The sequence below is a fragment of the Vigna angularis genome, chromosome 3 (assembly GCF_016808095.1).
Source record: "Vigna angularis cultivar LongXiaoDou No.4 chromosome 3, ASM1680809v1, whole genome shotgun sequence".
Classification (NCBI taxonomy): domain Eukaryota; kingdom Viridiplantae; phylum Streptophyta; class Magnoliopsida; order Fabales; family Fabaceae; genus Vigna; species Vigna angularis.
The window spans coordinates 26,928,731-26,989,678 of record NC_068972.1 but is presented as its reverse complement, the minus strand read 5'-3'; the positions used below and the strand labels follow the sequence as shown (position 1 = coordinate 26,989,678).

General features: G+C 36.3%; 2 protein-coding genes and 1 non-coding gene across 5 annotated transcripts; 1 reads left to right on the top strand and 2 right to left on the bottom strand.

Moving 5' to 3' along the window:
• Positions 1 to 3,115: 3,115 nt before the first annotated feature.
• On the bottom strand, positions 3,116 to 5,786 carry LOC108320228 (glutathione S-transferase L3). The gene is made up of 10 exons (XM_017551598.2): positions 5,728 to 5,786; positions 5,563 to 5,634; positions 5,411 to 5,471; positions 5,018 to 5,104; positions 4,805 to 4,903; positions 4,604 to 4,706; positions 4,431 to 4,507; positions 3,899 to 4,006; positions 3,634 to 3,714; positions 3,116 to 3,541 (listed from the first exon to the last, which is right to left on the bottom strand). The coding sequence occupies exons 1-10, from the start codon at positions 5,736 to 5,738 to the stop codon at positions 3,530 to 3,532; spliced, it is 711 nt and encodes a 236-aa protein (XP_017407087.1). The 5' UTR covers positions 5,739 to 5,786; the 3' UTR covers positions 3,116 to 3,529.
• Positions 5,787 to 12,654: 6,868 nt separating this feature from the next.
• Positions 12,655 to 12,761, bottom strand: LOC128196055 (small nucleolar RNA R71). Its single transcript, XR_008248155.1, has one exon. It is a non-coding gene; the product is annotated as a small nucleolar RNA R71 (small nucleolar RNA).
• An 8,800-nt stretch (positions 12,762 to 21,561) lies between these two features.
• Positions 21,562 to 39,679, top strand: LOC108320233 (glutathione S-transferase L3). Of its 3 annotated transcripts, none has more exons than XR_008247594.1 (10): positions 21,562 to 21,719; positions 21,812 to 21,886; positions 21,970 to 22,030; positions 22,108 to 22,194; positions 22,303 to 22,401; positions 22,509 to 22,611; positions 22,696 to 22,772; positions 38,977 to 39,084; positions 39,181 to 39,296; positions 39,386 to 39,679. XR_008247594.1 is itself a non-coding variant. In XM_052874296.1 (10 exons), the coding sequence occupies exons 1-10, from the start codon at positions 21,709 to 21,711 to the stop codon at positions 39,480 to 39,482; spliced, it is 771 nt and encodes a 256-aa protein (XP_052730256.1). In that variant the 5' UTR covers positions 21,562 to 21,708; the 3' UTR covers positions 39,483 to 39,679. The 3 variants fall into 3 exon arrangements, 2 of the variants coding, with proteins under 2 accessions (XP_052730256.1, XP_017407093.1); XM_052874296.1 differs by having other exon boundaries at positions 39,216 to 39,296; positions 39,414 to 39,679; XM_017551604.2 differs by having other exon boundaries at positions 39,216 to 39,296.
• The last annotated feature ends 21,269 nt before the right edge of the window (positions 39,680 to 60,948 follow it).

The following is a 60,948-nucleotide window of genomic DNA, read 5'->3' as shown; positions in this document are numbered from 1 at the left end:
TGCTTACAAGTCTTTAGATGATTACTCTCCTAGAGAGGATATGTGATCGATACAATTCAATCTAATAGACTCACTAAGTGTTTTCTCTCTTCTTTCTTTTACAATAGTAAGTTTGTATATCAATGAAGCTTGAGAGTGTTTCTAATATTGAGCTTTTTCTCTTCTCAAATATTCTCTTTTGAGTTCGTGTGCTTTTATGAGTTTTTCTCTCTACGAGGATTTCTTATGCTCTGTAAGTTATTCTCTTGATTCTTTCTTCGACTCATCTTCTATTTAAAGGCTTCTCAAAACGATATTCGTTAGATAGAACTTTGGCCTTGATTCTTGAGTTTTCTTGGTCTTTTCGTAAGAAGTAGTCGTTGGTTAAAGTCAACTTGTCATTTTCAGTGCTTTGAGAAAAATAGGTAATAATATTTATGTGGCACGACTTTTGAGGGAGAAAACATTCCATTAGTGTCTTCTTTGTTCTTAACGTCTACTTCTGATTTGTATAGGATGGAGCAGGTGGATGCATCTAATAGGAAATTTGCACAAAGTAAAGTAGATATGCATGTAGCAGATATGTTTTATCTCTTATCACTTTTTGTTGTTTTTAAACATTGAATATTTAATGGCATTTAATGCTTGTTTAAAACAACAAAGTGCTTTTTATGTTTTTGATCGTTCAAGTAGGATTTTATCATTTGAGTTTCACACTAAGATAACAAGCAATTCATTGAAGGATTCATCGTTGGATTAAATGGATCATTTAGCAAATGGTATCGTCTAGCTTATGTAAACGGTTTAAGATTTTGCTCTATTTAGCAAGTGTGTTTGCCAAGATGTCTTCTATCACAAGTTTTTGGATTTCTAATTGAGACTTTCAAAGTGCTTTCCAAAAGTATTTTATGGGCATTTTTACCTTCTTAACTATATTAAGAGTTGATTCATTATCGTCTGGTACGGTATAACATTTGCGTTTACCAAAACTATCATTACCACCTTAACTTGGCAATCGTTTAGTGGTATGTCCAATTTATGCCTAGGTGTTTTTCTAAGACTTGGCCTAAGTTACTTGGTTTTCAGAGTATTTTCATTCATTACCTCTATTCCAGCTATTCTAATATGTTAGTGATAACATTGTCATATGTTCATTTCATTTAATGTTGTTTGTTAGACCTCAAAACATATAAGAGTGTTTAGACAATTCAATCTTATAAATGATCTTGTCTTAACAATGGTGTTCAGTAGTATAGATTGTCCTAACCTCCACTTCCAAAGTCACATTCTCAACCCCAAATCTATAGCTTGAATCATTCTCTATTTCTGCCTAACTATTTATGGTTGATACACTAAAGTCATCTTTCATACACTTTTCACTACCTCTTGTAAGTTTTACCAAAATCTAAAGATAGCCTTGGGTCTCAATGTAAAACATGCTAGTTATCACTTCACACTACCTTATTCCATCCTTGAAGTACCCTCAAACTAACTTGATCACACATGACTCCTGGTATAATGACAAGAAGTGAACACTCTTGGTCACCCTATTCACAAGCACCCTCATAACATCATGCTCAGTTTATTGACTTTGGTCAGTGGGTACAAAGTCCATAACAATGTTATCCCACTTTCAAATTAAAACTTTCAATTGTTGAAAGGACAAAGCCCATTTAGACATTCCATCTTCATTTTCTAATCCATTAACCTGTAGCCATCCCTTAACAACATCTTGGTTTAACTTGAAATCATTTGTTTGATCAATACTTAACATCTTTATGGTACTTCTCAACCTCGAATTGTCCAATTTTCCTTTTCCCAATCATTTTGAAACACTCATTAGCTATAGTCAAGCAACTACATGAGTGAGAATCGTCGCTTAGTGTCGTGTCACGAATATGTCACTATTTTTGATGTTTTAATGTTGGTGCTTACCCTACCTATACTACCACTCAATGTCATGACAATAGTTTTCTAGATTTACAAAATTTAACTTGCATAATCACTCAATTTGGTACTTCCTAGTTTTTCTTATCCCAAATAATTATGAAAGCCTACCATGAGATGACCAATCTAACCAATTTCTAGAGAGATTATGTGTTTTGAAATAATAAAACTCATTTATAAAACCTCCTATTTATATACACCTTTTTAAAAATTAAATTAATCGAGTCTTACTATTTTTCAATTCTTATATCAATTTTAAAATACAATTTTCTAGGTCCACACAATTATAATATAATTCACTAAGTTATAATAATATTATTATATCACGTTATAATGTAGTTGATTATGTTTTGTTTAAATAAACTTGTATTGTAGTAACGATATATTTATAACTTTCTCTTTGTTACGTGGTTTTTGTTTTATTTCTTTACATATTTGTTTGAGGGTGAGTTGAAATATGCTTTTTATATAAATTAGTTCTTTTATTATTTTTTTTATAAATTATTGGATATTATTTGGGAGATATTCACTTTTGTTTACTCATCCGAAAGCAAACACAATGTTAGTGATACCAACAATGTGCAAGAAAAAAAAAATGGAAGATTAAATGTTTCGATTCCAAATCTCTCCAAAAACATGAGGTTAGGGTTAATCATCACTTTCTAGAGGTATTATTTATTTTGGAGATTGAACCTCCGTTACCATTTTATCTTTAAAAGATGTCTCAAAGGATGAGTGAATAATGAGTATTTAAATTGTACTTGATTTCAACTCTTTGGTGATCTGAGAATATTGGATGTACCAGAACAAACCCCGTAGTTGAGGACAATGAAAACTTTCATTCTCACATACCAGATCAATGTTTCGATCCCAAGTTCGTTTAGATAGCATTAGGATCAATCTTTACATTCTTAAAGTATTGTTCGCTTTAGAGATTCGAGTTTCATTATGATTTTATCCTTAAAAAACACGTTGGGAGATGAAAAGAGATTTAAATTGTGTTTGATATCGGTGTATTTGAGTTTTGAGCTTTTAAACTACTAAAATCTATTTTTAAGATTGTCACATACCACAAATATTAGATAATTGTTTGACACACAGTTACTGATGAAGTTGGAGAGGAAGGACTCATTCACATATTTAAAAAAAAAAAACTGAGGACTAAATTCGCGAGTCTAAAACACCTGAGTGAAAAAATGCACTGCCATCCCTCAATTGCACTGCCATAATACGTTGTAAGTGAGAGAGATTGTAAGTTCAACCTCTCCACTAACATAATACGTTGAGAAAATTGCACTGCCATCCCTCAATTGTAATACAATTATACCTTACAGTCTTAAATTTTTAACCTGTTCAAACTATGTGTCTGTATAAGGGAACTTTCGTCAAAACAAAGATGCAACATTTTTACATTAAACTCTGAAACTAAAGAACATCTAAATAAGTCTCTAACAGCACAATAAGGTGGTAATATAAACATTATTACGACATCAAACATACAAGCTGAGAAGTGAACATAACTATGTGCAACTTTAGCAGATAAACATAACTGATATTTGACTGAAGATAATCTACGTCGTCTTAGAAAAATCCAATCCAACGCTCACTGTTGATACTGCAGAGTAGAAATGCAGAAGTAGCAGCAAAGAGATCAGTAAGAAACCAATCACGATTCTTCAAAATAAACAGTTAAGAGATTCGTAATACCAGATAACGTTTCTTGAATCTATCAACGATTTCCTGGGGTTCTAATTTTGTCTCTGTATAAGCATCAATCTTGTTAACCTCCTGTGAGAGAAACATACGATATTGCTTTAGTAACCAGTGTATCCAAAGGGTTATTACTTGGTAGTTATGCAGGTTCAAATGGAGCAATCTGTCAGCTGTTGTGCAGCAAATTGAGAAATTTGAAACAAGAGCAATTTCCACAAAAAATAGAACTCTTTTTTACATAAAACTGAGTTTAGTGTACCTCAATCCACGTTGCAAGTTTTGGCCTTCCTTCGGTGATGTCATGTTTGAACACGTCAACAGAGACAGGTTGGAATCTTTCAACAAATGGAATGTATGCAATATCCACCTGATCATCACAAATATTTTTATATGATACAAAAGCTATGGTCATTGATGTAATCACGTATGATACTAGTATTCTACATTGGGATCAAACCATGACTACTTTCTTTCATCTTATTGAAATGTTTGGCTTTTGGATAGAGATATTAAAGATCACGAAATACAGAATTGGTGTTAACTAAGATATATTAAAATACGTTAATATCTTTAATGTATTACAATAGAATTTATAGTACTATAATAATTCTAAAAGCTAATGAGGAAATATGGAAATCAATGCTCGAGGATAATAAGATATGCTAAGGTATTTTGATTTATTCCAACACATTAGATGCATCACGACAAGCATTAGTAATCACAGCCTGAAAAGCAGCAAGTTTTTAAGAGGAAATCGAAAATCAAAGATTATTGAAATGATTTTAACTCACCAAACTGAATTGACCAAGAAAGAACGGCCCATCGTCAAATTTACCAAGAGCATTCTCCAAGTAATCAAAGGCAGAACCTGATTTAAATCGCCATGGTAAGGACCCACTTGTATTTGTGTAGAAAATGAAAAGGGAAAATTTCCTATAGTTATGAACTTAAATATATCGCTTACTAGCTTGCTGTACAACACCCCCTTTCAATGAAGAGGACGCGTCATTGTTGAATGTATCAACATGGGATAATAGTTGTTCACCAAACTCTTTCTTAGCAGGATCCTAGAAAAATTTGCACTCAACATCATTAATTCATTCTAACAAAGAGATGAGAGAGGCCATGAAGGGCCAAAAGAGAATGTGCAGTTTCTAGTTCTTACACCAGGAAACAAAGGTGTCCCTTCAAAGTTGGCATCTACATATTTGATCAAATCAAGACTTTCTCCCAAAACCTTGCCATTGTGCTCCAATGATGGCACCTACAAATGAATTCTATTTTAGGGAAACAAATTCAACTTGCTAAATCAAACCAAATCAAATCAAAATAGCAAATTAGAACCCTTTAATTACCCTCATTTGTCTAAGTTACTCACCTTATTTTCAGGGTAGACTTTCTCCTTATACCAAGCTGGCCTATCTTGAAGATCAATAGGAACCAATTTGATCTTGTCTTGTAGTCTCTGTAGTTTCCATTACCAATACGAGAAATAAAAGTGACAGAATAAGAACATTAAATAAGAGTAAATAAATAGTCTATGTGTAGACAGTGCAGAAGGTTGTTAGAATGTTATTTAGTTACAGACTGGATAACTTTCATAAAAACTACTTCAAAAAGGTTATTTCAACAATAATAATGTCTTATTCAGATGCTTTACTCAAAAATTAAACTCAAAATCATAATAAACCACAAGAAGCACGCACTTAGAACATGGCAAATGGAAGTAGTAAAAATGGACATCATAAAAAGGACATAACAAAGAAACAACCTTGTAGTTCCTAGTTATCCATACACGCTGTGCATAGGGGCAAGAATAACTGATGTACAACCTAAATAAACAATAAAAACAAATAAGGAAATGGGCATTTTAAAATTGAAGAACCATGAAAACGATGAACTTTGGATTGAGATGGAAACAACCTGGTGGTGCCATCAAAAAGAGGTGGGTCGGAGGTGGATGTTAATGGAGGAGGACGAACAGCTTGCACGCTACTGTTGGATACAAAGAGAGGGCATTAGAGAAGAACATAATATTGGAATAAAAATGTAACAGAGGATAATTTAGAAAATGAAGAATTTTAATACAGAGTTGCCATTGACGTTGTTCTTCACAGGATATTAACGATTGAATGGACAGAATCAGAATATAAAAGATAAAAAGAAACTTACATATATTATTTGACCATTTATTCAATTTTCATAGTCGTGTATTTTCAAATATAAAAGATAAAAAGAAACTTACATATATTATTTATATAAATAAAACTAAAAAATAAAGAAACAAAAGTTTTAAGATAAAATACTCTTAGGCATTGTAAATCTTACCATATAATGATAATAAAACTTTGGAATAAATGTTTAAAACAAAAACTAAAATTTAATTTTAAAGTGATGTTAAGAATCAGTATGGACTTGACAGTTCAGTTATGTTGATATCCTAAAGTAAATCCTTTGTTATCATATAAATTTTATTAAAAAGAAAACATAAATAAAAGAATACAAAGATGAGAATCGACTTAATCAATGATAAAAATTACATTTCACAAAATATATAAATGAAAAAGAAATCTACATAAATACATATAGGTAAAACACTAAATCATGTATAATTTATGAATCAAGACTAAATTAGCTAACTTATTAATACAATGATTTCTTTTATGAAAAACATGATAAACTTTGAATTGCATATATTTAAAAAAAAAATGTAAGTGTCAATGTTATTTCTCTTTAAGACTTTAAGAAACCACTCGTTGATCCAAAAAATCATGACACACTAAATAAAAATTATTCTGCAACCAAAGCCTTTGAAAAGTCTTTCCTCCAAGCATGCTCTAATGCATAAATGGCCCTTGTAAATTTGACATAAATAGAAATTTTTATTCTAAAAAAGTTGAAAAATTACTCACATATTCACCCAATTTCCTCTAAGAATACTAACACATGAAACTAAATTAGAACAAGCCCTAGATGTACTATCAATATTCACCTTAAATCAATTGACAGATCTTGTTATATTACGTCCATAAATAAAACCACCCAACATTCCCTAGCTTGAATATTAAAATACTTTAGTACCAAAAAATCGTAGACAAATTATTCATATGATTCTTAAATTTATTTCAAATTGGACGCACTAACTCTTAAGTTAAAAAATAGCATAAGAAATCACAATTGAATCCTGAAATCTATTATGATTTTTCATCCTCCAAATCATCCAAACAACTATAATAATATTATAACCACTTTAATCATTTTAAGAAAAGGATTATGAGAACACTTCATAAATTGAACAACCAAATCTAAAAAAAAAACTACAAATTCTAAATAACTTTTTTTAACCATGTTGGTAACCGTATTACAATAGAATAATACAAAAACAAATGAAAGATATATTCAATATTATTATCATACAAATAACATAGAGGTTTCATATATAACTAAAACATCATAATAGAAAAACAAAGTTTTATCACTCCTAACCTTGTCACTTAACAAATTCATACCTACTTATAAAGACCAATTAAACAAACAAGACGAAAAAAGTGGAAAAAATTATATCTTACACATGTAAACGACATAAATAAGAGGATTAATAAATTCAAACACATCATAAACATTACACTGAACAATATATTTTAATCACAATCACGTCAAATACACGAATAAATGCATATTGTACCATATGATTAATGCTTTAAATACCTACATGGCTCTATCATAGGGCCGCTTGAGCACCAACTTCCGATACCGACAAACCACCGGGATTTTTCATATTTTTCTCTGGGAAATTTTTCCTTCAGTTGATATTTTTTGCTTTATTTTTTTTTCATTAGATTCAGTCGAATTTTATTTTCCCACTAGACCTGAATACTGTTTATTGAGATAAATCGGTTCCTACGGGCCGATTTGATTCATGATTTTTTGACATCTTAATTATTCTTGTGAGATTAAATGGATAGTTTTAAAAGGGTAGTTAATGTTTTAATAATTTTGTTACTTGTGGAGTACAAATGTAAAGAGTTTATTGTGTCATGTTATATTCTTAATGGTTATTACTGTCTCGTGTAATAATAAGCAGACTTTAATGTGGTAATTAGTAGACTTTAATGTGATAATTAGCAGAACTTGAAGATGAAAAGTTAAAGTTGTGGATATAAAGTTCAATTGTATTCTTTTTATTATGATTGAGTGAAGAGGAGTGAATCAAAATTATTCACCAAAAAGACTTATTATAACAAATTGACAAAAGCATTCAATTATGATAATTAAAGTTTCTAGATGAAAACTTTTCTTGGATCTCAAATATAATTATAATTGGGAGGGATAGAAAATGGTTACGTAAAACCAAACATAACGAATCTAACGACAACCAAGAATAATGCGTTGAAAGCGGCACATATGGCCTTGTTTGTTTATTGTGAACTCTAAAATGTCTTCTAATTTACCATATTTTGTTTTATTTAAGAAAAAAAGCGACACATATTGTTCCCATATGCAGATGAACCTAGTGAGCCGTTTCTGGTTCTGAAAGCTGTGAAGTTCTCCATTCTTTTAGTTTTACGTACATGGAAATTGAACTCTGCATATAGTTGTAGTTTTTTATTTGTGAACTCTATAAAACCTCTTTTAATTTACCGTATTTTGTTTTATTTTAGAAAAACTGACAAATATTGGGTCCATATGTTTGATGCCCCTGCACTGCAGACGAACATAGGAGGTACTTTTTTGTTCTGAAAGTTGTGAAAAATAAAATCACTTTATTCTTGTAATAGTCTCTCGGTGTGTGTATGTATTATTGCTACATTTTTTTCGTTATTAAAACTATAGCCTTCACGATTCTTCAGGTACATTCCTATCACTTTTACAAGACTGTCTTAGAGTTCTTCCTTTTCTTAAAATACAACAGAAGAAATTAAAATAAAGTGAGCTTCTTTTCTTTTAACTATTAGTGACTTATAAAAATTTGAGGACAATTTAATATAGTATATATAGATTTATGTACAATATAATGTTATTTTATAATTTTTTCAACAATATTTGTATTGTATTAGTAGGTTTATGTACAATTAATATTTTAAATATTATTGGACAATTTAATGTATGAAATTTTCATAAATTATTTGTTTTGCTCAAATTATTGATTTTCAGATAAATTAAATGGATAAGATGGTAAAATAAGGAAAAAATTAAGAAAAAAACTTTAACATCATGACAGATAAATGGATAGGTAAGAAAAAGTATGTCATAGAAAGCGAGGATATTATGACAGATAAACAAAGTACGTCATAATAACTTGAATATATTATGACAAGTAACCAGAAGTAGTCATAGTAGGTTTGATTTTCTATGACAAGTAACCTAAAGTACGTAAAAAGACCTATGACAAAAATTTTCGCTACATTATAAAAAGTGTGAAACTTCTATGTCTGTCATAACTATGATGCAATAACACCTATCATAGAAGGTCCATTTTACCTGTCATAGAATGGCATTTATGTATTAGTGAGACAATGATGTAGATGTTGTACCGCCATGTTTATGAGTTCAACTTTGTTAAGATACCAAATGCTAAAACTTCAAAAGAAGTATAAAATTTTCTAGAAAAAGAAAAAAAGGAGATAACCAAGTGAAGGAAGTTTGACTTCAAATACTTAGGGGTAAGTTGGAGAACATGAGAATGAAGGAGATAGAAGGAGTTTCTGAGTACATTACTCAGGTTGAAATTATGGTGAACCAACTCAGTAGAAACTAAGAAACGTCGATCGATGGATAAGTAGTGGAGAAACTAGTTGATGATGGATGAATGTGAGGACATAGAAATGGATTAGAGGTGAATAAGTATTATGGGTGATAGAAATTGAATATGGAGGTACCCCTTTATCTTTAGAATTGTGGTTGAAGGAAGAAAAAGATTGAAATGAGGGAGTTAGAGATGAAGGAATTCGTGATTTACTCCACTTGTTGAAAAGGATAAAATGCTTTTAAGAGAGACGAATATAAAAGACAAAGAAAAAGGTAGTTCATAAGTACCTAGTATTAATTGATTTCAATATTGAATTGACACTTATCTTGTTATAATTATATGTAAAATTCATCTTAATCACCCTAATTTTACTTATTTTTCAAAAATACAAGAAATTAGAGAGTCAAAACTTAAATATGAAGAAAAACAGAGAAACTCAAGAACTTTTCAAGCTATCTGACATAGCACAGTTGCAACGCTGAATGAGGGCTTGAGCTGCAAAGAGAAAACCTAACATGGAAGGTTTCCTCAAGCCCTGGCTTGAAGCTCAAGCCATGGAAAGTCCTTCATCATGAAGTAATCATAAGAAGGCTTCAGCCCAGGAACACATAAGTTAAGCCTTGGAGGAAACCCAGCTACGGAAGAAACCTTATGACTAGAGCCATGAACCATCGCTTGAACCATGTTGTTAGAGTTTATAATACCATAATTTCATGTGTTTAAGAGACTTGGAAGAGAGCTTTTGGAGCACTTTTTGAGAGAGACTTTAGAGAGTCTTTTCACTCACTTCCTTTATATTTAATATAACATTTTTAAGGAATTAGGAGATGAAGTTTCTTCCTTTCTATTACTTTTTTCTATCATTTATGAATAGCAAAATCTCCCATGTTGGTTGGAGTGAGATGTAACAGCTTTGAACTCTCTTATTTCCGGTACTATATTTCATTTATTGATGTTTGCTTTTGATTTGAAGTTTGTTATTTGATTTATACTTAATGTTGGATGAATTGATCACTCATCTTACTTTACTAGCTTAAGATTTAGTGGGAACTAGTTTTAAGTTGTGGTCTATGTTAAGACCTCGGCAAGTGTACTAAATTGTATCAAGTAATAATAAATGGTAAGACCAAGTATTGTTTCCCAAGAGACTCACGACACTAAACAATTGTGTAATTACTTAACTAATTAAGACGGAAAAGATATTTTGTTGGTTTTCAAATGCAAATGCAACAAAAGTATATATGAATGTAAATTGATCAATTGATGCTAAACACTAGAATGAATGGATGAAGTTGATAATATGAGATGATAATGTTGTTGGGGTTTAGATTTCACCTAATCACTCTCATGCATATAAGAATTCTTCTTCTTTATTAAATGTCAATGTCACTTTCTAAATTACTTAGAACCCGATGTCTCGGTGAAAGAAGTTTATCCTTAATTACTAGACCACAATGTCCTGCATCCCTAATAATTAATTATGCATTACGAACGAAAGCTTAAGACAACCAAGCGTTCTATCCCTATGTATAGACAATAGTTCCCTTGGGAGAAATTCTCCATATCATGAATTGTAAGATATTTGTTGATACTCAGGCAAATCAAATATCATGTCGTGAATGAGTTAAACATAACAAGCATTGAGCAAACAAGAATAACCCTAACAATTAATGAAAGAAGCATATATAAATCAGAATCAATTCAAATACGTGAGAGTTTAGAGGTTACAGCTTTCCCAACAACAAATAAGGTTTAGTTCTCCATTATAATGGAGAAACTAGATGAACAATGGAAATGAAAGAAATAGAAAAACCATAAAAACTTAAGAGGAGAGCTCCCGCATCCCCAAATATGCCTCCAAGGGGCGAAAAGTGTGTTTCTGTGCTCAAGCCATGAAGAGATACCAATCCTTGGTCGTGCAAGTCCTTAAATAGATCAAAATTGGATCATGGGCCAACGTCGCTAGTGCTCATCGCCCTAAGTGGGGGCAAGCAGGCGAAACTGCCAGAGAACTGGCGCTCAGCGCCCCTGGAAGGGCACCCAGGCGGTGTGTGATACATGAAACTGATGTGTAGGGCCCCTGGCTGACGCTCAGCCTTGATTGGCTGGCACTCAAGGCCCTTGAGGCGGCCCTCAGCTTTAGTTTGACTTTTCTACACTGCGTCTTTTTCTCTTTTTTTGCATCCCAACTCCTTGATACTTTTACTCTTCTTCCAAATCATACCAATAACCTACAAAATTAAGGGAATTTAGGGATAAAATCATTTATTTTTGTGTTACTATTTTTAAGTTATTGTTACATTGATTTTTGCATTCTTTTCTGCATAAGTTTTGGTACTTTAATGTTGCGCACCATTGTTTAAATTATTGTGTATGCAAAGGAGAGGACACAAATTGGTTTTATTATTCGTTTTAGAGGTTGAATGCGCAATTAGAAAGCGTAACAGCAAGACAAAAAATAAAGACAAATTATGACTTCACCGTTGTAGTCGTAGACTGAAGCCGTAGAAACAAAACTTTATATGGAAGCAAATTGTCTTAATCAAAAGGTTCCAAAGAACAATCGGAGGATATTACTGGGAGATTACACTTGTATTTAAGTGTTGATAAGGTAACCAATTCATTTATTTTCGTGTTACTGTTTTTAAGTTACTATTACATTTATTTTTACACTCTTTTCTGCATAAATTTTTGTGCTTTAATGTTGTTCACCAATTTTCAAATTATTGTGTATGCAAAGGAGAGGACAAAAACTAGTTTTATTGTTCGACCCAGAGGTTGAACTAGTAATTAAAAAGCATAACAACAAGAACAAAAAACAGAGACAAATTCTGACTTCACTGTTGTAACTATAGACTGAAGCCGTAGAAACAAAACTTGATCTAGAAGCAAACTGTCTTGATCAAAAGGTTCCAAAGAACAATAAGAGGAGATTATTGAGAAATTACACTTAACAACATGAGCCACACCATTTTTCAAACATTGCTAGACCCACAAAAGGAGTGGAGATGAAGCATGTATTACTCTATCTAATAACAACAAATCAATTTGCTGGTTTTGACCAAGAAGATCCTTTTAATCACTTGACCATGTTCTGTAACCTATGTAGAACACTTGGAACAAATTCTAAAATGGCTATTTTCATTTTCACTTGTAGAAAAAAAGCTAAGATTTGGTTACAATCTCACCCATATCAAAGCTTAACAAGTTAGGATGATGTGGAAAGAAAGTTTCTAGCCAGATTCTTCCTACCATCTAAGTATATTAGTTACAAAACTACCACTGCAACCTTCTCCCAAGGAGTAGATGACCACTTCTGCGAAGCATGGGAGAGGTGCAAAGCCTTACTTAAAAGTTGTCCTAATCATGGATTTGATGAAGTAACATAACTCAACATGTATATAATGGACTTAGACCACAAACAAGAATGCTACTGGATGCTTCAATAGGAGGAACTATGATGATGAAGAGGGTTGAAGAGGTTACCACAATCATTGAATCACTAGTAACTAGTGATTGTCAAACACAATATGGCAGAAATCAACCTTCCAAAAAGGGATTACTAGAGCTAGGAATGCAAGATGTCATATTAGCACCGAATAAACTCATTTCTCACCAAATGGAAGAAATGGAAAAGCTGCAGCTTGAGTCGAGATCTCACGACTCCACATATCATATATTAAAATGTGATTTATGTGTAGATGAACACCAAAATGGCCACAACTCTGTAGTTGAAACTGCAAAGGAAGAGGAAATACACTTCATGAACAAGAATTGAATACCAGATAACTACTCTAACAATTAGAGATCAAATAGTGGAGTCTCATTCAACTTAGGGATTTGACGCTCAGCCCCATTTGGTTTAGCCACGGGTAGCCAATGTTTAACCCCATCACACCTAACACAAGGTCATTAACGCCCATTAATCTTCGAGATAATCTTGGAATAAGTCTTAGAGAAAATCTTGGGAATAATCTTGGAGATAATATAGTTTTATAAACATAATCTCTAACCCTTAAAGCTCTAAAAAAGAATCTTTCAACAAATGTCTATAACAACATAATCTATACTAGCAATTGAAATTGATAATATGGATCTCAATAGCAACTAAATTTCATCTAGAACATTTATAAATAAAGAGCTCAACTTTGGTCTTCATCATTTACTTCAACCATCCCACTCACCATTCATCAATCACTTCTTTCATTATCATTCACCACTTCCCTTCATGTTTTGGGTGGTCTTCCACATGAAAGATTATCTTTCTTTGATTATCTCGTAATTTCATATTGAAATATGAGGTTATATGAGTTTATTTTTAAATTAAAATAGAGTTTATTTTCATTTATTTATTTTTAGTTTTGATATTATTTTGAATTGTTTTCAGTCTTATGTCTTTAATTGAAATTCGTTTTAGATTTCTAATAACTTCTTTTTAAGAGAAAGGTAAAAGATTTACATTATTTTCATGCACATATATAATCTGCATTGCATCGTATTCATACTTGGACTATAATAATGAATAAAGTGGTTAGAGCCCTTCTTAGATTATAGAAAGAAGCTAAATGAATTAACATATTGATGTTGTTTGCTTAACCATAAGAGGTAGAACAATAAATAAGATTTTTCATTATTGTGATTATGCGTGTAAAGTAAAAAATTAGTAAGTTAATTAATAGATTATATTAAAATTAGTAAGTTAATTAAAAGATGAAATCATACTCTTCAAGATATGATAAGGAATATGGTTTATCATTTCACCTTACCAAAGTCACTTTGGGGAGATGCTCTAAAGACTATAACTTATATTTTAAACAGAGTGCCAACCAAGGCAGCTGTCACAATACCTTATGAGCTACGGATTGGGTGAAAGCCTAGTCTAAAACATTTACGTGTGTGGAGATATTCAGCTGAAACAAGGCCTTATAAGACAAAGAAATTGGACTCTCGAACAATGATTAACTATTGGTTATTCTAAAAGATCCAAAGGCTATAAGTATTATGATCTCAAATTAAAGAATATTTTTGAGATGAGTATTGCCATATTCTTTGAGGATATTGAGGTTGAGAGGAAGAATAAGGTTAGAGACTTTATTTTTGAGAAAGAATTGGTGACAATTTCAGATCACAACATTGGCTAACCAAGTTGTGTAACAAGCTTCCTTCATAAAGTCGGCTTGTAGTAACTTCCCAACATTAGTCTTAGCGGTTAGCCTCCTCTCTTCTCCTAATTTTCTCTTCTTTTGAGATACCAGCCTAGATTCATTGAAAATAAACAACCTATGAGGGGCTATCCTCAGATTGATCCCTGGAAGGTCAGCTGCAGTCCATGTGAACAAACTAGCATTGTTGGTTAGGACCTACCTATAACATTTTCTCCTTCCTCGTCTACTTTTATCTCAATCTTTAGGCAGTGTTCCTCATGCAAGGGGAACATACTAATTTCCCCCAACAAGTTTCATCCACGCATCATTACCTACCCTTGGTTGAGGTATTCTCTTTCTATGGCTAGACCAATTATTTGCTTTCTCAACATTGTTAGCACTGAGTTGCACAATAGAAAGTTGCAAACTTGCTATGTAGCATTATCGTACTGTTTTCTAGTATCTGTGGACTGTGATGATGTGTCTTGATGATGATGAGAACTTCATGGCTAGGTGGGGAGTAGACACCATCGCATCAAGTAGGTTGAGGGATGGCCACCCTAGTAGAATCTTGTAAGACATGTTGGTGCTTATGACCAAGTATTGAATAGGTATGCTCTTTGTTAAATTCCCTTCCCCAAACGTTGTATGCAAGTCAATGTATCCCTTAGTGCTCACCCTTACTCTAGAAAAACCATATATCGGCTCTTCATACAAGGTCATTACCTCTTCTGGTAACTCCAACTTCTTATAAGTTTTCGAATAAAGGATATCCATTCAACTACCCTGGTTTATTAAGACTTTCTTGATGGCAAAGTTTTCAATCTCCACCTTGATGACCAAGGGTCGTTTATCCACTACTTGGAAGTTTCTACGAAGGTAATAAGCGGCATCCTCTTCATCTTGAAAGTCTGGGATATTGCACTAATTGACTACATCACCCTCATATGTTTCTTTTTGGCTGAAGATGAAGATCCACCTCTCGCGAACCCTCCGGATATGGTACTAATCGTACCCCTTAATAAGGTCTATCATTAGAGTGTATCCCATCGCATTGAGTTGACTTTTCTTTCTTCTTCATTTTCTCTATCTCTCTTAACTTCTCTTTTATCATTATATCTTTGGTACCTAGAACGTGAGCTTACCCCACGTCATGTTTCATAAATCACTTAAGATGGCCGACTTGAATTAATTCCTTAACTTTGTCATAAAGTGTGGCACACTCATCGATCGTTTGGTCGTAGTTGCGATGATACTTGCAATACTTCTTCATATTGGCATTCTGTGGTGTTTGGGATTTCCTAAGAGGTGATATAAGATTCGCTTATAATGCTTCCTCCAATACACGAGACTCGGGAGCGTTTAAGAGTGTGTATAGTGAGAACCAAGTAGGCATGAACTCTCTGTGGTGCAATTCGCTCTTTGGGGTTGAGTCTCGATCAACCTATGAAGTACTTGAAAAAACTAGAAGGGCGGGGAGAGGAGGGGGGGGAGGGTTGAGTAGTGTTTATGGAAAACGTAAATTGCAACCCTTCTGATATAGCACGTTATCGAGCGTGTGAAATATTCTTTTGAAGGATTAGACGTTCGACTTCAAATATATATGCATTGATAAGATCGTCATGTTATTCATAATGTTTCTACTATAGTGTATGTAAGAACTTCCTTTAAAAATAAAGGATAGCTTGGAAGTTTTAATATTTTGAAATATAAAACTCAATTGCAGGTTTTCTAAGAGGATCGTTTAGTAAAGAGAATAGAGAATAATACAAGAGATTTTATACTGGTTCGCTCCAACTGAGTTACATCTAGTCTTATTCATAGAGGCTTCCAATATAATCTTCACACGATTACAAATGAGTATTAGCACCACTCTTGGTACTTAACCACCTCGCCAAGATTTCCTCTAAGTATTAGCACTACCCCTGATACTCAGCTGTCTGTCGAGATTTTCTTTGAGTATTCGAACCACTCCTGGTACTAGCCTATCGCGCCTACATTCCTCAACTCAAAAGAGTTCAGTTGTAAGTATTTTAATTCTCTTTAAAATTGCGATCAACGATTGCTTACAAGCAGCTTAGACTAAATCTATAAGAGAATTTGATTACAATACAATGCAGTCTAAACACTCACAGGTGTTTCTCTCTACTCTCTTACAGTAGTAATAAATTTAACGCTTAAGCTCGAGAGTATCTCTTTCTCCTTTTCTCTTCTCGTCTTTTTTCTTCAGCACAAATGTATTCTTTTCTTTGAGCTTTTTTCTCTTTTTTTCTCTTTAGGATGGATCTCTCATTGTAAGCTCTTCTTTGCTTTGGCTATCATATATTCTATCCTCTTGATTTTCTTCATTAGAGATCTTTTATATATAGGCTTCATGAAAATTTGTCTGTTAGACTGCGTTTGTAGTTTGTAACCTTGATACTTGTGTTTTCTCTTTCTTCTTTTTACAGCAGTCATTGTGTAAGTCAACTTTGTTAGAGCAGGCATGCTTTTTCAGTCCTTTGTTTGAAGTAGGTTGTACGATCTTTTTAGACTTTACTTCAAGAGAAGAACATTCAACGATTATCTCGTTTGTCTCTAACGTCCACTTTTGATATTTAATTTGTACCATTGTGGATGTGTGTAGAATAGTTTATCTGCAAAATTAGAGTAAAGTGTGCATGCAAAAGATATGACTTTTCTTATCACTTTTGTTATTTTTGAACGTTGAGCATGTAATGTCATTTAATGCCTGCTCAGAACAACAAAGTATTTTTTGATTTCCTACATTAGGTAGCATTTTACAAATAAGTTCTTTAATCGAAGATACCAAACATATATTAATACTTCATCACAGGATGAGGTGTTTGTGTAGCTCATGGTATCGTTTTGATCCAAGTAAACGCTTCTATGGCTTTTGTCTCTTTTTAGACATATAGCGTTTGACTTGCTTAAGCTTTCTTATGTGTTGTAACAATTGTGTCTTTTAATGTTTTAGTCAAAGACAATGTCTCAAGCTGTTTTTTTGTTTTCGAGAGAAGCCAAATACCTAATCTAGGTATTTTAAGCATTGAGCGTTTAACTTAATTCCCTCTTGGATGCCTTTAGACAAGACATCGTCTAGTCATGCGTCTGGGTTTTCTAGCCTAAGTGTTTTCCTATTTCCTAGGACCTAAGTGTTTTCCTATGTTTTCTATGTTTGGGTTTCAGGTTCTAGTTTTTATCTGTTTGCGGTTTAGGCTCTAAGTCTTGTGTTTTTACCCTAGGTTGTGTAAGAACCCAAAATAGACTGTTAAGAGTAGATGGATGTATTAAAATAATGAGACTGAACACTTACTGTTAAAATAAGCTAACAGTATAAATAGAAGTTTTAAAATACTCAGCTCATTATATCAGTACGTTCTATCTCTAAAAACACTATCTTCTACCTTTTCTCCTCCTTCTCTTTAAAATTACTCACTGTTGGTTCATCTGATCGGTGATCAGAACCTCCTTAGGCGATTCTGAGATCAGGGTGTCCTTTTCCACCGATCAATTTCGTGTTTAGAGCCGGTAAGTTTGTCTCTCTTTAATTCTTGAAATTTCTGGTACATGCAAGCACCGTTCGGTTTTGCATGTGTTCATCGATTCTTCATTTGGGTTCTGATTCTGTTAATGGTTTGGTGGTTGGTTTCCCTTTCACCAATCCAAAGTCTGTAGGCTGTCCTAGGATCACCTGCGGATTAGCAAAACGGTGGAGAGGTTTAAATCTGTCAAGTTGCTTTGAGGTAAGGGAAACTAGTTAATTTAATTGTTTGGTTGATGATATATGAAAATGTTGTTGATGATTCTGCACGTGTGTGAAATTGAATGATTTAATGTTCGGTGATGCTTGTGTGGACTGTTAGATGCTATGATTATGAGGTTTGGGTTTCTACAGAATTTAAAGTTAAATGGTTGAGTAAATTGTGAAGAAGTGTGATGGTGAAATTGGGGAATTTGTGTTCGATTTGAGTTTGGTCTGTATAGAGAATCTGGGCAAGTTATTTAGGACTTGTTGAGATCCTTAAGTCACTAAAAACTATACTAAAACAGAGAAATCTGGTTTTCGGTCATTGAGTTCATGATTCTGCAGAATTGAATCTCAAATCTAAGATGAAACTCTCTAATTGATGTTAGAAAGGTTTAGGTACTCTTAGTTAAGTGTAAAGATATGTATAATTCATGTTTGGAGGATTAGAAGTTGGGAAAAATATTCAATTTTGTTAAAATTAGGTGTTATTCATAATTCTGCAGTTATTCTGCAGAATTATGCAGAACACTGAGAGAGCGTTGTTGACTACTCGGTCATAACTGAGTCTAGTCTCTGTAGAGTCTTATCAGTTCATGACTGTTCGTTCTTAAGTGTGGGTGGTCTTCCTCTTGTGTTCGGTCTTAACTGAGTTCTACTTATGTGGAATTTAGTTAATGATCGAACGATCTTTCTAGCGTTCGGTCTCGCTCTAGTGTTCGGTCATAAACTAGCGAACGGTCTTTCTAGCATTCGGTCTCGCTCTAGTGTTCGGTCTTGCTAACGTTCGGTCTCGCCCTAGCATTCGGTCTTACACTAGTATTCGGTTTAGCTATAGTTCAATCTTGTACTGGTGTTCAGTTTTAACCACGTTCGGCCCCGCTCTGTCATGCGCTGATTGGCCGCTCGACTATATTCAGGTACTCAATCATTAATTGGGTTCGATCTCTTTAGTCTTACTCGTTCATGTCCGTTCGGTCTTAGGTGGGTAGTCGGTCTCTTAGTAGTGCTCGGTCTTGTACTAACACTCGGTCTTGGTAGTGCTCGGTCTTGTAGTAACGCTCGGTCTTGGTAGTGTTCGGTCTTGTACTAACACTCGGTCTTGGTAGTGTTCGGTCTTGTACTAGCGCTCAGTCTTGGTAGTGCTCGGTCTTGTACTAGCACTCGGTCTTGATAGTGCTCGGTCTTGTACTAGCGCTCGGTCTTGGTAGGGCTCGGTCTTGGTAGTGCTCGGTCTGGTATTGGTGTTCGATCTTAACTGCGTTAGGCTTCTTCTGGGTCTTCTGTTAATAACCGATCGGTCATGTCCGTGTGCTGTGAGTGTTTTCCCGTTTGGTTTGGTTCATAGGTTATATTGATCTTTTCCGCTCAGTCGTATTCATGGGTGGCGGTTGTTCTACCGTTCGGCCTTAAACTACTGTAAGCTATTTGGTCTTTAAAAGATTATTTTATGTTTTACTCTGAGTGTTTATTTCAGTTGTTTAAATGTAGTGTGTATTAGGAAGTATGTTGGTATTGAAGTACGATATGATTTTTATAGGGGGGATTGAAAGAGAGTTCCAAGGAGGAATGTGTCAATGTTTGGTTATCAAGGTGGTGGTAGTGAAATCCACGACGTTCATCCTGACATTCTAAAGATTACCAGGTCTCAAGTAGAGATGGGTAAGTCATGTCGTGAGAATAGCAGGAGGTCCTAGCCGAGGAGGGTGGGGTGTCCTACGGTGAGTTATAACGGGTTAACCTCGTGCGACAGCTGATGGGTTTCCAGTTACTACACCCACAAGTGCACGAACGACCAAAAGCTACGTATTCATACTAGTCCGAACAGTTAAGTTAAAGTGGTCGGTCAATATGTGCTTATATGTTTTATACATGTGTATGATTATCTGACTTGTATGTTTGAATTATATGCTCAAATGACTATTAAATTACACTAGCTTACCCTTGTTTTTTTGTGGTATGTCTTTGTATGTTGTCTTCTCTTTTGCAATGATCACCTTGATGGTGTGAGCTTAGGGATGCAGTCTTTTCAGTTGGAGCAGCTGAAGGGGGGGAAGTGAAGCTTATAGTATAGGCAATTATGTTTATTCTTCAGGTGAAAATTTTTATTCACCAAATCTGTAGTTCTTATTTTGTCTTTATCCATGTAATGTTTCATTTTAGTAGTTTTATATTACTAAATTGGGATGTTACAGGTTGTATTCTGGTTATTAACCCGTTTTAATGGTATTTGATTAAACTTCAAAACATGAGATTGTTTGATCATATAGACGACTTTGTCTTTAACAACCTATTTCTTTCAGTCTGCATGGTTTTTGCTCTTGTCTTATTTTTGTATTCTTTTACTTCTTCTAGCTGCATAAACCTAGCATTTCTCCTTCCCATTTATGTTTACTCTTTCAACTTCAACTCTCCTTCTCAATGTAGAGTTTTCTTCCTTCAAAGTGTTCATTTCCTTTGTGCTCCTCTTCTTGAACTTAGTAAACTCTTGTTACATTTGCCTTTGTGCCTTCAACATATAGTGGTTGTGTTAGTCGAGGAGGGTCCCGATCCTACTTCTCTTGTTTCAGCCATCCTTCTCCTTATAAACACCGTGAATGCTTCTTCTTTACAAAATATATGTCAGCCCCACATTGGGCACCAATTTCTCTTATAGGTTTCAATATATCTTATTAAGACTCTTAACTTCAAACACTTGTAGTTCCACACATTAGGTAGTTATCCTCTTTAAAGGATACTCGTCCACTCCAATCCAAATAAGGGTTATGTTTGTAGAAGACACTCTGACGTTCAAGTCAACTAAATATATTAAATAGTGATAAATCTAATAATTAATGAATTTAATTCATGTATAATGTTAATTGATCATTATCTAAATGGACCTGGATCACGTGGTATAATCACATGTTAATTTTATAGTAATCTTTTCTTCCTTATTTAATTGCAGATTATCAAGACTAATTAATCTTGCTTATATAATAGGTCATAAACAAGTTATTTGTCACAATGGTAAGATATATATGGACATCTAAAATACAAATTATTAATCTAAACAATGAGAAGTAATAAATAATTATACTTTTAAAAAATCAAATCGTAAACCTATGTAATTAAACGTAATAAATGATGCGTATTAACTTAGAAATTTAAATCCATTTTGACTTTTTTAACTAAATATTTTTTTATAAGTTTTTGGTGTCAAATATTTATAAAAGAAAAAAATAACTTACAATGATTGTTCTTGATAAGATTCGGTTAGACTAGGGGATGAATCCTGGTACGACTTCAAGAAAAAAAAACCTAAAAATCAGTTGGTGGGACCCATACATGGGAAAGACAACAGCATAAAAGGACCAAACTCGCTTGAACTTAGACAACATTCTGGTTCTGTCCACTGAATCCTTGATTTTCTGTGAAGAGCAACGTCAATGGCCACATTGTAAGAAAGCTCTCCATTCTCTATATTCTGTTACCTTCTTGTTCCAAAACTACCCTCTTTTTTAATGCGCTCTCTCTCTGTAACTTTCACAGTGGCGCACAAGGTGTTCGTCCTCCTCCATTGACATCCACCTCCGATCAACCTCCTCTTTTTGATGGCACCACCAGGTTCTCCAAAATTCACTTTCTCTTTCATGTTTTTTGCTTCAATTTTCAGATGTCCAAGTCCTTACTTTTTTACCATTCCTTAGGTTGTACACCAGTTATGGTTGCCCCTATGCACAACGTGTATGGATCACTAGGAACTACAAGGTTCTTTCTTCAATTTTCCTCTGTCTACAATATTCTAGTCATACATTTAATTCTCATGCTGGTAACTGACACCATAGGGGCTACAAGACAAGATCCATTTGGTCCCTATAAACCTTCAAGACAGGCCAGCTTGGTATAAGGAGAAAGTCTACCCTGAAAATAAGGTAAGTAACTTACACAAATGAGGGTAATTAAAGGGTTATATTTTGCTATGTTGATTTGGTTTGTTTAGCAAGTTGAATTTGTTTCCCTAAAATATGATTTATTTGTAGGTGCCATCATTGGAGCACAATGGCAAGGTTCTGGGAGAAAGTCTTGATTTGATCAAGTATGTAGATGTCAACTTTGAAGGGACACCTTTGTTTCCCACTGTAAGAACTAAGCACTGCACATTACTTCTGTTTTTTCCCTTAATGGCCTTTTCATCTTTTCTCAGTTGTTGGAGTAGATTAACAATGTTAAGTTGAAATTATTTTAGGATCCTGCCAAGAAAGAGTTCGGTGAGCAACTGATATCCCATGTTGATACATTCACCAGAGACCTGTTCATTTCATTGAAAGGAGATGCTGTACAAGAAACCAGTAAGCGCGATATTCAAGTTTGTAAATAGAGGAAAGTTTTCTTTTCCTTCATTCTTTGGTCCTTAAAATGGTGATTTAAACCAGGTTCTGCTTTTGGATACTTGGAGAATGCTCTTGGTAAATTTGATGATGGGCCATTCTTGCTTGGTCAGTTAAGTTTGGTAAGTTGAAATCAACTCAGTGATCTTCAGTTTTCACTTTCCTTGTAAAGTTGTTGTTTTCTGACCAATCACCGATCCTTGTGGTGGTTGTTAGGGAGTGGAAAGTCTATGAGAGGAGAAGGAAGAGTTAATGTCCTAACTGTTTTAGCAGTTAGGAGAGGCGGGAAGTTAAGATTTGTATAAATAGAATTCGGTACTTTGTTTTAGGGGTTGGAGAGTAATAGTTTGTATAGACAGGACACACTGAACTGAGGAGGGGGATTAGGCTCCCGTTTATAGTTTGCGTTCTTGATTGTTAGAGTTGAGTGACTGTTTTAGATAGGTTTCATACCGAGAAACCTATCAATTCGTCCGACCTGCCTGATCCAATTGGGAGAGAAAGGTGCAATGGAGGGGAGAATCGAAGGACGATTAAATGTAGTAGAGGGTCAACTGGAAGCCATGGAAATTGCAGTGGACAGAATGAAGGCGGAGACGGCAGCGCTGCGTCAAGACTCTGCAGCGATATGCCAAGATTTGCAAGAAGTCATGCAAATTTTGGGCGAATGGAACCGAAACTAGGTGGGACACTCGGATGGGAGTCAAATGTCCGTTAACGAGAACTGGCGAGGTAGACGAGAAGAAGACGATGGAGGGAGAGAAGTCGAATGCCAGGATGGGCAACTCAATTGGAGGAAAAGGGTAGAATTACCCGTCTTCGAAGGACTCGATCTGTTGAATTGGATTAATAAGGCTGAGAAATTTTTCGAGCTGCAAGGGTTGGCGGAGGAAGAAAGGGTGCGTTTGGTTTATATCAATATGGAAGGAAGTGCGGGGTATTGGTTCAAGTTCTGGAAGGAGAAAGTCAAGAACTGTTATTGGGAGGGCCTGAACGGAGCAATGATCGCTCGTTTTGGAGGCAGGAATAGGGGTACTATCTTTGAAAGGCTGGCAACGATCAAACAGAACGAGATTGTGGATGAGAACGTTCAAGACTTCGAGATCTTGGTGGGTCAGACAAAGGGAGTGTCGGAGGAGCAGTTATTGGGGTGTTTTGTCGCGAGACTCCATGAAGGCATTCGAAACCAATTTCGACCTCACGATCTGCAAGAATTGATGGCGGCCATGAGGATCGCGCGGGATGTAGATGAGGCTCACAGCGGTGCGAAGGCGGGGAACTGGAGTGTGACCAAGAATCAGCCATCTTGGGGGCGTATGACAGGAACCGTGACACGATTCGAGCCCAGTCGTAATAACCAGGGTCGATCAAGAGTGTCCGAGAGTGTGGGGTCGGTGAGGAAGGAGGGAAACACTGTTAGTAGTGTGACAAAGGTGGGAAATGCGGTAGGAAGCGATAACAGGAGGAGGAACACAAGAAATCTGCCATATCCTGAATTTTTGAAATGAAGAGAAGAAGGACGTTGTTTCAGGTGCGAAGCTAGGCCACCACTGCCCGGAAGAGAGTCTGAGGGTGGTTTTTCTAGTAGAGGACGAAGAGGAAGAAATTGAAGGAGAAATGGCAGAATTAGATCAGATGGAGTTATCAACCTTTTCAGCTGGAGGCCTTACTCAACCGAAAACAATGAAATTACAAGGAAAGATAAGGGGAAAGACTGTGTTGATTTTGATTGACAGTGGCGCTAGCCACAATTTCATTGGCAGAGGACTGGTGGAAGAGTTGGGATTACCCATTGAAGACACCCCACCTTATCAGGTGAGTCTGGGAGATGGACAAAGGAAAAAGACCAGAGGCTATTGTGAGAAGGTCATGATTAACATAGGGGAAGTCAAGATAAAGGAGAGGTTCCATCGTTTTGAATTGGGAGGAGTTGATTTAATATTAGTGGTGGAATGGTTGGCCAAACTGGGAGAAGTAACCCTAAATTGGGGAGATTTGACGATGGGGTTCAAACAAGGAGAGAAGAAGGTGATCATCAAAGGGGATCCCTTGTTGGCTAGAAGGTTGGTGGAACCCGAAGCTTTTCTGAAAATGAAGGAGGTGGAGGCATGGACGTTGACAGGGGTTGACAGGGAGGCAACAGGCCGAATTAGAGCAGGTTCTGGAGTTGTATTCAGAGGTCTTCCACGAACCCAGGGGATTACCTCCAGACAGAGGGATGGTGCATCAGATACCCCTCAAGGAAGGGGAGGATCCTGTGAATGTGAGACCTTATAGGTACCCACACATGATGAAGGGCGAAATTGAGAAGCAGGTGGTGGAAATGTTGAAGACCGGAATTATCATACCTAGTATGTTAGGAAACCACAGGATAAGTAATAAAATAAGAGGAAAAGAGAATATAGAAAGGATCACAGATCCTGTTTCATTGAAATCAAGGCAAAAACAGAAGGAATAACCTACTACCCAGAGCTAGGCTCCTTAAGAGACCAAAACTCCACTCTAATTTTGTTCAAAAACAGAAATGTTCACCCCCACACACTCCCCTGACACTATAAAGGTAATAACGAAAAAGGAAATCTTCTAGGATCCTCCAATTCTCTCTCTCTAACTAATTCTGTCCACCTCATCCCCTTTATTTTTTTCTCCTGCTATAAACTTGTCCCCATTTCCTTTGCTCTTTTGTTTCTTTGTCCAATATATTGTTTGGCCCAACAAATATTTGGGCTGTATCAATACTGCCCTCTTGACATCTCATCCTCCCACGTTGCGTCTTCTGCTGTTTTTCCCAGCCAATGCACCAGCCATTGGTTAACCCTTTCTCCCTCCTTGAGTATGCTTCTAGTAGCCAACACGTTCTGGGGTAACCACATCTCTGATTGGTCCTCTTCTAGCCCTGTTGGCAGTCCTTCTGCTGTTTTATACTTCCCAATGGCCTTCTTGAGCAACGAAACATGAAACACAGGGTGTATTTTTGAATTGGGTGGTAACTGCAACCGATAAGCTACTTCTCCAACCCTTTCAATGACTTCAAAAGGTCCGTAGTACCTTGCACTAAGCTTAGGACTGATGCGCGAAATAACAGAGTGTTTCCTATGAGGTTTCAGTTTAAGAAACACCATGTCCCCTATCTCAAAACTTCTCTCCTTTCGATGTTTGTTTGCTTGTGCCTTCATACGATCCTGGGAACGCACCAAGTGTCCCTTCAACTGACGAATAGCTTCATATCTATCAATTAATTCACGCTGAACTGCCTCTACTTTCATCTCTCCTCTTACAACTGGAATAATTCTTGGAGGAGGCCTCCCATAAACTACATCAAAGGGTGTAGTTCCTATAGGTTCATGGTAAGTGGTGTTCAACCACAATTCTGCCCACGACAGCCAATTAATCCACACTTTCGGTTGATCAGTGATGAAACAATGTAGGTATGTCTCCAAGCATCGATTGGTCACTTCCGTTTGACCATGTGTTTGTGGGTGTTACGCTGAACTCATCCTTAACTTGGTCCCCTGCAGCCTGAAAAATTCCCTCCAAAAAGCACTTATAAATGTAGGATCTCTGTCACTGACCACTGATTTAGGTACCCCATGTAAACGAACCACTTCTCTGATAAAAATCTCAACGATACTCTTAGCAGTAAAAGGATGTTTTACTGGAATGAAATGACTATATTTTGTAAGTCTATCAACCACCACCAATACCGTATCAAAACCCTTTGATTTTGGTAAGCTTGTAATAAAATCTAAGCTTATGTCCTCCCATACTTCTTTCGGAATTGGCATTGGCTGTAACAATCCTCCTGGGCAGTAGTTACATATTTCTGACGTTGACATGTGTCACATTCTTGAACAAATTTCATGATATCCCCCTTCATCCCCTTCCAGTATAAGTTCGCAGTAGCCCTTCTATAGGTCCGGTAGAAACCAGAATGTCCTGATTGGGGAGATGCATGCAACTCTTTCAACAATTCAGGAATCCCAAGGTGATTGAGATGAAATAACTAACCTGCCTTTATACTGCAGTACACCTTGTTGATAGCTGAATCCTGCATACTTACCCTCAACTCTTCCTTCTTTTAGTGCTGTAATAATCTCCACCAACTCCCCATCCTTATGCGCCTCATCAACTATTGCAGGATAATCCATCCAAATTGGCTCTATGACCATTTTTCTTAAATCTGCAGCATCCTTACTCCGAGACAGTGCATCAACACCTTTATTTTCACAACCCGGCTTGTACACTATTTCGAAGTTATACCACAATAATTTTGCTACCCAATTCTGTTGGCTCCCTGTTGTGATGTGCTGCTGCAGAAGTTGTTTGAGGCTTCTCTGATCAGAAAAAACCTTAAATTTTCGCCCAAGCAAATATGGCCTCCAGTGTTGGATGGATAGAACTATGGCCATCAATTCTTTCTCATACGCTGATTTGGACAGATTCTTAGGGCTTAGAGCCTTGCTATAGTAAGCGATTGGTTGTCTGTCCTGCATCAAAATGGCCCCAACCCTAGTACCTGATGCATCACACTCAAGTTCGAATTCCTTCCCAAAGTTGGGCAAACAGAGACATGGAGCAGTTGTTATCAATCTCTCCAACTCATCAAAAGCTTTTTGGGCATTTTCATTCCAACTAAAGTTATCTTTCTTCGTCAGTTCAGTTAAGGGGCGCGCAATGTTTCCATAATTCCTCACAAATTTCCTATAATAACCTGTGAGGCCTAAGAAGGCCCTCACCCCTTTTACATTCTTCGGCATAGGCCAATCAATCACACTTCTTACCTTCTCAGGTTCTATAAAAACTCCTTTCTCTGATATCACATGCCCCAGGTAGTTAACACTACTTCTTCCAAAACTACATTTCTCTTTATTTGCAAATAAAACATTCTCCCTTAACAGTTGTAGTACCTTAGTGAGATTTGTTAGATGCTCTTCCCAATCCTTTCCATAGATCAATATGTCATCGAAAAATACCAGGACTCCCTTTCTCAACATCTTCTTAAAAACTTCATTCATTAAAGCTTGAAATGTTGATGGTGCGTTCATGAGTCCCAAGGGCATTACCAAATACTCGTAATGTCCCTCATGTGTTCGGAAGGCGGTCTTCTCTATGTCTTGTTCCCTCATCCTGACTTGATGATACCCTGAAGTGAGATCTAATTTTGAAAAATACTTAGCTCCATGCAACTTGTCCAAGAGCTCTTCAATTACTGGGATTGGGAACTTGTTAGGTACCGTCACCTTGTTCAATGCTCTATAATCCACACACATTCGCCAATGATTGTTTTTCTTTTTCACCAGGATTACCGGACTAGAAAAAGCACTTTGACTATGCCAAACATGCCCCACTACCAGCAATGAATGAACTTGATTCTCTATCTCATTTTTCTGGTGAAACGGATACCGGTAAGGCCTCACGTTAACTGGTGCACTTCCGGGGAGCAGGTTGATGCAATGCTCCTTTTGGCGTTTTGGAGGTAGACCTTCTGGGTCCTTGAACACATCTCCATATTGACCCAACGTTTGTTTTAATTTTTCCAACAAAGTTTGATTTGTTTCTTCTTCTTTCTTAGCCTCCCCTTCGATTTCAAACTTGCAAAGACTAGAACTCAAGGATTCGCTTTGCTCTGTCCCTCTAAGCACTTTAATCCCTTGGGCCAAATTAAGCTTCATGATTTGCTTCTTCCTATCTACCCACATCTCTCCCAACGACTCCAGCCATGCCATGCCAAGGATAAGATCAATATCATCGAGTTCGAATAAAAACGCATCCACTATGAACTCCCGTCTCAAGAACAATCTTCAACCCCCGACAAACCCCGGCTATTTCTGTTTGATGCCCATCTCCCATCAATATACGCATCCTCCGCGTATTTTTCCACTCCCATTCCATTGCTTTCACTAACCTTCTCGAAATGAAGTTGTGAGATGCTCCAGAATCTATCAAAATGAGAAGAGGTACTCCTTTGATCATTCCTTTTAGTTTCATCGTTCTGGGCGCATCTCGAGTCTCTTTCTCCAGCACGAAGAGACTGATAGCACTACAAAGTCCATCGACTTCCTCCGTTTCACCCTCGCCGTCACTTTTTAGGGTTCCTTCTTCATCTTCAAACTCAACCTGAATCTCATTTTCGGCCACTATGGCCCTTAATTGTTTAATTGGGCATTGATGATTTGGCCCATACGGCCCACCACACTTGAAACACAGCCCTTTCTTTTTCCTATCCACCAAATCCTGATAAGATAAGTGATGCACACCCCTCTCACGTGGTCCCCCTGACCCCTTATCATTTGCACCACCCTTCCAGTTTGGGCCTGGCCCATTACTCCAGCCATTAGCTCCATACCCTTTTTGACCCACTCGTCCTATTATGTTGGATCCGGTTTTGTGACCCAAATTTTCACCTCCTATTGCATGCGCCTCGTTCTGCCTATGCCACCCTCTGTTTCGTCCAAACACCTCCAGGTCAACAGCACGAGCAACATTCATCAAACCTCCCCTGGTTAGAGGGTTTGCGATATGTAAGCTTCGCACCTTTAGCTCAGACCTCCTCCCTTAGCCCATGGGTAAAATATGAGAAATATTGCTCATCATGGAGTTTAGGAATTTGGGCGATCAAACATTCAAATCGTCCAATATATTCATCCATGCTCCCTGTTTGATTCAGCGTTGTCAATTGATCATATACACTCCCTTCCCCCATTCCTCCGTAACGTTCAAGAAACTCCTTCTTCAAATTATCCCATGACAACACCTCATAATCGTTTAACGAGTTGAAAAAGTGGATTGTCCCTCCTTCCATGCTCAAATGAGCCAGATTTACTTTCACCATCTCGCTTGTCTCCTGAACCTTGAAGTAAATCTCCTCTCTCGAAATCCATCCCGCAGGGTCATCGCCATTGAATGTTGGTAACTCAATCCTTTTTACTGATTGTCGAAACTCCGCCAAAGCATCCCCTTCTAGGGCTGTCAGACTCGCTCTAACCTTGGTGTTTTCCTTAGTCTCTGTTTTTTTGTTTCCCACCGAACCTTCACCCTCTTCATTAATCCTCTTTTCAAAACTCCTCGTCATCAACTCCATTTTTGTTTGATTTTCTGCAGCTTCTTTTCTCATCTCTTCTAGTGCTGAATGATTCTGAGATGCTTGCAGACACAACTCTTCCATGATCGCTTTCATTCAAATAACTTCTTCTTCAACATACCTTACCCTATCCTCCATTGTTCCCGAAACCACTAGTTCCCCTTGTTTTCTGCTCTCTGCTCAAGTGTTAACCATTCACCCTCTAATGAAGTTATCCGACAGGTCGGACCAGAAATTGTAGGAAACCACAGGACAAGTAATAAAATAAGAGGAAAAAAGAATATAGAAAGGATCACAGATCCTGTTTCATTGAAATCAAGGCAAAAACAGAAGGAATAGCCTACTGCCCAGAGCTAGGCTCCTTAAGAGACCAAAACAGTACTCTCCACTCTAATTTTGTTCAAAAACAGAAATGTTCACCCCCACACACTCCCCTGACACTATAAAGGTAATAACGAAAAAGGAAATCTTCTAGTATCCTCCAATTCTCTCTCTCTAACTAATTCTGTCCACCTCAGCCCCTTTATTTTTTTCTCCTGCTATAAACTTGTACCCATTTCCTTTGCTCTTTTGTTTCTTTGTCCAATATATTGTTTGGACCAACAGATATTTGGGCTGTATCATAGTACCAGTCCTTATTCGAGCCCAGTTATATTGGTCAAGAAGAAGGATGACAACTGGCGTTTCTGTGTGGATTACAGGGCTTTGAATCGGGCTACTATACCCGACAAGTTTCCAATTCCAGTAATAGATGAGTTGCTGGATGAATTAAAGGTAGCTAGGTATATTTCTAAGGTGGACTTGAAGGCAGGATACCACGAAATACGGATAGGAGCAGGGGATATACATAAAAAGGCCTTTAGAACTCATCAAGGCCATTATGAGTTGATGGTGATGCCTTTCGGCCTCACAAATGCACCCGCAACCTTTCAATGCGCCATGAACAGTTTGCTACAACCTTACCTGAGGAGGTTCGTGTTAGTATTTTTTGATGACATCCTGGTTTACAGTCAGTCATGGGAAGAGCATTTGAAGCATGTGATTCAGGTGTTGAGTAAACGGGGGAGAATAATTGGGTGGCAAATAGAAAAAAATGTGAGTTTGGGAAAGGGAAAATCAGATATCTGGGACATCTGATTTCAGAGAAGGGAGTAGAAATGGATCAAGAGAAGGTAAAAGCAGTGTTGGAGTGGGAGGAACCCATAACCCTTAAGGCGTTGAGGGGATTTTTGGGCCTTACAGGGTACTACAGGCAAGCGATTTGTGAGGGACTACGGGAAAATTACCAAACCCCTTGACTGAGTTGTTGAAGAAGGGACACTTTGCGTGGACAGATCGAGCTAGTGAGGCTATGATTAGGTTGAAGGAAGCTATCACCACTGCTCCAGTGCTGATCCTGCCAGATTTTGGGAAACTATTTCATATAGAGTGCGATGCCTCAAGTGGAGGGGTAGGAGCAGTTCTCACTCAAGGAAAAATGATGAAGTTGCTCCAGAAGTGGTGTGGGTTGAAGGCAGTGGAATGATGAATTGGATCATGAGCAGTGTCGAAGTTGGCTCACGAGAAGCAGCTGGCAGCGGAAAGAATTATGGTTTGGCAGCAGCGGAATAGTGAATTCAGTGGATGCAGAGATGGAGGAAGAGCTCTAGGTGATTGAGTATACTAGCTCAGACGGCCTTCACTGGAAGGAAGCTAGATGGAGAAGGAAAGCTCAATAAGAAGTGACTTTTGGCAGAGTTCTGGTTGCTGGAAAATACATCAGCAGAGTAAAACTCAATATTCTTCAAAAGTAATCTAGAAGCTTTGCCTATGAGATTTTATAGATCAATCTCAAGGCTTAAGCAAGCAATTTACACGTTTCAGATCTGAACCCATGTGCTAAATGTGTGGCTTCTAAAACACGTGACAAATGAGTTTTATGTGGAGAAAACAATTACTAATGCAGCCCCAAAGAAGGATAAGCACACCCCTTCTTGTATAGAAATGTCTATTTTACCCTTCTCCAGGTTTTGGCAGATTTGGAATATCTTCTTGTTCTCCAATTTTCCATCCAAAGATAGCAAAGAGGGTTTGGCCTTTGGGAGAGTAATCAACTTTGTAGCTTCTTGATCATCCCTCTTGTGATAGGTCCAATGGGGCTAGGCCTTCTTGTATCATCCCCTCCCCCTTGGAAAGGATTTGTCCTCAAATCTGATGGTGCTTCTGAAGACTTATTTTTGTTGGCTTCACAAAGGTTCCTCCTGGGTCAAATATCCGTCTGCAATAAACATCAAACATATCTCTAATTAGTTTTCTTTGACCCAATAATATATATAAAAGACTATGTATAGAAGAAGGTTTCCTAATTTTGAAATTTTTAATGTTAATATAACAAAGAAACCTTTCTTCATTTGAAGTTTTATTTGTATCTTGAGTTATTGGTAACCATAAAGGTAACCATAACCCAAGTTGTGACTTTGCATGTGTTGATAGTGATAACATTTTTAAAGATGGAGTGGCAAAGTCTTTGAAAGAAAAGTGAAATTTGGAAAATTCAAATATAAATGGAGAAAAGTGAGAGGATAGAAAACCTCCCCTTAAGAATCTAGCTTCTAGAGTAGGAGGAGATGTGGCCTTTAGTTGCTTTTTCTTTTCTTCCATTTCTCTTCTTTCAACTTCTTCCTTTTCTCTTCTTTGTGCTTCTTTTCTCTCTTTCTCTCTTTTTTCCTCTTCTTCTCTTCTTTCTCTTTCTTCCTCGTCTCTTCTCTCTCTTTCTTCCTCTTTTCTTCTCTCTTGCTCTCTTCTTTTCTCTTTTTCTCTTCTCTCTCTTCTCTCTCTTTCTTCCTCTTCTCTTCTTTCTTTTTCTCTTCTCTCTCTTACTTCTTGTTTTTGTTTTTCTCCTTTTAATCTCTCAATTCTAAATTTGCTTGTCTCTTCCCATAGCCTCTTGAGTTTTTCTAGAAACTCACTTTCCCTACGAGAGAACCCACTTAAATTTTGAATGAATGACTCACCTTCTTTAATAAGCTCTCTCATAAGTTCTAAGTTTCTTTCAATTTCTCGAGGCACAAACTTTCTTCTCATACAAGCTTTCAATTCATTCCAATCATGAATGGGATATTTTCTACCTATCTTAACATGATATTGCCTATCATCCCACCACTTTCTTGCATGCTTTTCAAAACTAGAAGTGTAGAGATTAAGAATATAAGATTCATTATCTCTAGAATAGAAGGATTCAGATTTACTTTTTCTAACCATGAATGAATGCATGTCATCAATTTCCTTTTCCCAAGCTAGGTATGTCAATGCACCAATATCATCACCAAAGAATGGAATACTTCCACTAGCTTGTTTATACAAATCATCTTCAATCCTATCAAATTCATAAAATGGACAAGACTTCCTTCTAGCTTTATCATGTTCTCTTTTGATGTCTTTGTAACTAAGTTGCTTATCAAAATTAAAATTCCTAGAAGACCTATATGGATAACAAGACATCTTTGTTTCTAAAAGTTTTTCTAGTGTAAAAGATTTACAAGATTCACACTTAGACAAGTCCCAGGTAAGAGAGGTGAGTCATGAAGACTGCTTAAGTACCAAATCTTGCCTTGCCAGAAATGTCTTAGGTTACTACTAGTTATCCTTTAAACAAAAATCACTTTTAAAATCAAAGGACACAACTCACAAACAATCACAACAATTAAACACTAAAAGACGAGACTCTTTGGACTCTAATGTGACAAGGCTTAGAGTTTAATCCCTTTTAGCCTAAATCACCCTAAATCGTGGAACAATTAAACCAAAAAGAAATGAAAACTATTCCTATGGTGATAGCTCCTAAGTGAGGCTTGAAACTTTGGATCCAAGACACACTCACTGTCTACCAATTTTAAAATGACAATTAAAAACAAAGTTTGCAAGTGATGGAAGAACACTTGTGAATTCTTCCAACTCACTTACTTAATGGCCAATTACAAGTATTTTGCAAAACAATAGAGATGAAACAACAAGGGAATAGTAAGTAAAAGTGGTATGCAGCTCTGGCTTCTCTTAAAGGAAGTGAATTTGGTTGATTCACACTAATCTCACAGCTGCCAAGTGGAATATGCTACTGTTACAGCAAATAGATTTTCTGCAGACCAGTGAAAACGTGATTCTGCTGCACCAAAAATCAACTCCAAAGTTGATCTTTCCTTGCTCCAATCCACTGCCTAAGATGCTACCAGTGTTATAGGACCACCTGAAATACTTATGCACCCAACAAAGAGCTCATACAAACCACCAATAATCAATTATTAAGCCAGAAAATCAACACTGCTGCTGCCAGAAAACTGTTAAACCAGAATGCACACTGTAGTTTTATCAAACAGCTTATGTGCAGGATTTTCAAACAACTTAAATCAATCAATTAATCGGTTTCCAATGAATGGTGGCACTCGAAATGAACTTAGGAAAGGATCTAGAGTGGATTTGAAAAGCAAGAAACAAAGATAAGTTGTAGCTTTGATCAATTTCGAAACCAAATGTAAACTAGGCAAAGTGTTTGATAAAATGCCTAGGAGAACGGTTGAAAATTGTGCATCAGAGTTTAAAATTTGCTTGGCACTGGTTCACACAGCTTTTTAAAATGCAGCTTATGGTAAGATTTGAATTGTGCACTTCTTTTAATTCAATTGAACCAAGCTTTTGCTACCAATCTAACATTGAATCTGATGCATTAATCATACCAAACTCTGAATTTTCAAAATCTGCGACATATATCAGAAAAAGTGTTGAAAATTTGGTGGTTTGAATGGCAATTTTACACAAACACGTTTGCACAATTAATTTTATGATTTGAGCAACTTTGTTTAACCAAATGTGACTTGTTCAAACTGCCAGCAGAGGCTAAAAACTTGGAATTCCGATTTTCACTACTTCAGTTGCTATTTAGCACCAAAATTAAACCAAATCACCAACCAAACTTCAGCAGATGATTCAAACGAAAATGTAAACAACTTTTATGACTCCAAGACAGCAAATTAAACTTGAAAAATACTCTAGAAATGCAATTAAGAGATGTCCAGAAGGGAATTCTAAACTGGACAGATTCAAAAATCAAAAAAAAAAAAAAGACTCAAACAATGATGATTGCAGTTCGGTCAAGCTGCTTAAACAAGGATTCCCAGATTCTGCAGAATAGTGCATCCAGTTTGTATGGTCTTAGACAATACAATGTTCATATGGTTTGCACATATTGTAAATTCAGCACATCAACACAGCCAAGGGTGATGTTTCCATACGGTGCAGTTTCATAGAAAACACATGAAAAACCAGATTTAAAACAGATTTGGATAGTCATTCATTGGTACTGCACTGTGATGGAATTCAAGATGCACTAAGCTCTTTAATCATTGCTCTTGTGATGTGCATCTATTGAAAATCCAATCAAACACAGCAGATTTATTCCAAACTAGTTTCAACTCAGAAATTTGACAAAATAAACCAAAACACATTACTGGACATGACAGAATTAGATTTCAAAATTAAAAGACTCAAAGCAAAGAAGTGAACCGATTAAAATGATGAACAATAAAATCAAGTAAAAGCTGGAACAAAGAAACGATGTAAATGAAAACTACTGGAATTGAAGAGAATAATGAAACAGTGCACAGATTCAAGAAAAACACGAAGGAAGTGTTTATGACAGTATAGAATGGAAAGAACACTTAGCTGGAGCGTGATGCAGAACCAAGGCTCTGAATACCACTTGATGAAGTTGCTCCAGAAGTGGTGTGGGTTGAAGGCAGTGGAATGATGAATTGGATCATGAGCAGTGTCGAAGTTGGCTCACGAGAAGCAGCTGGCAGCGGAAAGAATTATGGTTTGGCAGCAGCGGAATAGTGAATTCAGTGGATGCAGAGATGGAGGAAGAGCTCTAGGTGATTGAGTATACTAGCTCAGACAGCCTTCACTGGAAGGAAGCTAGATGGAGAAGGAAAGCTCAATAAGAAGTGACTTTTGGCAGAGTTCTGGTTGCTGGAAAATACATCAGCAGAGTAAACCTCAATATTCTTCAAAAGTAATCTACAAGCTTTGCCTATGAGATTTTATAGATCAATCTCAAGGCTTAAGCAAGCAATTTACACGTTTCAGATCTGAACCCATGTGCTAAATGTGTGGCTTCTAAAACACGTGACAAATGAGTTTTATGTGGAGAAAACAATTACTAATGCAGCCCCAAAGAAGGATAAGCACACCCCTTCTTGTATAGAAATGTCTATTTTACCCTTCTCCAGGTTTTGGCAGATTTGGAATATCTTCTTGTTCTCCAATTTTCCATCCAAAGATAGCAAAGAGGGTTTGGCCTTTGGGAGAGTAATCAACTTTGTAGCTTCTTGATCATCCCTCTTGTGATAGGTCCAATGGTGCTAGGCCTTCTTGTATCAAAAAAGGATTATTGTTTTCTTTAGCAATGCTTTATCTAAGGGATCTTTGAACAAATCAATATACGAAAAGGAGCTTATGGCCTTGGTTATGGTTATTCCTCATTGGAGGCCTTATCTCCTTGGAAAGAAATTTTTCGTGCACACTGATCAAAGAAGCCTCAAGTATCTGTTAGAATAGAGGATAACTACACATAATCAACAAAATTGGATAGCTAAACTATTGGGGTATGACTTTGAGATTCAATATAAGTCAGGGGCGACCAATAGAGTTAGCAGATGCTTTATCCAGAAAGAGGGAAGAGAAGGAAGGAGAGAAGGAATTGAGGGTGGTGGCGCGTTCCTATTAGCAGGAATTTCAGGAGGTGTTGAGGGAGGTTGAGGAGGATGAAGCACTGGTAAAGGTGATGGAAGATATCAAGAAGGATCTCGATTCCCGCCCAGCCTTCACGCTTGAGCACAACCGCTTGCATTATAAAGGGAGGTTGGTACTGTCTGCTAGATCAGTTTGGATTCCCAAGATCATAGCAGAGTTCCATATGACCAGCACAGGAGGACATTCGGGTGTGTATAGAACTTACCGCAAGGTTGCGCAGTCATTGTATTGGATAGGCATGAAAAAGTCAATCACTGACATTGTGGCTGGTTGTTTGATATGCCAACAACATAAATACTTGGCATCCTCTCCTTAAGGGTTGTTACAACCCTTACCCATACCTCACGCTATCTGGGAAGAAGCGAGTATGGATTTTATAGTCAAACTGCCTAAATGACAAGGGTATGATGCTGTGCTGGTAGTTGTAGATCGCCTCAGCAAGTATTGTCATTTCTTACCTTTGAAACACCCTTATTCAGCACGCACCATAGTAGAAGTGTTTGTTAGGGAGATAGTTCGGCTACATGGAGTGCCAGTCTCCATTGTTAGTGATCGGGACCCATTATTTCTAAGCGTTTTTTGGAAAGATCTTTTTAAGATGCAGGGGACATAGTTGAAGATGAGTACTGCCTATCACCCTGAAACATATGGGTAGGCTGAAGTTTTAAACAAGATATTGGAGGGTTATCTGAGGTGTTTTTGCTCGGAGCAACCAAAAAGCTGGAGCTCGGTACTCCCTTGGGCTGAGTATTGGTATAATACCAGCTCTGCGAAATGCACTCCTTTCGAAACAGTTTATGGCAGAGCTCCTCCTTTCATAAACCGGTTCATTCCAGAGGAAACTCCTGTGGAAGCTGTAGCCCAGGAGTTGCAAATGCGTGATGAGGCCCTTAAGCAGCTCAAATTCCATTTGACCCGAGCCCAGGACCTAATGGCAAGATACGCGAACTGAAAGATGAAACCAGTAGAGATTAAAGTTGATGATTGGGTATAGTTAAAGATTAAACCCCATAGACAGACTTCTATGCCTTCTAGACTGCATCCAAAACTTGTAGCAAGATATTTTGGGCCATTCCTGGTCATACAACAAGTAGGGGAGGTTGTGTTTAAACTCAAATTACCAGACACAGCCAGGATCCATCCGGTGTTTCATGTGTCTCAACTAAAGAGGGTAGTAGGTGCAAAGAATGTGGAAAAGGAACTGCCATCGGACTTGCAGGCGGATGGGCCAACATTCTGGCCCCTTAGAATTTTGGATAGGAGGCAGACGCAACAAGGGAAGGAAATGGTACAACAGATATTGATTGGGCCAACATTCTGGCCCCTTAGAATTTTGGATAGGAGGCAGACGCAGCAATGGAAGGAAATGGTACAACAGATATTGATTGAATAGCATGAAGGAGGTAGAGATGGAGCGACTTGGGAAGATGCCTTAACTATCAAAGACCACTATCCAGATTTCATCCTTGAGGTACAACAGATATTGATTGGGCCAACATTCTGGCCCCTTAGAATTTTGGATAGGAGGCAGACGCAGCAAGGGAAGGAAATGGTACAACAGATGTTGATTGAATAGCATGAAGGAGGTAGAGATGGAGCGACTTGGGAAGATGCCTTAACTATCAAAGACCAATATCCAGATTTCATCCTTGAGGACAAGGTTGATCATCAGGCGAGGTAATGTTAGGGAGTGGAAAGTCTATGAGAGGAGAAGGAAGAGTTAATGTCCTAACTGTTTTAGCAGTTAGGAGAGACCGAAGTTAAGACTTGTATAAATAGAATTTGGTACTTTGTTTTGTGGGTGGAGAGTAATAGTTTGTATAGACAGGACACATTGTCCTGAAGAGGGGGATTAGGCTTCCGTTTATCGTTTGTACATGAACCTTGTTGAATTGAAATACAGAAACATATTCTTTTACAGTTTGCGTTCTTGATTGTTAGAGTTGAGTGACTGTTTTAGATAGGTTTCATAACCAGAAACCTATCAATGGTGCATGTGAATTATGATATCATATCTTAAATTATCATTATATAGGTTTCATACCCAGAAACCTATCAGTGGTGCATGTGAATTATGATATCATATCTTAAATTATCGTTATAGCATTAGTTTCCCATTTCATCTTGATTTCTTAGGCTTAATTTTCATATTTCTTTATTTTATCAGGATCTGTTTCCTTTGTTAACTTAAAATAAAATTGTTTTACTTGTAAATGTTTGTAAAAAAATTATCCAGAATTTTGGACTATTACTATACAGTTAAATATGTTAAGATATTAATACATTTCTATGGTTGTTAATTGATATCAATGAATATTTCAATATCTATCTCTTCCTCCCTCTATCTAAAATACAACATTCAATATGATGAAACTCATGATTTAATCCTTGGTGTAGTATTTGATAAAATCAATGTCTCTGTAGATTTTTTTCTTATAATTTTTAAATGATTTTATACTCAGGTGGATATAGCATATATTCCATTTGTTGAAAGATTTCAAATTGTCTTTGCTGAGTTGTTCAAACATGATATCACAGAAGGAAGGCCTAAACTTGCAATATGGCTTAAGGTACTCATTCTCAGTGTAAAATTTCTTCCATTCTTTGTGGAAACAGCACTTTGTTCATATGATGAAGTTTGTTATTTGCTGTATGAGTGTCGACAGATTGTTTCTTGTGAACGAAAATGTTTCTTTTACAGGAGCTGAACAAGATTGATGCTTATACAGAGACAAAAGTTGATCCACAGGAAGTAATTGATCTTTTCAAGGAACGTTTTCTGGTACAAAAATATATTTCTAATCTTTTAACTAGTGATTTTGAAGAACTGTGATGGCTTTTTTACTGTTTTCTTTGCTACTTCCCCTGCAGCCTAAACAGTGAATGCTTGATGCTTCAGGCTTCTGCATTGATGGGAGCACATGATGCATCTTCAATCAAATTATCTGTGTTTAGACTATGCCAATAAAGCATCCTCTGCATTCATGGCAGCACAGGATGCATCTTCAATCAAATATCTTTGTGTTTATTTGCTAGAGTTGCACGAGTGTTTGATGTGATAGTTATGTTCATTTTTCAGCTTGTTTCTTTGATGTCATAATAAGGTTTATGTACCAGCTTATAGTCACGGTTGATTATATTATACAATTATCCTATGTTATATTACGTACAAAGCTTTGATCTAGTGTTATGAATGTTATATCACGTCCTAAGCTTTGATCAAGTGTTATGAATGTTAGATTGTGAATTCAAACATATATTAATTATTTATGGAACAATAAACCCTTTCTTTAATAAAACAATTTCCAATTCCCTTATAACAATAAGCAACAGCGTACTTAGATTTTCTATTAGGAACAATGTAGATCTTCCAAGAGCACTTTAGATTCTATTTTGATTTTTTCTTTTGATAGGAATGAAGAGAAAGAAACAACAATCCATTTATATAATCTGTCAGTTAAGTTTTAATATTTTAGATTCATTTTTCAACAAATTAAAATATTATTTATGGTCTTTATGGAGTAAATTTTTCTCACATACATTTTCTTAGTCATAATTTAATTAATTAGACCACTTTAATAAAATATAATAGTCTTAACACATTATTATATATATATATATATATATATATATATATATATATATATATATATATATACTTATAATTTTTTATAAATGTGTTAGATTTTATGAGTTCAAAATTGTTATTATGTCTTAAACATATTTAAAAGATCTCATCTTGGCGTATTTGAATTCCTAATACAAAGGAGACATCACCAAGATCTTTCATTTCAAAATTTCTAGACATAATTCTCTTGGTTTCATGTAACATGTCTATATTGTTGGTGACAAGTAGTATGCCATCTACATAGAAGACCAGAAAGATATATCTGCTCCCACTGAATTTGTGATACATAAAATCATCAACAACATTCATCTTGAACCCAAATGAGATAATTAGTTGACGAATTTTGTGGTACCATTGACAAAATGCTTGTTTTAGCCCATAAATGGATTTTGTAAGTTTGCAAACCATATTCTTTGGATCTTTTGACATAAATTTTTCTGGTTGTACCATATTAATCATCTTGTCAATGTTGTCATTGAGAAATGTAGTCTTAACATCCATTTGATTAAGCTTTAAATTATAATGTGCAATAAAAGCCATAATTTTTTTGAAAGAGTCTTTCGATGAAACTGGAGAGAAAGTCTCTTTAAAATCAATTCCTTTCTTTTGAGTATAGCCCTTCACCTCAAGACGAGCCTTATACCTATACATATTACCTTTGGAATCCCTCTTGGTCTCAAATGGAAGAAACAAAGACTAAAGAAAGGGAAGTAGAATAAGGATTTCTACTTAAAGAAGAAACAACCTTTAGGACTTTCCATCCAAAGAAGAAACAACTTAAACTAAGACTAAAGAAAGGGAAGTAGAATAAGGACTTCTAAAGTTCTTTCCTTATCTAAGTCTTAGATGGATTTACTTTGCTAAATAATATTTGCATTATTTTGTAGGCCTTAAATAAAGGTTGAAGACCATGCCTATGCATCCTAGGAAGCTTGCCAAGCTAAAGAGAGCAAAGGAGGCAAAGAAGAGAAGAATTTAAGCATTTTCCGGATTGGAACAATTGGCTTCCGGATCGAAAATACAAGGGAAAATGGCTTCCAAAACAGAAATTTGCCCAGCCACCAGCAGCTCACGCTCAACCATTTTTGATAGCTTTTTCACATTTTGCACGTTTTTAATGTTTGCTTGGCTAAACCTTGCGTCCCAAGGTCCTTACCTTAGCAACTTTGACCTTCCAAGGCGCAACTCTATATTGGTGGACATCCTTGATTCGTGAGCAAAAAATGCAAGGAGACTACACCATCCAATATTGGAATGAACTCAAAGCAGCCTTGCATAGAAGACATGTGCCATCATATTATGCTAGGGAGATCATGGATAAACTCCATAGACTCCAACAAAGAAACATGAGTGTCGAGGAATATCGACAAAAGATAAAACTACTCATGTTAAGAGCTGGAATCAAAGAGGAAGAAAGATTCACCATAGCTAGGTTTCAAAGTGGCCTTAACTATGAGATCCGTGATAAGGTAGAGCTTTTACCTTACCTAGATCTCAATGATTTTGTTCAGCTATCTGTGAGAGTGGAAGAGCAAAATAAAAGAAAAGCTTCCACTAGAAGGACTTCCCCTACCACCTCCATATATAGGAAAGAACCTAAGAGGGAGGGTAGTCCATTGAGGTATGAGGAACCTTGAGAAAAAGAGAGAGAAAAAGAGAAAGAGAGAATGAGAGGAAAAGAAAGAGAGAAAGAAAGAGAGCGAGAAAGAAATACCTCTCACAAAGAATCTTCAAAGGAAAAAAGGGGTAGAGACCTGATGTTTTAAGTATGGAGAACGAGGGCATTATTCTTCTGAATATCCTCACAAACGGTCTACTTATCTCTTAGTACATCAAAATAAAGATGAGGATTCTTCTAGTGATTCATATACTTCCATATCTGAGGAAGAAGCCTTACCTTGTGAAGGTGAGTTATTATTGGTAAGAAGACTTATTGGAAGTCAATCTAAAGAACTAGAACAATCTCAAAGGGATAACCTATTTCGAACAAGATGCAAAGTTTTTGAAAAAACTTGTTCATTAATTGTGGATAATGGTTCCTCTTGCAGTTGTTGTAGTTCTAAAGTGGTGGGCAAATTGGCCTTACCTACTATTCCTCATCCCAAGCCTTACAAGCTTCAGTGGATAAAAAAGGATGAAGAAATAGTAGTGAAAACACAAGTAAACATACCAATATTCATTGGCAACTATGAAGAAACATTTTTTGATGTTGTTCCAATGGATGTTGGGCATGTATTACTTGGTAGGCCATGGAAAAATGATCATAACTCCACTCATGATGGTTATACCAATAAAATAACTTTCCTCCATAGAGGCAGTAAAATTACATTGATTCCTCTTACACTTGAACAAGTGAAAGAGGATGAAATAAAAATAAAAATGAAAATTGAAAAGGAAAGAAAAGAAGAAGATATGTTGGAAAAGAAACCTTCTCAAGAGAAGAAAAAGGTATGCATGTTGTTAATTCTTCATTCACAGGTAAATACCTTGACTCTTCTCAAAAACATCACTGTGTTTCTTAATTTCATCATGGGGAATGTTCAAAACAAACTGAAAGCAAAAACAAATTAAAGGCCAAGACTACTTCTAAAAAAATTTATGTTCAAAGGCCTTCAATTTGTCTTCTTATCTTTTCATACATCTTTTTAATCATACTAATTTTTGTTATTTTTTGTAGATATACATTTGATCCCGGCGAAAAACAACAACAAAAGTTGTGCTTCTTTCTTTCTTCCCGATTTGAGGACAAATCATTTTTAAAGAGGAGGGAATGATGACAACTCCTTTAGGACTTTCCATCCAAAGAAGAAACAACTTAAACTAAGACTAAAGAAAGGGAAGTAGAATAAGGATTTCTAAAGTTCTTTCCTTATCTAAGTCTTAGATGGATTTACTTTGCTAAATAATATTTGCATTGTTTTGTAGGCCTTAGATAAAGGTTGGAGACCATGCCTATGCATCCTAGGAAGCTTGCCAAGCTAAAGAGAGCAAAGGAGGCAAAGAAGAGAAGAATTTAAGCATTTTCCGGATTTGAACAATTGTCTTCCGGATTGGAAATACAAGGGAAAATGGCTTCTGGAACAGAAATTCGCCCAGCCACCAACAGCTCGCGCTCAGCCACTTTTGACAGCTTTTTCACATTTTGCACGTTTTAAATGTGTGCTTGGCTGAACCTTGCGTCCCAAGCTCCTTAGCTTCTCTAGCACACTTCATTTGTGATTCTTAGAAGCTTAGCAAAGTTAGAAATGGAGTCCTCTCTTCCGCTATAAAAGAGAGACTCTTTTCCATGTAAATCATAACTTTGAAATGATAAAGAAATGTTGTTGAGTTTACTCCAGGTTTATTCTTTTAGAGTTCACTTCTTTGTGCTTATTCTACACTCCCTCCTCTAGCTTCCTTCCCTTTTGGAAGGCTTTCTGAGCTTGAGAAACCTCACACACTCACCAAACCTCCATTGAACCATTCATCAAACACTTGGTGTGCATCCGCGTCTTCATTCTTCAACTCATTCCGTTGCACGATTCTGAGTTTGGAGGAGCTCTCACTTGAAGTGTGGAGCCGCTTCCATCATATAACCAATGGGTTTCAAACCTTCTGGTAATGTGACAAGTTTCCAAACCTTATTGTCTTGCTGATAATGGTTGAATTTACCGTTATTTGATACTTAATTTTGATACTAAAAACACCCGTTTTGACTTAGAAACTAGCTTGGAATCATTGTTTTGATGAATAATGAAGTTGAAGGTGAATTTGATGGCTTTGTGCTAGATTTCAGTGTTTTCAACAGGAATTGAGATGATTTGGAAGAATATTTGAAAGTAGTAAGGAGTTGGAACTCAGGAAAACATGGAAAAGCATCAAAGAAGGGAGATCGCAACAGCGCTGAGCGCCACTTTGGGGGCCCTCAGCACCAAAGTACACTGTCTCACGTTTGGCTGCCCTTTTCTAGAGCCCTCAGTGCCAAAGTACATTGTCTCACGCTTGGCTGCCCTTTTTTGGAGCCCTTAGCGCAGGATGTTTTTGGCTCACGCCTGGGCTCCCTTTTCAGGGCGCTGAGCGTAACTTTGACGAGACGCACCACACTTGCTTGCCTTCTGAGCTGACCCTAAGCGTAACTTGTGACCCGCACACCGTTGAGCGCCATAAGTGGGGCGCTGAGCGCCACTCTTGTGGGCTTGGACCCGTTTTCTATTATTTTGATGTTCTATTTAAGGACTTGGACATCCTAGGGTTCATATCTTTTGACGAAATAGGCTCAGAAACACGCTCATTGCTCCCTTGAAGGCGGAATTGGATGTGGAAGCTCCTATTTTTAATTTCTAGGGTTTTATCTTTCATTCTTTTTCCATTGTTCATCTAGTTTCACCATGTCAATGGTGAACTAAACTCTATTTGTTGTTGGGGATGATGTAACCTTTGTAAACTCTCATGTATTGAATTGATTCTTTATTATGTATGCTTCTTTCGTTAATTGTTTGGGTAATTCTTCTTTACGTAATGCTTGCTTCGTTTGACTCATTCTTTAGCATGTTGTATGATTTGCATTAGTACCAGAAGGTATTTTACAATTCATGATCTGGAGAATTATTCCCAGAAGTAGTATTGCTTAGGAATGGGGAATATGAATTCTGGTTGTCTTAAGCTTCTAATCTTCAGAATTAACTATTTGGAATACAAGTTAAGGATAGACTTTATTCACCGAGGAATAGGATTTTAAGTGTTTTAGAGAGTGACATTGACATTAATGAAGAAGTAGAATTCGTATATACATGAGAGTAAACTAGGTGAAATCTAACCCCAACAACATAATCATCTTATTATATCAAACCCGTTCATCTTTGCACTTTTGTCCAATTGAGCAAATTGCATGCATATTTACTTTTCAGTATTTGTATTCTCAACCCAAAAGAGTTTATTTTCAAGTCCTATTTAATCAAGAAATCACATAACTGTTTAGGACGTGAGCCCTTTGGAATACGATACTTGATCTTACCATTTTATATTACTTGATATGATTCGGTATACTTGCCGGAGTCTTAACATTTAACACTTGCATAGACTTATATTACTCATTCATTACTGCAATCCATTGTTTTGAATTAATATCTTGCATGGCATGATGGACATTGAACTTTGAAAAAAATCACAAAAAAATAACTTGGATTTTGAAATTGCACTATATACATCCACTTGAGGGTTTCTACTATGCATATTTTTGTTCATACTTGTCATTAGACCATTGAAAAGTTCTTAGAGTTAAGTTTCTCTATTTTGATTCTAATAGGTTTTTTTCTTTTCTTTTTCATTTTATGTTTCATGAACTTTTGTGCTTCCAAAATAGTTTTTCAAATATGATTTATTGTGTGTATGGTGTTTATGTGTACTAAAAACAAAAGGAAAGAAAAGAGAAGGTACTTTACTTTACTTTGCTTGCTTGACTTTTATGTTTTAAGTCTCCACGATACATAGGAGCGCGTTTCATTTAGCAAAACCTTCATTTGGTTTCTAGGTGCATTTCATATTGCATTCAAAAGCTTTTGAAAGATTTCTACCTAGAAACTAAGGTAAGAAACAACCAAAGACACTCTGGCTAGGAAGGACAAGGTTCTTAAGCTTGTCCATTTGTGACTCACCTCATCTTCCTAGGAGCTATTTGGTTAATTTTACCTCTAGAATCTTTCTAGAAGTTCTTCACCAAAATTCTAAAGAGTTTGTGAAAAACTTTTAGAAATAAAATGTCTTGTTATTCATATATGTCATTTATCTCATATAGGTAATCTAGGATTGACAATGGGTACTATAATTCATATATTAAGGATGATTTGTATACTCAAGCTAGTAAACTTCCATTCTTTGGTAAAGACATATATGCCTTAACATACCTAGTTTGGGAAAAAGAAATTGGGAATATGCATCCATTCCTTGGTAGACAAAGTGAAATTGAATCCTATAGTCCCATTGTTCTTTCTAGAGAGTGTGAATCTCGTGTTCTTAGTTTATATCTCTCTAGGTTAGGAAAGCATGCACGTGAGTGGTGGGATGAAAGGCAATATTGGGTTAATAAAGGTAGAAAATCCTCCATTCATGATTGGTATGAATTAAGAGCTTCCATGAGAAGAAAGTTTGTGCCTCTTACAATCAAAAGAAACTTGGAACTAATGAGAGATAGTATTCAAAATGGAAAAATATTTCTTGAGAGTTTAAATGATCATGGTTTCTTTCGTAGAGAAAAAGAATTTGGGGCAAGACTTCAAGAGTTAAAGGATAAGAAAAGGGAAAGAGAGATTAAAAGAAGAGAGGAAGAAAGAAAAGAAAAAGAAAAGAAAAGAGAAGAAGAACGGAGAGAACAAGAAAAGAGAGAGATAGAAGAAAGAGAGAGATAGAAGAAAGAGAGAGAAGAGCAGAAGTAATAAAATATGAAGAGAGAAGATGATGGACGAGCTCCAAGGAGAGGTCAATTAAAGCTGCACGAACACAAACCGGACCTCCTTGAAGCTTCTCCAACAAAGAAATACGCAGCGGAAAGATGTATAACTTGGAGGAGAAACCAAACTCGAGACCTAATCGGAGGAGAACTCGAGATCGAAGCAGAATCATAAAAGAACTCAGGAAAAATCCTAGACCTAGGTTTAAACGGTGGAAAACCCTAGAAAGTGAGGAATCACTAAACAAAACCGATTAATCGGTGAGAAACGGAGTTTAATCGATAGAAATGTGTTAGATCGAAGCAAAGGAGGGTTCAATCGGTGAAAAATGGAAAACGATGTGAGGAGAGGTGTTTAATCAGTCAAAATATGAAGAAATGGTGAGAAGAGGCTGTGGCGAGGGAGAAATGAGAGTGACGAAGTGAATCTGATGGAAGCTTATCCATGCTTGAATGACCTGGCCTTGCAGATGCAGCGGATGAAAAATAGTATTGGTGCAGTGGATGAAATACATCAGAGTGGATGCAGTAGCAATTGGGTGAGATTTTGGTGTATTTGAGTGGAATAAGTATGTGTGGGAACCTCACAGCTCAGAAGGCCTTCCTACAATGGAAGGAAGCTAGAGGAAAGGGAAGAGAAAGTAGAGAGAATTAAATGACTCAAGAGCAATAGGCTGGCAGTGAATTTCAGCAGCAATTTACTAAGCTCAAAAGTAACCCAATACAAAGAAAAGGCCCTCTTATTTATAGGTGAAGAGGAGCCTAAATTCTGTTTGTAATTCCCTCCTAAAATTCAAATTATTCAGATTTTGATCAAGCAAAATCCATGCCTCATTCCAGCTCATCCAGCAAGGTGTGTGCTTCCTTCCAAATCAGCCAACATTCACGTGGAAAATGCTGGTGCATGCCGTAAGCACCTCCTTTGCTTTTTGGCTCCTTTGCTTGGTTCTTTCTTGGATGGCTCAATCATATTCTCCAAGATTTATTAATTCCTACAAAACAAAATATAAGTGCTTTAGTTAAGAGAAGAAGGATTTTTATAAGTAACCTTCCATAGAAGTAAAATGTTAGATGATCCTTCTTCTTCTTGAATCTTCCTAGCCATTGCTCTAGTAAGAGGTCCAATGTGATTTGTTGATGGTTTTCCATCAGACCCTCCCTCTTGAAAAAGATCTGTCCTCAGATCTGCTTCATCCTGTTGATCATCTCCTGTGAAAGGAATTAAATCGCAGATGTTAAAAGTAGGACTGACACCATAACTTTCAGGAAGGTCTAATATGTATGCATTATCATTTATCTTTTTGAGCACCTTGAATGGACCATCTCCTCTTGGACTAAGTTTGGATTTCCTTTGAGAGGGAAATCTTTCCTTTCTCAAATGAAGCCAAACTAGGTCTCCTTTTTCAAAAACTATTTTCTTTCTCCCTTTGTTGTTGTATTCTGCATATTTTTGAGTTTTTTTTTCAATTTGGATTTTAACTTTCTCATGTAACTTCTTGATAAACTCCGCTTTAGAAGCACCTTCTTTATGAAGAAAAGAAGATGATTCTGGAAGAGGTAGTAAATCAAGAGGTGTGATAGGGTTAAAACCATAAACAACCTCAAAAGGAGAAAGATTTGTAGTCTTGTGGACTACTCTATTATAAGCAAATTCAATATGAGGTAGATGTTCATCCCAAGATTTGTTATTTCCTCTTAATATTACCCTTAATAATGTAGATAAAGATCTATTTACTACTTCAGTTTGCCCATCAGTTTGTGGGTGACATGTAGTAGAAAATAGAAGTTTAGTTCCAAGCTTTTCCCATAAAGTTTTCCAAAAATGGCTTAGAAACTTCACATCTCTATCAGACACTATAGTTTTGGGTAAGCCATGCAATCTCACTATTTCTTTAAAGAAGAGTCTAGAGATATAGCTAGCATCATCTATTTTGTGGCAGGGTATAAAATGAGCCATTTTACTAAAACGATCTACTACCACAAATATAGAATCATACCCCCTTTGAGTTCTTGGCAATCCTAAGACAAAGTCCATGCTTATGTCCTCCCAAGGGGTATTAGCTATAGGAAGAGGTGTATAGAGTCCATGAGGCATAATTTTGGACTTAGCTTGCAAACAAGCTATACATTTAGAACAATGCCTTTGAACATCTATTCTCATGTGTGGCCAATAAAATTTACTTTTCAAAATGTTTAGAGTTTTATCAACTCCATGATGGCCCATGAGTCCTCCTCCATGACTCTCTTTGATAAGAAGTTTTCTAATGGATCCTTGGGGTATACAAAGTTTTCCTTTATTAAAAAGATACCCCTCAGAAAGATAGAATCCATCAAAAGGCTTCTTAAGACATGATGAATAAGTGGATGCAAATGTTTCATCATTTTCATATAACTTTTTTATGTCATCAAATCCTAATATTTGAGATCCTAGGGTTACTAATAATGCATGTCTTCTAGATAAAGCATCCGCAACAACATTAGTACTCCCCTTTTTGTGTTTGATGACATAGGGAAATTGCTCAAGATATTCCACCCACTTTGCATGTCTTTTGTTTAGCTTTGCTTGCCCTTTAATGTACTTGAGAGATTCATGGTCAGTGTGTATGATGAATTCTCTAGTTACCAAGTAATGCTCCCAAGTTTTCAAAGCTCTAATGAGGGCATACAACTCTTTGTCATAGGTAGGATAGTTTAAGGTAGGCCCCCTAAGTTTTTCACTAAAGTAAGCTACGGGATGTCCTCCTTGTATTAAAACAGCTCCTATTCCTACCCCAGATGCATCACATTCTAGTTCAAAGGCTTTGGAAAAATCAGGCAAAACTAGAATAGGTGCATGTGTTAACTTGTGTTTCAAAGTCTCAAAAGACAACTCTTGCTTATCACCCCAAATAAAAGGCATATCTTTCTTGACTAGCTCATTTAAAGGAGCAGCTATGGTGGAGAAATCTTTCACAAATCTCCTATAAAAACTTGCTAACCCATGAAAACTTCTCACCTCTCCTACATTTTTAGGGGTTGGCCATTCTTGTATAGCCTTGATCTTCTCTGGATCAACATGTACACCTTCTTTTCCCACTTTGAATCCAAGGAAAATCACACTTTCTTGACAAAAAGTACATTTGTCAAAGTTGGTAAAGAGATGATGTTCTCTAAGAAGAAGCAAGACTTTTCTGACATGGTTAAGATGTTCTTGAAGGCCTTGACTATAGATTAAGATATCATCAAAGTAGACCACTACAAATCTGCCTATGCATTCCCTAAGCACATGATTCATTAATCTCATGAATGTACTTGGAGCATTGGTCAAGCCAAAGGGCATGACTAGCCATTCATACAAACCAAACTTGGTCTTGAAAGCAGTTTTCCATTCATCTCCTTCATGAATTCTTATTTGATGGTATCCACTTTTAAGATCAATTTTGGTGAAGAGATTTGCTCCATGTAATTCATCCAACATGTCATCTAGCCTAGGAATGGGATGCCTATACTTGACAGTTATGTTGTTGATGGCCCTACAATCTGTACACATTCTCCAAGACCCATCCTTTTTAGGGACCAACAACACAGGCACAACACAGGGACTTAAACTCTTTTGGATCCACCCTTTGTTCAACAAGTCATTAACTTGTTTCTCTATTTCTTTTGTTTCCATAGGGTTGGTTCTATAGGCTGGCCTATTGGGTAGGCTTGCCCCAGGCACCAAATCTATTTGATGTTCTATTCCCCTCAAAGGTGGTAATCCACTTGGTACCTCTTTGGGAAATATATCATCAAATTCCTTTAAAAGTTTTTGCAACCCCTTTGGTAGAGAACCAAGTTCATGAGTGATTGAAACAAATGCCTCTTTGCAATAAAGAAGGAAATGAGGTTGTCCAAGAAAAAGATTTTTGGAAATATTCAAGGTTTGAGGTTGGACAACTTCATGGGCTGAGGCATGGGTTACCAAATTCGTTCTTTCTTTCTTATTTTCTTTTTTCTTTTCTCCATCCAACTTCTTCTTAAGAATTATTTGGTCCTCTCTTACTTGTGAAGGTGTAAGAGGACACAAAATAATTTTCTTTCCCTTGTGTTGAATGGTGATTTTGTTGGTGACTCCATCATGTAAAGCTTGTTTATCATATTGCCAAGGTCTTCCAAGTAATATGTGCCCAGCTTCCATTGGTACTATATCACAAACAATTTGATCTTCATATTTGCCAATGGAAATAGGTACACTTACTTGTTCTTTAACTACTATTCCATCATCCTCTTTGATCCATTGAAGTTTGTAAGGTTTAGGATGAGGAGTAGTTGTTAAGCCAAGCTTCTCTATCATTCTAGAACTACAACAGTTGCAACAAGAGCCACTATCCACTATCATTGAACATGTCTTTTCTAAAACTTTGCATCTTGTGTGGAATAGGTTCTCTCTTTGTGACTGTTCTAATTCTACATGTTTACTTTCCAGGAGTCTCCTTACCATAAGTAAGTCACCATCTCAAGGTAAAGCTTCTTCTTCTTCAGAAGTGGATGTCTCAGACTCACTATATGAAGAACCCTCACTTTCACTCTCATGCTCAAGGATGTAAGTTGACTTTCTATTGCGGCACTCAGATGCATAGTGCCCTTTTTCCCCACATCTAAAGCACTTAGTCTCCTTACTCTTATGATCTCTTGAAGGTTCTTTGACTTTTTCTTTTCCTCTCTCTCTCTCTGTCTTCATATCTTGGCTTGGTTTGACTACCCTCCCTCTTATACTCTTTCTTATGGTAAGAACTATGAGGGTAATCTTTCTTGGTAGAGCTTTTCCTCTTTAGTTGTTGCTCAACCCTCACACAAAGTTGGACTAACTCATTGAGATCATTGTAGGGTATAAGTTCAACCCTATCTCTTATGTCATAGTTAAGTCCACTTTGAAACCTAGCTATTGTTATCCTAGGTTCTTCTCTTATCCCAGCTCTCAACATGAGTAACTCCATTTTTTGTCTATATTCCTCAACACTCATGTTCCTTTGTTGGAGTTTATGGAGTTTATCCATTATCTCCCTATCATAGTAGGCTGGTACATGCCTCTTCCTCAAGGCAGCTCTCATTTCATTCCAATACCTAATGGGAGGTAAGTGTCTTAGCCGATGGTCCTTGACTAAGGCTGTCCACCAAATTAAGGCATAACCTTGAAAGCTTAGAGAAGCTATGGTGACTCTCCTTTCATCATCTATTTGGTGGCACTCAAACAATTGCTCAACTTTCATTTCCCACTCTAGGTATTCTTCTACATCATCTTTTCCATGGAAGGAAGGAAGATCAATCTTAGGCTCTCTTGGGTAATGCTCTCTAACTCTATGTTGTCTTCTAGGAGGCATTTGGTAGTGGTCATCATTGTGATGACTACTATTTTGCTCAATTTCACTTGGAGAAGATGATGATTCTTCTCTTCTCCTATGGGAAGACCTCTCTTTCTTTTTATCTTGATTAATCAAAAGTTGACTAATCATATCTTTGAGCTCACTAATCTCTTTATCCCTTTGTTCAAATCTTTGCTCAAATTCTTCCCTTAAAGACATTTCACTATTGGGTTTCAAACTTCCTTGCACACTTGATTGACTCATTCTTGTCAAAGGAAAAGGTTTTCACAAAGTTTTCAAAATATTTGACAAGTAATGAGTGAAAAGATTTTCACAAGCTTTCTTTGTTTTTGGTGAAAAATTTCTAAAGAGATTCTAGAAGCAAAAGATGTTTCTAAGTAGCTCCCAGGAAGAAGAGGTGAGTCACAAATGGACAAGCTTAGAAACCAAGTTCTTCCTTAGCCAGAGTTTCCTTAGAATGTTCTTTTACTTTAGTTTCTAAGTAGAAATTCTTCAAATTCTTTTTAAATGTTATGAACCTACAAACCAAAGAAAGGTTTACTATATGCTAGGCTATCCTAAATACCACGGAGACCTAAAAACAAAAGGATTACTCAAGACATTTAAGGAAAGCAATAAAGATGCAAGAATGTAAATGCTAGACGGCCCTAAGTGAAAGTGCAAGTGACACTTGGAGCCCCTTGACACACTTCCACACTAAGAAAACGAAATTGGACTATTACAATGTTCAATTGTGAACTTGGAATTGCTTCAAGAGCATTTTTCCAAGTCACTTGGCTCAAAAACAGCAAAGAAAAAAAAATACAATTTCTAACAGCAAATTCCGTGATATTTGATGTAAATAAACTTGAAATGAGGCCTAGAAGTAATGTGAGCTTTGTCTTCTTGCTGCTGCAGAAAGCCACTCAAAATGAAGGTGTGAGTTGCTCTTTTTCCAGGGTTGAAATGCTGCTGTAACAGAATTTTCCAGCTGCTGGACAGTGGTGTTTGGGCTGCAGTTGAGTCTTCCTTCTTGCTCCACTTTCAATGCTCAAACCACTTCCTAGGAGGCTACCAAAGTAGGAGAAGGATTCTGGTGCTGGATGCCCCAAACAGCTTGCACATACACTCCAAAACTCAGCAAAATCACACCAAACAGATTAAAAAAATTTGCACCAAATTTCTGCACACTGCACCAGTATAGGCTGCTGTATTGAACACTTTAGATGCCAAAAAATAGACACAAACAATTGGAACAGTATACAAATGAAAGTAGATACACAAGAGGAACTTATCAAAGGCACTAGAATGGATGAAGAAAGCAAGAAAAAACACAAGCACAGTTTAGAAATTATTCCAAATGCAAATTGTTTGATAATTTTCAGAAGTGTTTGATAAAATGCCCCAATGAATTTCAGATTTTGTGTTTTTGATTTTTCAGGGCCTGTAATCTGGATTGGTTGGTTCTAACAGCTTTTTAACACTTGATACTTCTTCTTTTGATCATGTATTTTTTCATTTTTAATCATGGAACCAGATTTTTCACAATCCAGCAATGAATTTTACACTAAAATTACCAAAACAGTGGCTGAAAAAAAAACAGAAACTGCACCAGATAAAATGAACTAAAATGGTGGTTTTGGAACCCAAAATGAGTAGCAGTGTTTCAGCAGCTTGGATGAATGTTCAAACAACTTTTATTCATGATATTAAACATGCTTACTACTCAAATTCACTGGTCCACTTCCAATTTTAACTCAAAATTGATGGTTTAAGTGTCCAATCTGCATATAACTTCAATTTTGACCAAATGAACAGTATTAGCAACTTTTAATCATCCATTTAGACTTGTTCAAACTGTCCAAACACACAGAAATAGCAGGATTCAAAAATCACCCTTGCTATGGCCAAATTATGCAGCAAAAACCATCAAGGAACCAACCAAATTTAGCTTTTCATGGAATCAAAAACAGGACAGCAAAGGCAATGACTCTAAGAAGTGTAAAAACACAGATCTAAGCTAGATTTAATGTGCTTAGCATGACCAAACTCAGATTATACAATTCAAGGAAACTTAGCACGGTGAAAAGCTTGGATTAAAACAGTAACAGTGATTTGAAACCAGATTTCAAGCAACTCAACCACTCATTTTTCAATTCTGTGATTATTAGGAGTTGCTATCACCTCAAACACATGTAAAAACAGTAAACAAACTTGTACAAAGCTTGAAAATAAAGAAATCTGGATTGCATCAGCTGATATCAAATTAATCCAGAAATGATGTTTTATGCAGATTTTTCTACTGGAATCAATATTTGCAATGCTAATTGGCTCAAATGATCAAAGCTGGACATGTTGCCATTGCTTTATATGATCAACATAGAGCTAGCAATTGCTCAGGACACACTTAAAACGAAAATGAAAGCTAGAACAGAATCAAATACTTGATGACAGAGTTGAAAAAAACTGCACAACAGGACATGACCATAACATTACTGGAAAATGAAAAATAAAGGTAGAAATGACTCAAACAAATAAAATTCACCGTTTAAAATGAAAGATGGACATAAGGCACTGTAAGAACACAGAATTAAAGGCTGGAACAGAATTACAGAAGCAGAATTAAAACTGAAACAGAAATAGAAAACAGAAACAGAAAACAGAAAACAGAAACAGAGATGGAATTCAGCAGAATTAAATTGCAGAATGAGAAGAAATGCTTAGCTCCTTGGTGCGTGGAGAACCTAAGCTCTGGATACCACTTGATGGAAGCTTATCCATGCTTGAATGACCTGGCCTTGCAGATGCAGCGGATGAAAAATAGTATTGGTGTAGTGGATGAAATATATCAGAGTGGATGCAGTAGCAATTGGGTGAGATTTTGGTGTATTTGAGTGGAATAAGTATGTGTGGGAACCTCACAGCTCAGAAGGCCTTCCTACAATGGAAGGAAGCTAGAGGAAAGGGAAGAGAAAGTAGGGAGAATTAAATGACTCAAGAGCAATAGGCTGGCAGTGAATTTCAGCAGCAATTTACTAAGCTCAAAAGTAACCCAATACAAAGAAAAGGCCCTCTTATTTATAGGTGAAGAGGAGCCTAAATTCTGTTTGTAATTCCCTCCTAAAATTCAAATTATTCAGATTTTGATCAAGCAAAATCCATGCCTCATTCCAGCTCATCCAGCAAGGTGTGTGCTTCCTTCCAAATCAGCCAACATTCACGTGGAAAATGCTGGTGCATGCCGTAAGCACCTCCTTTGCTTTTTGGCTCCTTTGCTTGGTTCTTTCTTGGATGGCTCAATCATATTCTCCAAGATTTATTAATTCCTACAAAACAAAATATAAGTGCTTTAGTTAAGAGAAGAAGGATTTTTATAAGTAACCTTCCATAGAAGTAAAATGTTAGATGATCCTTCTTCTTGAATCTTCCTAGCCATTGCTCTAGTAAGAGGTCCAATGTGATTTGTTGATGGTTTTCCATCAGAATCTGTGATGAAAACAAGACTTACAGTGATGGTGATGCACTTGAGAGGAAAACCTAAGATGAGGTTTCTTGGAAGTGGAAAATGTGAGAAATGAAGATGCTCTCTGATGCGTGAGAGAGAAAATGACGAGGCAATGGCCTCTGACGCGTGGTGAATGAACATTGGTTGAATGATGTGTGCGAGAAGCTGGCTTGGAGGAATGAACAATGCGTCATGGAGGAGAGCATTAATGGAAGCACAATGGAGTAAAATGGAAGAATGAAAAATAGGAAGTGTGCGTGGAAGGTGGCTAGAGGGAGTCTTTGGACTCTCTAGCCTTGACTCTCAAGGGAGAAATGTTTCTGGTTTCAAAAAACTAATTTCTCATTAATCTCAAAAGTCCCATTACAAGAGAGGAGCTGGGTATTTATAGTAACCCATGCTCCTTACAAGCTAAGCTACGTATACAATGAAATGTAAAAATACAAAAAGAGAACACTAAGAAAGGTAAGTCAGGCAGGATTCCATCATACCCTCCCTCTTAAAAAAAGATTTGTCCTCAAATCTGGCAATCGCCTTATGAAAAAAAAACTCCACACAGTCTTGGGATCATGGCCATCTTGGAGTGGCCTTATTCTTGTAGGTATACTTTTCTTCCTCCTGGATCAAACACAAATCTGCAATACACATCAAATATATCTTCAATTAATATTGATCGAAGAAAGAAATTTTCTATAAAAACAAGGAAATAAGGACTTCTAATATTTTGTTTTGTAGTCTTTTGAATTTTTAGAAGTCCAAATTCATTTTTGTCTTGAGTTATTTGTTTTCTTAAAGATAACAATAACTCAAGATTTGAATTGCCATTTGAAAAAGTATGCATAGAATACATAATGACAATTGGTTTAAAAGAGAAATTAAAATTAGAAGAGTTAAAAATGATTGGAAAAGATTTAAGAGATTGGAAACCTTCCCTTTTAAATTTAGGTTCCATGATTGGAGTCAAAGTTGCCATCAGTAGCAATTTCTCCTTTTCTTTGTTTTCTCTTTCTTCTCTCTTCTTTTCTTCTTCTCTTCTCTCTCTTTCTCTTCTCTCTTCTTCTTTTCTTCTCTCTTCTTCTTTTCTTCGTTCGTCTTCTCTTGTTCTCTCTTCTTTTCTCTCTTCTTCTCTATTTCTTTCTTCTTCTTGTCTTCTCTCTTCTTTTTCTCTTCTCTCCTTTTTTTCTCTTTTTCTCTTCTCTTCTTCTCTCCTTTCTTCCTCTTCTTTTCTCTCAATCTCTCTTTCTCTTTTCTTATCCTTGATCTCTTCAAGTCTTGCCCCAAATTCTAGTTCTCTATGAAGAAAACCATGATAATTTAAACTCTCAAGAAATAATTTTCCATCTTCAATGCAATCTCTAATTAATTCTAGGTTTCTTTTAATGCTTGAAGGCACAAACTTTCTTCTCATGCAAGTTTTTAATTCATACCAATCACGAATGGAGGACTTTCTACCTTTCCTAACATGATATTGTCTTTCATCCCACCACTCACTTGCATGCTCTTCTAACTTAGAGAGATATATGCTAAGAACATAAGATTCACTCTCTCTATAAAACCAAGGATTTATTTTATCAATTTCTTTTTCCCAAGCTAGGTATGTTAATGCACCTATGTCTTTACCAAAGAATGGAAGATTCCTAGCTTGATTAAACATTTCATCACAATTTTCTATCCAAGATGACCTAGACGACCTATATGAACTATAACAAGACATCTTTGTTTTTAAAAGTTTTCTTAATCAAAAGGGTTAAAAGCTTCCACTTAGACAAGTCCCAGGTAAGAGAGGTGAGATAAAGAGCTGCTTAAGTACCAAGTCTTGCCTTGCCAGAAATGTCTTAGGCTACTAACTAATTACCCCTTAAACTAAAGTCACCTTTAGAAACAAAGTATATAACTCAAAAACAAACACAATCAAAGACAATTAATAGACTAGCGGACTCTAAAACAAACACAATCAAAGACAATTAAGAGACTAGCGGACTCTAATGTGAGAAGGATTAGAGTTTAATCTCTTTTAGCCTAAATCACTCCTAACATGTAAAATCAAAATTCAAGTCAAACAAATAATGTTGCCAAGGGTTGAAAGAGCACCAAGGACTCTTCCAAAGCACTTGGACTTTTTAAAGGCCTTTTACAAATTAAGAACAAAACTAAAACTACCAGTAGGCTAACACAAACCTATTACAAATTAAATGGATCAAACAAATACAAAAGAAATATCAAAGCTAAGCTGGGCTACTACGGTCTTGGTCCACCTCTGCATTCTGGACAACTTAGTCTTGGTTCAACTTTGTTGCTTCTGGAATCAATGCTTTTGAATCTCCTGATCATTTTCCTACAAAGGCAAATGCACAGATCTTCAATCAAAATTTCCTTAGCTAAAACAGATTGCACAAGGTGATGTGTATATATATGGCAGTAAGCACTTCCATTTTCTTGGTCTTGTGCCCTTGATGTAGTTACATGGGGAATGTCTTTTACTCTCTAGGAATAAACTGCAAGAAAATCACACCCAATTCAGCAAATCAGAACATCCAACAAATTGCAAGCTATAACACAAATAATTTAAACAAACAGAAGCAAGATAGCTAAGCAACTTCCCTGATTAATGTTATTTCTAGCTGCTGGTTTTAGTGGACTTTGCCGTAGGTTCTTCCTCGTGCTCAACTAATCAGCAGATCCATTCTTCACTTGTAGACATCCTACACTGCATTCTTGTAAACTGATGCACTAGCTATATGACACCAATTAAATCAGACCTACACAACTACACCAAAAACAGCAGATACACCAAATGATACAATGCATGGCAAATGAAGAACAAGTTGATTCACAATTAAATGACCAATATAGCCTGTACAGCAAATTAGTGAGTTAAGCTGGTCAGAATCAATGGACCAAACTGGTGACAACAATGTTCGAGACTAATCAAAAGTAGCAGACCAATCTCATCAAACCAATGAAATACAATGTGCATCAGTATGTGTAGAAGTATCTGTAGTGAAAATTTTTAAAAAACCAAGCAAGAACAAGTCAAATAAGTCACTCATGAAATCAGGAGATGGCAATTAAAACAGTGTTGATGCGGAAATGAAGAAGTTCAAAATGAAATCAGAACAGGTAAGATAGCAGTGATTCACCAAACAAATTAAGGTTCAAAATGAATGCAAGAGGAGATTAAAATGAATACAATCACAATTGCTCCAATTTGATCAATCAAACTCATTTTCCTACACAATGAACATATGGCAACACAATTAGATGAACAATGAAATTCTCTATTTCAAATTGCCAAGGAATTAGGCCAAGTCAGCCTTACAACGCTCACTACACTCAGGCTTCTCTTTAGAAATTTAAATCACACAAATGAAAGGTTTGGAAGGGAGATTCTCCCTTGGCAGTTCAAGGCTAGAGAGTCTGTCAGACCACCACCACCTAAGATGCTACCAAGCACACAAACCTTCTTTCAAATTCCAGAAACCAAAGTGTAACAGCTTCTCAAACAAGAATGGCTAGGCTAAGGCAAAGTAATGGACAGTACAGGACAACCACCAACAATGTAAGCACCAGATAATGAAACTGACAGCACAACAAAGAAACTGACTCAAGATCAACTCTAGACCAGATTAATAAAGTAATTAAAAGCTTCAATTAGGAACAGCTGAACAGATTTTACATGTAATGTAGACAAAACTAAGACAACCAGTAATTGACAAACAAGAAACAAGCTTATTTAATAAAAGTAAGCACAACAAATAGATCCTAAGGAATAAAACTAGAACAGATTAGTAAAAAGACTTAAGTTGAACCAATACTAATCAGATTTGATTTATAAATTGACATACCAAACTGTTTGACATTGTGTCTCATAGAAACTTGTTTTATTTTTCATATTTGATGTTCTGAATTAGAGGCAGCTATTGTGAATTGCACTAAGTCCTTCAGCTCTCTTTTTTATAACTTGTAATAGTAGGATTAATCCTTAATTGCTTCAAATGTTATTGACTTACAACTCTTGCTACAATCCATAATAGACTAAGATCAATGCAGTTTACAAATCAGCACTTTACTTGCATCAGATAAATGGTTCAACTTAATTAAAAGAAACACACAAAATTGGTTTCATTGATAACTTTTGACTCTAGCATCAAATTTCACTCTTAACCAAAACTGTAGAAATTGAACTTGAATAACAAAATACACTAGTGCAAAAACAGCGTATTACGTCGGTTATTTTTGGCTTTTAACGACGAATTAGAGAACGAGGTCATAGCAGGTGACGTAACTTTTACGTCAAATATCACGAGGTGACGTTAATAGGATAATTTCACGTCGATTATATCGAGATCTGACGTAAACCTAACGTCGACATTGTGCAACGACGTGAGGTTACATCAGTTAGTAAAGAGATTGACGCTCAATATTTGAATAAATATTTATGTTTATAGTAAGATTTGTCGTCTTATGTACGAGGGAAGTGAAGTAAACTTAACGTCGATGTGGAAGATAATGGACGTAATGTTCACGTCGAAGTTCAAAGAAGACGTCAATTTTTGAGTAATATTTGAATAAATATTTATATTTAAAGGAACATTTGACGTCAAGTATAAGGGGATGGACGTAAGGTTAACATCGAAATTGTCTATATGGGACGTTACTATCGATGTTTGAACGTCAAATGGAGAGTACTTCGACGTTACCTTCAGTGTTTTTTTTTTTGGATTTGATTCGATTTAGCTCATTCAACCAAACCAGAAATACAGAAACCAGTTTTCCAATTCATATATATTCACAGAATTAATTAATTTAAACCATGCTATCATCAATTCATCAATTCAATTTACGTAGTAAAACTAAAAGACGCTAATGCTATCATCAAAACTTTAAAGAATCCAGTTTTCCATTCATTTATTCACAGTATTCATCTATTCACAATAATCTATTAACAATTTAAAACCTGAACAAGTAAGCAAATGCTACTATCATAAAAGGAAAAACCTAAAGCTATAGCTATTTAAAATGTTTATTCAAATATCGTGCACAATCCTCTCTTATCGTCGTTATTACAAAAGTGGACAATGGAGAAGTAGTGTTGAACCGCTGCATAATCAAGGAAACTTTACTATTATATTCATTTTAATCTCAAAAGTTTATTGATATTTGTAAGATTTTCAAATGTAAATTTTTACCTCAGTCCATTCCCCTCTGATTTCTGCTCGGATGATTGCCTTCATCCATGACATGATGTAGTAGCCACATGCCCAGGAATAATTCTGCTTATTACACTAAACATGTGAAAGAACTTAGTCAAATGTAATGGTTTAAATTTGACTACGAAAATTAAAGGTTAAAGATCAACGAATTCCAACCTTAGGATATATAATTTCAAGTTGTTGTCCTCTGGTCCTAGTCACAACTCTAAACAAATTTGAAACATTTGAAACATAAGTTAATATATTAATATCATAATGAATTGATAAGAATGAATGTAATACTTACGTTTGTATCAAGGACTTCAACTCCGTTTTAATCTTCCTATGAAGAGAATAAAAC

Excerpts from the sequence above, each read along its gene's own strand:
- LOC108320233 (XM_052874296.1), top strand. Across the intron at positions 22,612-22,695 it reads AGATGCTGTACAAGAAACCA|GTTCTGCTTTTGGATACTTG; the intron begins GTAAGCGCGATA and ends GATTTAAACCAG. Across the intron at positions 22,773-38,976 it reads TGCTTGGTCAGTTAAGTTTG|GTGGATATAGCATATATTCC; the intron begins GTAAGTTGAAAT and ends TTTTATACTCAG.
- LOC108320228 (XM_017551598.2), bottom strand. Across the intron at positions 5,472-5,562 it reads CTTTTTGATGGCACCACCAG|GTTGTACATCAGTTATTCTT; the intron begins GTTGTTTCCATC and ends TTGTTTATTTAG. Across the intron at positions 4,007-4,430 it reads TTCTTGGTCAATTCAGTTTG|GTGGATATTGCATACATTCC; the intron begins GTGAGTTAAAAT and ends TGTGATGATCAG.